The sequence below is a fragment of the Microtus oregoni genome, unplaced genomic scaffold, assembly GCF_018167655.1.
Source record: "Microtus oregoni isolate MIOR12 unplaced genomic scaffold, Mior012 000026F_ref0000081, whole genome shotgun sequence".
NCBI lineage: Eukaryota > Metazoa > Chordata > Mammalia > Rodentia > Cricetidae > Microtus > Microtus oregoni.
In genome coordinates, this window is record NW_024543085.1 from 21102359 (window position 1) to 21174447 (window position 72089).

Below are 72089 nucleotides of genomic sequence, written 5' to 3' on the forward strand. Positions count from 1 at the left end.
ATAACCATAGTTGTCATGTGCTTTTATACATCACAAGAGTGAAGCAATGAAGCGACCTTCAAGAACTTGGAAAGAGAAAAATACCACGTTGCCCTTTGAAAGTTAAACTAACAATATTTAAATTATAGATGTGACTAAAATTCTGGGGGAACTAACTGAAGAATTGTTTTAAATCTTAAATAAGCCTTAAGAGCTTGGAAACAATTAAATGTTCAGATTGGTTTGATCTGGATATAATTACAGAGAGACGGGTCTGAAATGTGTTCTAAATTGTCAGTACAAAAGCAAGAAATGTCATTTCTTCCTGTCTGAAGGGAGATTGAATTCAAAAAATGAGTGAATAGTCAGAGCATGAAAAGAGAAGGTGACAGAAGCCAACAACACTTACACAAAGCTTTTCAGAGAAAGTCGTGAACATTGGCTTACATTTGCAGTAAAGAGAATTTGTTGGTCTTGATATGGCTTAAAGAAATTGTCTCCTACAACAACTGTGTTGAAATACATTTGCTGCACAATGAAGAAACTCATTAGCCCTTTAAAAAGTTGTTTATTTTGTTTAGAAGTCACTGCTTCTAGGTCTGGCACAGCCTCTCTGTGCAGGTTAATGCCCTTCAATCTTTTATTTTTTGTATTTATTTTTCACCATGGGTTATTAGATTGTAAGTTCTCACATGCTATTTCATTCTCTTAATTTAGATTGATACTCCCCCATATACCTTCCCCCCTGATATCCCCAACTCACTCCCTGTTTAAACTTTTCTTTCTACAGTACTTATTTTTCATTTATGAGATACTTTCACAAGAATTGATCAAGGAGGCCTCAGAGGCCCAACAAACAATTTAAGCTTTGTCAGTTCTCTTAGACATTCACAAGAATTGGAGAAAATGTCACTGCTGTGGGAGCACATTCTGCTCCTTCAGCTAATAGCATTTAAGATACCAGCCCACTTGGGCATGGTCTCTTATACTGTAAATGCAGGTGTAAAGCATATGCTCTCTCTCTTGCTTCCAGCTTTCACTTCTGGCTGCTAGACTCTGTTCCTGTTCCCCATTCATGCAGAGGACTGTTATCCAGGACAGTGATCTGTAACTCTTCCCTGAATAAATAACCCTTTATTATTCAAAATTATGAACTAGTGTGGGATTATTTTATGATGTCTGCCATTATGTCATTGCTGTTGAAATAACACATACCTTAGTTATAAGATATCAAGAAAGTGAGCTAGAACTAAACTGGAAATTTTCTCCCTGCTGACAAATTTGCATAGGACTGGAAGGTGCTATGTAGGCTACAGGGGGAAAAGAGGTATCATTGGTTTTAGTAAGTGTGATCTCTACTAACCAAAAAAAAAAAAGCAAAGACATATGTATCCATCTGTGCAATAATACTGCCTTAACTGTTTCCTCTAATTGAGTTTAAGGTCTGTTCCACAGAATGAACCCCTTGTCTTATTCTGTAAGCCCAGTTAATAACTCATATCTGTGATTTTGTAGACCCAGGTAGGATAATTAAATTGATAAAGCACTAAATTCCCTCTTAATGCATATGGTTATACCCATAGACAAAATCTACCTTCAGTCTTAATCAGAGAAACCTCTCTACACAGTCAGCAGAGATGAATAGAGACTCCTGGATGTTGAAAATGCTGAGAATAAGTTATAGTCAAAGGTTCATTTCTAAATAAGACATTCATACCTCCATTCCTGAAATTCAGGAAACATTATGGAAAGGGAGGATAAGTATGTTTGTGATGTGGTGTTGAAGGGAGCTTCGGGGCTGCATTCCTACCACCCAGCTCCCGGCCGCCTGGCTAGCTTATGCCCCATAATAACAACACACAAACTGTATTCATTTAAACACTTCTTGGCACATTTCTATAAATATGTGTAGCACCACAAGGTGCACTTACCAGGAAGATTCTAGGCTACGTCCATCCTGGGTCGGAGCTTCGTCGCATCTGCCCCAGAGAGCAGCGGCATGGCGTCTGAGTTCACTTCCTCTTCCACCCAGCACTCTGTTCTGTTTACTCCACCCACCTATGTTCTAACCTATCAAGCCAAGCAGTTTCTTTATTAATTAACCAATGAAAGCAATGGATATATGACACTCCCACATCAATGTGGGATGTCCTTCTGTTTGCTGCGAATATGTGTTGCTTTTAGTGGTTGATGAATAAAGCTATTTTGGCCAATGGACAGGCAAAATATATTTAGGCAGGAAGTCCAAACAAAGATACAGGGAGAGAGACAGCAGAGTCATGGAGACCCCATGTAACTGCCAGGGAAACAAGATGTGAGGTAACAAGCCATGAGCCTCATGGTAAAATATAAACTAATAGATATGGGTTCATTAATAGTTAGAGCTAGCCAGTAGGAAGCCGAAGATATTGGTCAAGCAATTGTAATTGATATTAAGTCTCAGAGTGGTTATTCTGGAACAGGCAAGATGGAGAAAAGTCTCACATGTATGAGCCATAAAATCAGGTGATGGGCCATGAAACACAATCATCTACAGGTGACGCTTCCATTGTCAGCATAAACTTAAAATAACTGCGTTGGGCCTGTACAAAACAGTCCCTATCAACAATCAGTCATGGGAGAGGGAAGGGAGTACAGAGATACTGTTGAATTATTCACCATTGGTATCAGACACTGAGAGTTTCTGAGAGCTGGGAAATCATTTTCTCTGGTTATACATTGACTGCTAGGCCCAGTGGGATCCAAGACATAGGTCCAAACTCCTGGTCATTCATATCTCCCTAGTTCAGATTCTCAACCTTCAAATGTTATAATCCTTTAATACAGTTACTCACTTTGTGGGGACCCCCAACCATAAAATAATTTTGTTACTACTTTAGAGCTGTAAGTGTGCTGCTATTTTTATGACGTAAACATCTGCCATATATGATATCTGGTATGTGACACTGGTGTGGGAAGTCCTTCTGTCTATGTGTTGCTTTTATTGCTTAATGAATACATCTGTCTTGGCCAGTGGCTTAGCATAGAGTTAGGTGGGAAAACTAAATTGAATGCTGGGAGAAAGAAGGTAGAGTCATGTAGCCCCATTGGAGACTGACACCAGATCTTTACCCAGTAAGCTACAGCCTCTTGGCAATACACAGATTAATGGAGATGGGTTAATTTAAGATATGAGTTAACCAGAAATATGTTTAAGCTGTTGGCCAAACATTATTGCAAATAATATTATTTCTGTGTGATTATTTTGGGGCTAAGCAATCAGGAACAACCAAGTGCCAAGCAGCCTTCTACCACAAATTGGCAGGCCAATGTGGTTGACTGTATCCACACTGAACCTGAGAAAGCTTGGAAATGAATTCTAGACAAAATAAGAACAGAGTTAGTCGGGCGGTGGTGGCGCATGCCTTTAATCCCAGCACCCGGGAGGCAGAGGCAGGTGGATCTCTGTGAGTTTGAGGCCAGCCTGGTCTAGAAGAGCTAGTTCCAGGACAGGAACCAAAGGCTACGGAGAAACCCTGTCTCGAAAATTAAAAAAAAAAAAAACAGAGTTAAGCACTGCTTAATGCTGTGACTCCTTTAAGAGAGGATTTCTTGATTCAGTGGTAGTAAAAAAAAAATGTGGCTTCCTAGTATAGCTGCCAACATAAATTCTGGTTCTCTCAGGAGACTATTCATTTAAATGGGGTTTGTGAGCAAAGTGTTACAAACTGCTTAATGGTGTGACATAGACCCACTACATACTTAGAACTGGGGCATTGTGCATGGCTTGCAGAGGCAGTGAATATGACCTCGACATGTCGGATTGGGTGGAGCCAAAAGGCAAAGCAGCCTTGGCCCTAGTCATGTCATGGCTTAGCATTTTAAGAAGTGCTTCTGGACAGAAAATAACTACAGATACATAATGAACACAGATTCAGACAAAAAAAAAGACCTCTAAATGGGTCCTAGTGTTAGATAAATGATGTACATAGGCTTGGGAGAGAGAAGAAAAAGAATATAGAGAGTTATAAAAAGAAGTAAATCATTTTAAAAATAAATAAAACAAAATCTTTAAAGAGACAGAGTACAGACAGTCATAGATTAAAGAAATAAAGAAAAATAAACCATGTAAAGATGTAATATACACAGAGTCTGGATTATGTATACTATTGTGTTCTCTTTAAATTATTTGTCTGTGAATGAGCTAAGGACAGAAAGACATTTCATTGTATAGACTGTAAAGCTAAACCAACATATATATATATATATATATATATATATATATATATTATATATATATATATATTATATATATATATATATTAAAGGTATCAAGACTTCAGAATTTGGGTCTAAGGATATGTTGCTTTGGAAAAGAGGTTTTTCTTTTGCTTCTACAGAGGGTGAGAACCTGTGGATTCCTTCAAGACTAATGTGGTTTGATAGATCACAACCACCCTGAAAGGTTGCTGTGAATACTCCCAAAAAAACTTGCCCCATAAAAGCTGGAAGCTGCTTGGAGAGAACTATGCCCAAATTCCCTAAATGATTGTTTATAAATGTTTGTTTACATTTAAAAAGGGATATGCCATAGAGATTTGCATTGTTATGGATTTTGTTCTATTTAAGGTAAATTTTGTTATATATATATATAAAATCTTAATTAAGATATTGTGTTTGTGCAGCTCATTTAAAATTTGATGTATAATTAAGAAATATAGGTTAATAGAGTGTCATCTATAATATTCAAGTTTATAGACATGTTAGGTTTTCTAGATGTACAGCAATATATTTCAGATAGGTATTCTTCAACCACTTCAAAGAGCTACAGAATAAGGCATTTAAAATATTTTAATAACTTAGGACTTTTCATAACAATGAGACAAATCTGAAAGATGGGCATTGAAGAGACTCCTTATAAAGTTTGCTAGCCATTAAGGGCAAGAAACTGCTCTTTCCTAGATTTCTTTATGCTATGCTGTATGAACTGGACATGCAGGACCCACAGAGAAATGACTGCTGAACTTACCTACAGTTGAGATGGTCCTATGGGATTCCTGCTTCATAAAACAGCTTGACAGGCATTCTACAGGACACAGAAGAAAATGACTGGCAAGCTGCCAATATTGGCCAAAGTGTCTTTGAAATTTCTTGCTTCATGAAAAAATTTGACAGATACTATGGGCTAGAAGGCTGAAGATGGGTGCCTGCAACATTACAGAAGAACTTTGTGTAATTGTCCAGGCAGCAAGATGTCTGTCAGTTCTAGAGTTTTGAAAGTTGCTTACAATATACTTCCTGTTTACTTAGGTAATATTATATCCTTCTGGAGTCTTTGATGGAGTTGAAGAATAGATAGTTATAGTTTTCCTTAGTTATGATAAAAGTAGATATAAATATTGTAACTGTAATTCTTGCTTGATACCTGTTTTGTTATATGTAATTTCACTATGTTACAGTTAAAAACCTTCCTTTTTATTAAAACAGAAAAGGGGAAATAGTGTGGGATGTCCCTCTACATATGTATTGATTTTATTGGTTAATGAATAAATTTTTTTCCACCACTTAGCAGAAATAGAGCTAGATGGGAAAACTAAATTGAATGCTGGGAGAAAGAAGGCAGAGTCAGTGAGAAGCCATGTAGCCCCACTGGAGATAGATGCCAGAACTTTACCCACTTAGGCACAGCCTCATTATAATACACAGATTAATGGGGATGGGTTAATTTAAAATATGAGTTATGTGTATGTCATGGTATGCAAGCACCTGAAATTCACACATACATATGACATATATTTACACAGCACCCCTCTGAATCAGAGGACTCCTGAGCTCAGTTCCCAGTCCCACATGGAGGTTCAAAACCATTCATTATTGCAGTTCCATGGACCCTGTAAGTTATCTAGCCTCCACAGGTACCAGGCACACATGAAGGTACTTAATGTACACAAAGGCAAAGTGTTCATTAATAAATGAATAAATATTTAAGAATAAATATATTTTTTAAAAATGGGTATTTCTTGATGAGTTGTGACCAGCAAGTGGAAATTTAGTTACCATCAGTTGTTTCACTGAAATTAGTCAATCTAGTTTTCCTCGTGCAAAGCAAGGAAGTACTAGGCCTTGGTGAATTCACACACTACTTCATGAAATCTCAAAAAAAAAAAATGGCCAAGTGGACATTTCTTGAGACATCCCAACTTACTGTCATGCCCTTTACCAAAGGCCGTAGCCTCGCCATGAATTATAAAACAGTCTATCGCTCAAAGAGTATTGGCATTCAGATCATCTCCAACACAAACAGAATCCTTTTCTAAAGGTCAGGTCTGATTCACAGATTATAGATCTGTAAACTGGGTACCAAATAGCTTTGACTATTGTGTTTTATCACAGCAACAGAAGCAGCTAATACAGAGGCGAAGGTGACTAACACAGAGTCATTAAATTTCTGATGCAAGTCGTCCAGATCAACATTTGTTTACATTATATGATTTTTCATGAAAATCCACAATTTGTGAAGAAGATGTATCAGAAGAGTCAAAATATTACAAAAAGGTCTACATATTGCATAATGCATATAGTTGAAAAGCAGAAGAATATATTGAAACTGGCTTTTTGAGATCACGTGCTAAAAATTGCCTTAATTCTGAATTGATTAAAAATGTGTATAGGGATGTTTCTAAAACACCAACTTTGTACAAGTTTTGTTTCACTGCCTAATTTATTATGGTTTTTTTTTTTATTTCTGGAACTCACACTGCAAGGGAGGCAGCTTGGATCAGATCCAGCAGCTTGGGTGCACTCCTTATTCTATATCTAACCAATAGAGCCATTTATAGGTCAACAATTGATTCTCTAAAACTCAGTCTACAAGATACAAATATTAAAGACAAAACTTGATGGCTCCTTACATTTCTTTATGTTTTCTAGTTTACATCATTTTCCAGACCTTTTTGATAATATGCAATTTTAAGAGAAATTCCATAGTGGTGAATGGTGCCAATTTTATGGATATAGCAAATGCTAATTATGAAAAGAAATCAATGTGATAAAGACAATTATGGAAATAAAAATAAAAACACAATTTTGGCATGCATTTTAAAAATAAATGTACATAAAAGCAAACTTTTAAATAACAGTTAAAAGGCTAAGTATGGTCTTTTATAAAAGTGCTTTTGGATCATTGCTATTTATTGAAAATAATAAATAATTTAAAAAGACTGAAAGAAAAAAGATTCCAGACAATTGTCTCCACACAAAACTTATTTTATACTCTGTTCAAATTAGGTGGCCTCTGGAGATGCTTTTAATGGAAATTTGACAGCTTTCTCAACTTCTCAAACTAACACATAAATTATTCTTACAGAAGACTTTGAGGGAATGTATGAATACCTCTCAAAGGAAAACACTGTTAAAGGCTGAAATATTTTTATAATTCTATAGTATCAGAATATCAGCTCATGGAACACCCATTTGGACATATTATCTGCAGCCAATTTTTTATGAAAACACCTTTTTTATTTTCCTTTTTCTCTTTGCAATGAAAGAATATTAAACCTGTTCCTCAAGTCAGGACAGAGAAAGTGTCTTCTTGCTTTAAAGTCACAACTGTTTTCAAAGCACCTGCAGACATTGTGTTATATTAAAAATGTTTCCTGTTAAATTCCTTTGCATTGTTTTTGATAGGATAGATAAGAATGACATGGCATCACAGGTGACAATGAAGAAGAGGCCCCTGGGCAGTGTGGTCAGCCTCATTGTCCTCTTTAGTCTTCATTTTAAACTAGGTAAGAGCTGTTTTTTCACATCTGTGTTTACTCCTGAAAATGACTCTAAGATCTGAGTGTAATTTTTATCCTAATTTATAACTGGTCTTTTAAAAAGTATTACAAAAAAAAAAAAACCAAAAAACCAAAAAAAAAAAAATTACAGTTCTGGGGAGGTAAAAAGGAAGATGGGGAGAAGTGTGGGGAAGGAGTACAAGGAGATGGGTGACTATGGAGTGTGTCACAGAGGCTTAATAAGGATTTGATAGTTTAAGAGTTTCTTTCTGATTATTTTAATTACACACTGAAGTAAAAGTAAGTGTCACTTGCTTAGAATGAAAAGTAGGAGAGTAGGAAGGGCAAGAGCTTTGGGAATAAAGCGTTAGCTAACTTAATTGAAGGGAGAGAGAGGTTCTGTGGGACCAGAGGTAGAGCTGAAGGAATATTTGTATTTATTGATCCTGCTGGGTGACATTGTAAAACAGGACCTGTTTGCCTGAGGACAAAGTGGAGATGACTGAATATTATGTTGTCAAAGGCTGTGCCATAGATCTTGAGCAAGTAACTCACCCTCCATGAATTTTTATTTTCCCATCTGTGAAATGGTGTGGGAGGTCCTTCTGTCTATGTGTTGCTTTTATTTGTTAATGAATAAAGGAACTGCTTTGGGCCTATAGAAGAGTGATGGAGGAAGGTCATTGGCTAATAAAGGCACTGCCCTGGCCCATTTTATTGGTTAGAGGATAGGTGGGAGGAGTAAACAGAACAGAATGCTGGGAGGAAGAGGAAGTGAGGTCAGAGTCTCGACAGCTCTCCTCTCTGGAGCAGACGCCTGAGAGAGACACCATGCCCCGCTCCCCGACAGACATGAAGCTCCGACCCAGGATGGACATAGGCTAGAATCTTCCTGGTAAGCGCACCTTGGGGTGCCATACACAGATGATTAGAAATGGGCTAAATTAATATGTGAGAATTAGCCCAGAAGAGAATGGGCCAAGCAGTGATTAAATGAATACAGTTTGTGTGTTGTTATTTCGGGCATAAGCTAGCCGAGCAGGCGGCTGGGGTGCTGGGAACGCAGCCCCACCGCCCCTATTACTACAGAAGAGCTGTAGAGAAATAGAGCTAGGCAGGGAAAACTAAATGGAATTCTGGGGAGAAGAAGGCAGAGTTAGAGAGATGCCATGTAGCCCTGCCAGAGAGAGATGTAGGAACTTTAATGGGTAAGCCACAGCCACGTGGCCATATACAGATTAATAGAAATGGGTTAAATTAAGATGTAGGACTTAGCCAATAACAAGCTAGAGCTAATGGGCCAAGCATTGATTTATTTAATACAATTTCTGTGTGATTATTTTGGGGCTGAGAAGCTGGGAACCAATAAGAAGCGGCTCTCTTCTCTAACAAATCTGGCACCCCTCATGGATTCAGACTCCACACATACTTAAGGGCCTAACCAGTCCACAGCCCAGAAAGTCTCCCAATGCTGCTCACTTGCCTTGCTTTTACCTAAGAGGTTTTTTTGTAGAACTCCCGCTGCAGTGGTGCTAACTGCATGCAGCAACTTGAAAATTTAGGGTGAGGTAAATCCTTCACTTAAATGTTGAAAAAAATGTTGCTTGTTCCTCCCAGCTGCCCACCTAGCTTAGACCCAAAATAATTACACAGAAACTGTATTAATTAAATCACTGCTTGGCCCATTAGCTCTAGTTTCTTATTGGCTAATTCTTAGATATGAATTTAACCCATTTCTATTAATCTATGTATTACAATGTGATAGTGACTTACTGGCTAAAGTTCCCAGCGTTTGTCTCCAGTGGCTCCATGACTTCTCTCTGACTCTGCCCTTCTTTTTCCCAGCATTCAGCTTAGCTTTCCCTGCCTACCTAAGTTCTGCCTTTCTATAGGTCCAAAGCAGTTTTTTTATTCATTAATGGTAATCATAGAATTAGATCAGAAGGGACCCCCACATCGCTTAAAATACTATTTGAAAAAAAATGAGAGCAAACTAGGGAAATAAAACAAGATCTCTTATTTGAAGAAAAAACTTAAGGTGTCTAGTTTGAACATGACTCCATAATAATAGTGTTATTATTCTTATCACTGGTATTTCTAGAGTTAAAGTTAAGCAATATCTGATGCCCAGTAATCCAGTAGGCATCTGCAAACACTGGCTCATGGAGAAAAGCCACACTTCATTATGAAAGTATCTCTGGAGAATGATCATAAGAGCTGCACCTATGAGTGCTATCCCTAGAGTTTTATAAAGAAAGCCAATTCCTATCAGTGTCAATCTTAAAGAAACCAGGCAAACACATTCATTCAATTCACAATGCAAATAGGTCTATATTATTTTTCCCCTCTTTGATTGCCAAACTAACTACTTGGATGAGTTTGTGGAGTATTTGAACACACATATCTTCAAAGAGGTAGCTTCAAAGAAAAACATCTGACAACTATTTTATGTTGGTGCATTTGACTTCATATATTTATGATTAATTAATGTTTCCTTTTTGTTATTGAACACTGAAGATGGCTTTGACGTGTGCAAACATGAAAGTTGTGGCTCTAGGGTATTTCATGTAGTTTACCCAGATGATTCTGAGTTCCTTCTACCACACACTTCCTTACATTGTGTCTCTTTGTTTCTTTGTTCGAACAACATATCCCGTGGCATTTCTTACTGAGCTAAATGCCTCATTTTCTCTTTGCAAGACAAAGTGTTGAATTTCAATGCTTTAGCTTTTATCATTCCATTAATGGTTTCATTGTCTTAACTATATATTACTACATAAAATATTTCAGTTGTGCAGTTAATAGCCATCTGGAGACTAATACAACAAACTAGTAAATTCCTACATTATCCTCAGTTTAAATTTCACATAAATATATTAAGTGTTTACAAGAGTAGCAAATTATGCCTTAAAGATAAGTAATACCATAAAGCTGTGTTTTATCTTCCCAGCATGCTTTTATTTTGTGGTCTTGCAGGCCCTTATTTCAGAACTATGCTCAGTCAAGGTGAAAATACCTGTGCTCATATTATAAAATATGATACTTTAAAATAAGAAATAGCTTATTCTGATCAAACTGAATTCATTTTTATACACTCGTCTTGCTTTTGATCACTGTGACATCCATATGTTGCAGAAATGTACATCAATGTTTTTTACTTAGGAGGCCTTCCCTCTTCCCTTCAAGCTGTGGCACTGATTTTACCAGAGGGGATTAACATATCCCCTCAGTTTCAAATCATAATTAAAATATAATTTGTGGTTGCAATATGGACCGTGACTTACTAGAGTTCTAGTAAAGAATCTTAAAAATGCAGCCAGTGATGGCAACACAAGGAAACATCCCACTCAGTGGCAGGGGTCCCAGCACAGATTAAAAATTTGCAAGCAGTGTCCCTATGTCTCCTGCTTCTTTTCTTTATTTTCCTCCTCTCCAGCTTCCCTTAGATGGGTTTACTATGCCTTCCACCACACAGCTCAAACTCCTCTTGTTAGATGAAGTAAGTCATCGTGGCTGAAACAAGAGAAATCCCTTAGATTTGCCTTTTTCACGCATGTGCACACACACACACACATGCACCTGTGCATGCACACAGATTATAATTAAGGACAACTGAGTAAATTTATCCAGCACATCATGGATATGATTATAATTAATCACATGAATTTTATGGTGGGCAGCCTTACAGAACACACCTCAAATCTCACTTGTTATTTCAAATGTGGTCACCACAGATAGACATCAGCACCAACTTCAGCTTGGAGTTGGAGTTTTATCAGCCTCTTTTTTCATGGCAGACTCTAATTAGCTGCACCTATCTTTAGATGGGTCTTAAAGACAGTGGGTATTCTTCACTTTACTTGTCTGTGTGCTCGTAAATACAGTGTATTTGTGGAACCAGGAATGGCCTCAAACTTGTAATTCTCCTGCAATAGCCCCTGAGTGACAGGATTATAAAGACACACTATGATACCTAGATTTGTTTGCTGATATTTGAGCTATTATTCAGATATTATTTTTGAGACTAGAAGCAAGACCTGAAAATACATGGAAGATTGACCCCAGGCTATATTCTATAACCAGTCTCTGCAGAGTCATCAGCACTGCCCCCACGCCTTTGGGATTCATGTCTCATTCCTGACATCACATACTACCTTTTCACAACTGCCCTTTAAACCTTATATTAATCCACATCACAAATGCTAGCTCTAGTCTAAATGTTCCATGAAAGCTGGAAGAAAAGTCTCATTCCTTCTCTGGTAAAAAATTTACTGAAATACACTTTTGCACCAAGGCAAAAATTAAATGAATATTCATACTTGCAAATATTTATACACACAAGTATATAAAATTGTGACAAAAATATTTCATTAACCTATATTACGATATTTAACATTTGGAGGTGTTCCAAGAACACATGTGAAACATTCTACCCATGATATATAACTAAATAAAATGACTAAACGGACAAAGCTTAGATAGAGTCGCTATCAACTTCACTGTCAACACTGTGTTCTATGATATAAAACTAAATTACAAAGGTGTAATTCTCCCATATTGCACAAGGTAAATGAGTCCTGAAATTAAATAGGTACACCCACTTACCAAAATTGAAATTGGAGCCTGAATTTCTAAGACTTTTGAGTAAATACTGTGCTTTCTATAACCATACTAAAATGTAAATTATAGCTTTACCAATATGAAAGACATTTCATGGAAATTCTACTTTTTCACCCTCTTCAAGTAGAGGACAATCAAATTTATACATTTTGCTTTTTGAATAATGACAAATAGGTGATTTTATAAATTTCTCTATAGTTTTCATACCAAGATAAGGTTTCTTTTACTGTTTTGAATTATATGTAGGTGCTTGTGCAGTGTGTGGGTGCATGCATGTGAGTATGAGTGCCTGCGAAGGGCAGAGGTATCAGATCTTTTGGTGTTGGGGTTATAAACGGTTGCGAGCTGCCTGATTCGGGTGCTGGGAAGAAAACTCGGGTTCTCTGGAAAGGGCAACAAGTGCTCTTACCTCCAGGGTCATCTCTCTGGCCCCCAACTGGAGGCTGTAAAAGCTTGCAGAGAATTACCATTTCCACATAGTGATTTCTTCCTCGGTGACTCTTCATTAATTTTTGCCCTATCACAAGCCTTCTGAACATGTCCCTACCAGTCTGTAGGCAAGAAGGATTAATTACCCACTCTGACACCTTGCTGGATCAATTTATATCCAATAAGGAATCTGCCAACAGGATGCCAGAAATATATCAGGAAAAACCTGATGTATCTGACAGCAGGCGGATGAAGATAATGTGGACTAATATGGCCTTGCTACAGTCTAGCATCATGTGGATTCATACATTTATGAAATGATGTGAAAGCTGAAGTTCTTTTCCTATCGTCAGGCCCTTTTAGAAGAATTTTTCCCTTGGTATAAAATGCATTCTTCATCCCACTTTCGGACTTTGTGGACAGATATCAAGACCTTAAGAATCATTTAGTTTGCAGTTAAAGCAGAACCAGAAGCCCCTAAGCTTATAGGGGACATTTTTAAAATACACGATTCTAACCATGACTTCTTTTGTAAACCCTTGGCAAAGTAACAGCAAACGGAGTCCAGCCATTTTAGGCACCAATCTGGTTGGTTTTTGTTAACTATTTCGAAATCTTGAGAAAATGCCCATAGAGTTGCCTGTAGGCAACTCTGTAGAGACATTTCTTGATTAATGATTGTTATGGAAGGGGCTCAGCCCATTGTAGGTGGTACTAATCCCAAACCAATGGTCAGGAGTTGTATAAGAAAGCAGGTTTGTATATGGAAAACAAACCAGCAAGCAGCAATCCTTTATGTCTGTTGCTTCAGGTTCTTCCACCCAGTTCCTGCCTTGAGTTCCTGTCTTGACTTGCTTCTTTGATGGAGTATATGACCTGACAGTTTTACGATTAAATTAAATATTTCTTTTCCACATTGATTTTGGTCATAGTATTTTACCACAGCAACAGGAATTCAACCCAAGACCTATACTTAAGATAAATGACTATAATTGCCTAAAGTAAACAGTATATAGAAAATAAAATCAATAAGATTCTGTGGTCTGAAAACTTGTGTCTCCCAAAGTCCTTACACTGATTTTCTATAAGCTAGAAAGGTGGTTTCAGGAGGTGGAGCGTGTAGGGAAGTGATGTCAGAAATGTAATTGGTGATCTTATAAAGGAGATCCTAACACGTTGCCTCACCCCACCCCTTCCTCCACCATAAGAAGACACACTGAGAAGACGGCATTTCTCTAAAATAAGAAGAGGCCTTACCATATCCTAAGTCTGCTAGCACCTTGAACTTGAGGAAAACATTTACTTATCAGATCCCTGGTGCATGCTATTTTATTAGAAAGCTCAAACATCCTAAGGCCTGAGAAAATGTGTGGTGCTTAGTATAGCACCTAGCACAAATAGACACTGCATAATGCTAACGAGCTCCTCCAACTCTAAATAACTTTAAAGTAATGGTAAATCCACCTCCATGTCGTTTCCTTTCATACACTTCAAACTTTGATCATCAAATGGAATGGCCTGGACTCACACACCTTAAAGGGGGTTAAAATCAGAATTGCATGTGCTATCACTAACAGTCAATATATGGATCCAAAAGAATTCAAACTTTTACTGTTCTATTGGTTTGATTTTTGAAAACAAGTCTTTTAAATATCAAGGCTGGCCTGATACTTGTAGTGCAGCACACCTTGGCTTAATTTCCCCATGGTCCTTCTTCTTCTGCCTCTTGAGAACAGAGGGAGAAAAAAGAAGGAGCCACCGCAGCAGACTAGACTTCAGACATTTAGGAAGAGAATATCTGACCAAAATAGAAAAAAATTAGATATGTCAATATAAACCAGTGTTTATACCAGGTCATGGTAAGATCATAGTCAATATGAAAAATATTTTGTTGTGATTTAGTAAATGTAAATTGCTACCAGAAAAATCTATTGTTATTCTTTGGGATTAACAATGTGAAACCTTAAAATAAAAATCTTATGGGCAGTAGATGAATGCCTCTGTGGAAATACACAATAATTCACAAGATGCTTTTCATGCATACCTCAGATGTACTAGGAGGAGGCAGAAGAGTGTCCTTATTGTTCACATGTAGAGGGCTAAATAGAAGACAATACAGTCAGATGTGCTACTGAATCCATAATGTCTTTGCTGTTTTATCTCCTCATAGTAAACCCAGGAGAGTGTGGAATTGTTATGGAAAGTATTGACATTTATCCCTCATCATTTTTAAAGAAAGCTTTACCCCACAAATTGAACACCAGGAGTCAGATTCGGTTCAGTTAGTCCTGTCCTTTCCATGATAAAAGGTAATGGATTTCTACCTACAAGGCAAATGCTTCCAAGAGTTTTCTTCATGAGGTCCATTATTTAAATTTTAGAATTCCATGTAAGTGTGTGTGTGTGTGTGCGTGTGTGTAAGCACAAGTGCAAACTTTTCAATGGTCACAGTTAAATTATATGTGTATTTTTCCACCTGTCACACCGACAGTCAAAGTTACAAGAGCTGGTTTGAACAAAGCGACCTCATTGCTCAGCACAGGACTATGTCAAGTGATTATGTTTGACCTTCATTCTTACAAAAATGTTGCCTGAATAGACAAAAGACAGCACTGTAGTTGGCTTATAAATTATCTTGCTGTGAGGTAAGCAGTGTTATCCACAGGAAAGGATAAACTCCATGTTATCATCCCAAGGAACCCTGCTGCCTCCAGGGTAACAATGTAACATCTAGGGTTCACTGAAACATTACAGTGTTCCTGGCACTGTTCTGACTATTTAGATATATTCATTACTTCACTTTCTCTTACCAAGTATTCAGATTCATTTAGAACAAAGAACAGAGAAATAAAGTCTTTAAAAAGTCAAATGCTTAAAATGTAGTGTTGCTTTTTAATACATAGAACATACTTTATATCCTTTCATCCATCACTCATTCATCTATCAGTAGATAGGTCTTTGATGCGTAGGTCGTTATATTGCAGGATAGTTTTTAAATGGTGTCAGACACACATAGCGAGTATACCATTCAATGAATACTGAAACTGTGTGCAACTGTCTCCTTAGCCATGCAATGGGCATTTCCATCACCCTAGCAAGCACCTTTGTGCAACTGTCTTCTTAGCCTTGCACTGGGCATTTCCACCACCCTAGCAAGTGCCTTTGTGCAGATTTCTAATGAATTCCTCTTCACTCTCCCGCCACCAGAGGCAATCATGTTTTCTGATTTCTAATATCATAATTTACATTCACATGTTTCTAATTTCTGTATAAATAGAATGTCATAGCATATGCTATTTTATTTCTGAATTTTACTACAAAACATAAAGCCTATAAAATTTCATACACGTTGTAGCCTTTTTGGATGTTATTGCTGAGTAAAACTTCAGTATATCTAAATTGGCTTGTCCATTATCTTGTTGGTTGACACTCAGGTTGTCCCTCAGTTCTACTTTGTTATAAACATTGCTGTTATATACACACGTACACAATTCCTTTGGTGGACAGATTTCCCTGAATGTTGACTAAAATCTTCATAATATTTGATGGAGAAGAGATTGCATTCTTAGAAATTGTTTCTTACGAAAATATGAGATGAAATTAAACAAAAGCATATAAAATAATACGCATAAATAATCAATTCCTCGAAATGCCTGTGACCAATTAAGGCTTTACTAAATACTATTGTGACATACCTTTGTTTACCATTTGCCAAGTAAGTTCTTAGTCTTGTTTACTTTGAGTTGTCCTTGATAAAGATCAGAGAGGGGAAATTTGGGAACAAGCTATGGAGAGAAACTTGAAGTTGTACAAAGAGAGTATTTCTACCTCTATTTTGCTTGCAAAATAACAAAATAAATTTCAAAGCAATGTGGTTTAGAGAACTTTTCCCAATGAGTTACAGACTTGATAACCAGCCAAACTAGCATGAAGATGTGAACAATAAAACTATGCACCTATAAACTGTTACTTTGGAGGACACTCTGTGGGATCTGATTTCCCTCTGTTACCATTTTAAATAACATTAAATTTGACATAAAGTAAAACTGTGTAGTTATTCAAATTCCTGAGAGACTTTTTGCCCTAAGTAATAAAAATTAATGCCTCCAACTAGTGTTTCCTTTCAATAATCCTTAAGAAATTTGAATGAAACATATATTTATGCAATTATTTCATAAAAGAGATGGCTAATAAAAGAAGCATTGCTCTAAGCTCGGCAAATTCTACCCTGTAAGAATAAGACAAACACTGTATAAATGTATTTTAATTATGACAAAAAGCTTTGGAGAAGCTTTCTTTGCAAATCTTCAAAGAACATAATTGAGTCTGGCAGCTACAACACTGAAAGGAATTTGCAGAAGCCAATGAGCTATCAGTCAATAATCGGTGACAGGCTCTTAGAATCTCAGCATCACGAAAATAACTTTTTTCTTTCATTTGCCACATTTTAATCTTTTCCCTTTTGTAGAAGCTAAAAACATTCTTTATCATGTTTACATAATGTTTTTATGTTCATACAAAAACAGGATCTGCCAAAATACACTACCAAATTTCAATAATGTATGTGTGTGTGTGCATACACACATACACACACTTCCTGTGGTCTGTTACAACTTAGGAGCCTGTTCCCCATGCTGAATTTCCTTGTGTAGCCTGACCCAAGGGAGGAACTCTGTCCTACCTCAATTTGATGTGCTATGCTTAGATGGAGCCCATGAAAGGCCTGTCCCTTTCTGAATGGAGACAGAACAGTGGAAGGAGAGGCGGCTATATGGGAAGTAGGGGTGGGGGCAACTGGGAAAAAAAAAGAGGGAGGGGAAACTGCAGTTGATATGTAAAATAAATGAAAATGTTATTTAAATAAAGGTAAAACAGGGAATAGGAATAACCTTTCCTGTAACTTCTGATTTTCTACAGGATATCCAACTTATGGAAAGGTTTTTAACTTTTTATCATTGATAACAACCAGCTGAGTTTTGTTAACAGCATATAATTTCTGACTAAGCAAATAAATAATCCTCTTGAAATACCTAACTCACTTTTACATTGGAAACACTCAGGGCACTTGCTGGTCTCACGCTGTGGATATTGCTAGGTAGCTCCCAATGGCCACAGGATTGAAGCAGCCATTGCTTACTCAGATGGAACCCCCATTTTCCACCTTATTCATTTTTTTATGCACTCATTTTCTGCTGCAGTCTTATTGGCATCCATGGTTTCTATGCAGTCTGTGTTTAGCACGTAGCATGGAATATACATATAGAAAGCTTTTCTTATTAATAATTACCATTTCCATTTCACAACGTGTGTGTGTCTCTCTCTGTTTGTATGTGTGTCCAATTATGAGATGCAGTCCTCAAACACCAGCCTACCCTTTCACGCTGTCTCAGCCATCCTTATAGAATGGAGCTGCTGTAGGATTGCATTGTATTTGTATTTATTAATTAGTTTTTAAAGATACTCCACTTTGAAAGATACAGAACATTTAAATTAAAGCATTTATTTCTACGTAAATTTTACTTGTGTTTCCCAGACTAAAATTCTGCTCTTCTTTAAAAATATATTGGAACAGAATTTGATGGTCTGCTTGCTTGCTTGTTTGTACTAGAGACATGGAAGAATGGCTGGCAGGGAATTCTTAGCAATCTTTGACCACAGATCAAAGGAACAGCAGTGTCATAATATAACCAATTATTCATAATCTGTGCCCACATATAACCAATAGTTCATGGTAGAAACTTGTAACTTGGAGGTCTTCCGTAAACACAAATGGTTGCCCGCTATCCTATAGGTTCTGTTCCTGAAGGACAGACATGAAAAGCAGGAGTTTGCATTCAAACACACCCCAAATTCCTACCTGATTCTCACCTCAGCTATTAGAGACCTATTTGAGCACATCGATTTTTTTTTTCATGGTGCTGGCCTCTTTAACAAGTTAAAGTAACCACGTGAATTAACCTGTCAGAGATATAAAAGGCAGGCTTGACAGAGCATTATGATATAATTCTAAATTCTTCTTGTCCTCTATTTCTGATTTCCTTTCTCTGAGCCATGTCTAAAATTCACCACATCTCTTTCGTCCTCAGAAAAAGGCATGTGTCTCATGAAGCAGGACAGGTGCTAAGCAAGGTTAGCAAATGGGCCAAACAAACAAATAGTACCTCTTTGACAAGGACCTCTTGGCCTGTGACAAGCAAAGAATTAAACTATTAATAAAGGCATAGACAGGCTCTGGGTTTTGGGGGAGACCTGCTGGAAGCAGAAGAGCAAGGGGCTAGTACCTTCACCAGTGTAAGTCTGGATTGTTCGGAGCGGGAGCATATTAGCAACAAGGGCAGCAGAGTATTTGGACCAACGCAAATTGGGTAGTTTCCTTGAACAAGGAAGCAAAATACACCACACATAAAGGGCCAAGTTGTGATTCTACCTCTTGTCACAGTCTACATTCTGCTTTTTCTATGCCACATTTAAGTGTCAGGTCCCAGCACTACCAAAATGTGAAACTAAAACTTTTCAAAATGGATTCATAAATCCTGACAATCAACTTCTGGCCTGCAAGCAGAGTCTGCACCCACCATCCCCTTAGATTTCATAAGCCCAAGACAGTGCATCTGCAAGCCAATTAACACTTCAGTTGACTATACACCTGAGACTGTCCTTTCTGAACTCTAATTTGATACATATAACCCTCTACTGAATAGGATGGTGTGGTTATAATTAGGAGAGAGACACAAAGAGCATTCTACTAAGCCTTCACAAGAATGCCATTAAAGGAAGAAGGGTCACAGTAAGAGAAACTAGTAAAGTAAAAATGAAGGCAACTTTTAAGTCACGGCATGTTTGGGGGCACAGCAATACTTTACATTATCCATATCAATACATAGCACAAAGAATCTTTTATGTATTATCTCCACCCAAGAACAAGGAAAATTGAATGTCTTATTTAAATTATTATTGCATATCTTAAAATATAATTTTAGTGAAACATATATATACATACACACACACACACACACACACACACACACACACACACCTTTGAATGTAAAATACTCCTGTGGACTAATTAGCATGATTTGTAGAAAGTTTTTTAGATGTATTAATTTTTATAAATGTATCAATTTTACATATAAATTAAAATGAATAGATGAATTAATCTCCTTTCCCTCATAAGTTTTTTTTAAATCTGACCATCAAGAACACACGACCACACCTGTATATGATTTTATTGTTTCTAGGCATTTTTCATATTAATCTTTTCTAGAATGATGGTTTTCAAGTTTTCTCATATAAAATTTATAATCAGACATAATAGACCAGGAAGAAGCTTTTTCAGCTTTGAATTCTGAATCTCTCTTCAGACCAGCTCCCAAAGGATGGCCATCTTGGTGCTGTAAGGACAAGCCTGTGATATGAGGCATTGTTTGGGTCACAGCTTTTATGTAGCTAAGATGAAGACACATAATCATTTCTGGATCAAATTTTATATTGAAAATTATCACTGGAATCCAACTTAAGTGAGATTGATTCAGCAGCCACAAATAAATTCTAATATTCTAAATAGTATAATAAGATTTCCAACTAGCATTATTTTTATGATGTTGAAAATAAAATATACTGTTCTTGATATTTCAGATGAAATGTTTAATTAATATTCCCCAAGGAAATATAAAAATAGCTTGACCACTCATCCTGTTATTCCCAATCTGTGATCATTTCAGCAACAAAATCCCATAATTATCATAGAGGTATAAAAATAGTAAAGATTAACACTTTTTATATCCTTAACTTTGCTACTCGGCATGCAAATATGTCTTCTTTAAAGACGGAATGGCTGAAATGTGTTAAGTTATAATGGAAAAGACAGTGGCCTTGTTTATTAGAAGAAACAAATAGAAAATGTTTGGTAAGAGAGAAAGAAGAGGTAAATAAAGCTTCCTACAATCAGAAACAAGAGGGAAGGAGAGGAAAATGAACAAGGAAAGACCAAAATGGGAAACATTGAAACATAAAATGAGGAAGGGGAGTTCAGTTGTGTGCATAGGGGAGGCCATAACTTTATAATTTACTCTGATTTATCAATATAGGATAAATGAAGAACCAACACAACCAACCTGAGTTCTGCAATTACCATGGGAGTTAAGTGGCAGAAAATAAAGCCTATGAGGCCTGAATCCTACCGTAGGAAGTGTAGGCAACTGAGGATAGCTGAGGATAGCCAGAGAGGTGGTCTTCCCCAGAAATGAGGACACCAACTCATTGTCCAATGTAAAAAAAATGCATAAAAGTAACATTTGTGGACTAAACAGGTTATATTTAGGAATAAATATGTAGTCTATATATGTATATTATGCAGTGACTATTAGTGAAAAAAAAGAGGTTGTGAATTTGAAAGAGAGTGGCAAGAAGTACATGGGAGGGTTTGGAGGAAGAAAAAGGAGAAATATTATGATTATATTATAACCACAATAGTCCCCCCCCATAGATCCAATTTGATTTGGAAATGAAACAAATGTCAGAGAAAAAATTGCAAAGAAAATCAATAAACATAGGACTTCACCTAAAAAGTCTCAGGGCTTCACTGGTTGGGCAGAGGGTTTATAAGGCCTGAGAATCTTAAATGGAATGACTTTGTATTGGTCATTATGAGCTATATCTACCCTAGATCAATTCGTCAGAACACAATGAATGTCTGGAAAGCCATGTATCTGACAATGCACATATCCTTTGTGCATGAGGATAGTTCAGGATCACCCACTCCTGTTTTCTGCATTTGCAATTCTTTTTTATTGTTATTAGAATTATTATTTATACAAAATAAAATATTTAGTTATGACATACTGTAAGCACTTATATATCATACTTTGGCCATCTTTCTTTCCTTTTGTCATATCCTGCCCCTAAACACTCTTTTCCTCTACTTCCAAGCTCTGCCTCTACCTTCATGCATTATCTCTATTATTTTCTTTAACTATTGTTGTTAGATGTACATTCATATAAATATATAAATATAGCCAGATGAGTCAATTTAATGCTTCTTGTGTGCGTTTTAGGGATGACCACTTGGTATTGGATAACCAGATTCATGGCTCTTCCCTGGGGAAGACCAATTTTTCCCTCTCTCAGCAGTCAATAATTGCATATGGTTCCTCACCTAGGGGTAGAGTTTTGGAAGATTTCACCCATCCATGGTGTCGGGGACCAGCCTCGAGAAAAATACCTCTTGCCAGGGTAAGGATGTAGGGATTTAGAAATATTGTAAAGAATATGAAGATGTGAATGAAAATAATAAAACCGAAACATATGGGATAGTATCGGGAGGGAATTCCAGTGAGTACTGAAAACTTGCCTACATTTAATTTCCAATTGCTTAAAATACCTATGACCAGCAAAGGCAGGAGTGAGGCAAAAGACTGCATTAACATGATACAAGGGAATGAACATGCCAATTGAAAGTCACTGGCTAGATTCACAGTTAAGCATTCTGTTGCTAGAGCAAAACAAGTCATGCTAACACCCTAGATCAAAACATTCTGTAGGCAAACCACTCCTGGGGGTCGGGGGTGAGGATCTCAAATTATCTCCATAAAGGAAACTGGAACTTAGTTGGATCCTTAGATTTTTGTTTGAGGAGGAACAGATCTACTTCTCTATTCCTGGAGCACAAGGTCTGGCAATTAGCCACACCTGTAGACAATAACCTTGAGAGAGCAGAACTATCTAAGCAACACCTAGATGGGACCATTGTTTTGAGGTAGAAGCACAATAACTTGAAGGAACTAGAGAAAAGTTTCAAACTCTGTGACCTTTGGTCACCATGGAAACAGGCTCACATTTCTGGGCCTCCACACGTAGTGGTATGACAGCTAGTGTTATTGTTTGGGTTTTATTTAGGCTACCATATTGTTGAGATTTTAGAGGTGTGACTTCCCTGCCCTATATAGAGCACACAGTCTCTTAAACAATATTCTGATCCTCTGACTCTTCGAATCTTTTCTGTTTCCTTTTCAGCCATAGGTGTAGGATTGTGTTGTAGAAACATTGTTGGAGCTAGGCACCCAAAAATCAAGTTGATCTCTGCAGTTTGATTTGTTGTGACTTTCTATAGTGGACTCCACCTGCTGCAGCAGGAAGCTCCTTTGGTGATGAGTGAGAGCTACATTTATCTGGGTCCATGACATATGGTCCCATTTGTTGTTTGATAAATTAGTTCCCCAAATGTTAAGGAACTTACATATTGATATCGAAGGTAGAGTCAGTTCTAAAGCCCAGTTTCCTAGACTCTGGGTTCATGCTTGTCATCCTTGGTGTATGAGGCAGACATAGAATGATTAAGATTAGAAAACCACACTCTCAGCACACACTGAGACACTGTGTGTTAAATGTGGACAATTTGATACAATTTGACCTAACATTGTTGTTACTCAGTATGCAAGAATGCTGACTTAAGAAATAGAAAGAGTTATTAAGATAAACTGTTACCCATCACCTTTTGTTTCACCGACTGTCGGTCACAGTAAATATAAGATTTGAACTTATACACAGCTTTGAAATTATTGAGTAAAAATTTGTGCCATAGACAAAGATACTTTAAAACAATGCATTGAATATCTTAGTACTAAATATGTATTTTCCATTATACAGAACATTCTTACCTTGAGAACACATTTGTGTATGTGTGTATGTGTTTATTTGGGGACCTTATTTATGCATTCTTTTGGAAATGGGCTATTAGTCTGTAGCTCACACTAGCTTGAAACACATTTTATAAACAAGACTGGTCTCAAATTCATCCTGACATGGTCAACTGAGTGCCAAGGCTTCAGGGCTCAGGCACTATTCCCAGCTAGAACACATTTTAATCAACATATATAGTATAAACATTTTAGTCAATAATGTGAAACACAAAATGTTTCTCTGATGTGCTATAAGAAACATAAATATAAATGCTTAACTTTACATTGTAGGTTTAATTTTCTAGTCATCTGATGAGATAATTGAATCAGCTTAGGCATTGCTGTTCTTTAATAAGGCCAGGGCTTCCTGGTCAAAATGAAGTTAGGGTAGAACTTCCTGTTTTGTGGACTAATGTATTTTCTTACTTCACACACAACGTATTTTCTGCTAAAAGGATATTATATTAAACCAACTCCTAATGACTTATCCTTAAAGAGAAGCTCCTTTTTAAACAGATAGCAATGAACACAGAGACTCAAGATTTGTCAAAGTGCTGAGAAAAAGAGATATGGATATCTGTATTGCACCCTCTAATTCTAAGGCATGTAATTATTGTGGAAAGTGGGACAGAAAGATTTTTAAGAGCTAGATGTGGTGGATAACTATAAACAAATAGTGTTTTCTGGATACAGCAGGGGAGTTTACATATGACCTCATTTTAGATGTGAAAACATGCCCAAGACCTGTATAAGCACAGGAAGACAAAATGCTGTCTTGGCGGTAGGCATAAAGTCCCACCCTAGCTGAGGAACCATTTGCATTTAATACTGCACGGAGGGGAAAAGTCAGGTTTTTTTTTTTATGGCATGACCCCAATACTTCACTTCCAAAAATAACTGAACAATACCAATTAGATTTGTTTGTTCATTGAGAACAAAAATTGGATGGGTAAGAGGGATGGGAAGATGCATCTAGGAGGAGGTGGGAGGGGACCAATATGATCAATATGTATTGCAGAAAATTCTTAAATAAATAATAATAAATATTTTGAATGGTCAGGAACCTGAAACTGTTCAGCAACATTTAGAGTCAGTTTTCAAGGACTACAGTATCAAGACTACTATGCGTCTTTCCTCAATAAATGTATTTGTGAAAACTGGCATCTTCAGGACATCTAGTTTATCCACTAAAAAGTGTTGTGCAAAAATGTCAAACTTTCTCGCCTTTGGCTATAGGCAGCCATTTACCATTTGTGTTTTTCACTTGAAATAACTAACTTTTTGGAAAGATAAAATGAAGAAACCAGTTGAAAGGATATTTATTAAAACAGGGAAGGATAAATCAAACACATGTCACAATGACTACTACTGAAAGAAAAGCTAATAAATGTTGATGGAGACCTAGACAAATCGGAAACGATGAACTTGTACTAATGGTGAGATGGAAAACTGTGTGAATACCCTGGAAAACAGTACAAAGTTTCCTCACATAATTAACAACATAATCACTGTAATTCCCACAAAACCCATGTCTGGGTATATAGCTAAGAGGACTGTGATCAGAATATTCAGGAAATAGTTGCATTCCTAGTAATATGAGGGGAACAGGAATGAAAGCAGTGAAAATGGCTGCTCCTTAGTAATGGGGAGGTTTTTATTGTGGATCAGAGAGAAAAAAAACCCAAAAGATTCTAAAAGAATCAAAAGCAAAAGAAGCAGATCAGATATGGTCAAGGCTATCTGCAGAGAAACAAGAGAGCAACGGTGGGGGCTATGAGGAGGGGGGTGTGAAAAACATATTGCAAGTTATAAGAAAGCAGTAACTACAGGGAGGAAAGTCTGTGACCTGCAGCAGGCCTGGGAGTTTAAAGGGAGGAGAGAAGGTCCAGATGCTAGTGTGGGGGTGTTGAAATATATACCAGGTTCTTGTGAACAGGCACTGTAGGAGCCTGAAGGTCAGCACGGACTGAATTTTGATATGCTGATAGGTCTACAGATATAGGCCAAGGAATAGCTACACGTCCCTTCCGCCAGAAGAAAAAAAGACTCCTTTTGGGAGATGGGAACCCACTTCATGAGCTCCTGAGGAAGGCTGGATTTTATCTAACTACAAGAAATTCTTCTATAGTCCAGCATGAGCTAAGCCAAGACTCATTTCTGAACACTTGTTCTGTCCTTCGGACTTTAGAGAATTGGAGCTTCCTTTGGGCCTGAAAGGTATGTTTATTATAGCACAAGAAAAGCTAAGATATTCAAATACCTTGAGTGTTCTGTGCACAGATTAATAAAATAACATATAGGGAAGGATAAAGATGGGGACAGTGAGCATGGAAGCTCAAAATGAAGAATTAGGGTTGTTTTTTAGAGATGCTCATTTCATGTGAAAGATCATTTGATTTTGAAAAGGAAAAAAATTGTTATGAATTGTAGTAGCTGTGTTGACTGGAGGAAACTGGCTCACTGAGAGAAGCTGAGCACACAGGGACTGACAAATACGATCCCACTAAATGAGTCATTTGTGATAATAAAATTCTTAGGTGAAAAGGAAAGAATGATGCACTCCAGGGGCCAGTGAGGAACCAGGAATGAGAATATTCCCAATGGGTATGAAGTTTTTATAAATGCTGAATGCATAAGTTAAGGAGATTTACTATACAATATGATAACGATATGATGCTATTATTTATTTCTCGATTTATTAAGGTATTAAATCTCAAGGGATCAAAAAGGGACACAGGAAGTGTTGAGTATGTCTAGCACCTTATTTTAATGATGATGTTAAGAATGTTTGCATATGATTAAAGTCATTAAACTGTGAGAATTAAAAATGTGAATTTCTTTGTACATCAACATAAAATACTAGTTTAAAAGAGAGAACCAAATGTACTGAGCTTCATAAGCATATGCATAAGCATAACAACAGATCATTATCAAGTAAATTAAGCAAATTCTGACGCAAGGTTCAAAATGAGCAGTATTAGTCGCAGAGAAATAATTACTTGTAATAATCTGATGGCTATCAGTAACAGGAGAGACTCGGGGTTAATTAAACAGACATCTATGTTTATGTCTTTCTGGTGTCAGTGTGCAAAGATAGCATTTCATACTTAGAAATTTGTCTTTCTGTCTCCCTGGGAAGGCAGTTAATTTCTTGGAATCATGTCATGAAGTTTTTATATGCTTCAGCTAACTTCTGACCAGACCCAGGAGAATCTCTAAGTTCCCCCCAGGAAGTGAAAAACTTTAGACTCTTGGGATCTTTGGGACAGTCTTTTCCTATGCTGGAGTATTCTCCCCCAAATCTATCCTAGATAAATCCCATCCTATGATCATATTTATTTAAATACCTTGTCTTCAAGGAACCCTCAATGGAAAAAGAAAACTTCACTCTTGTTATACTTATATTTAATCATTTTGTAATTTCCTCATTTTGCAGCGTACCATAAACATATATACCGTGCCCTCTCTTACAGTCTTATCAGTCATAAGCAAAATGAAGAAAATCTTTGAAAAATATCCTTACATAACCACTAGCAAAAGAAAAAGAAATGAAACACCAGGTCATAACAAGTGTTTACAAATACGTAGAGAAATTGAAATTCTCATGTCCTCATGGGAAGACTGTAAAATGATGCAAACACTTTGGAAAAGAATTTATCAATTTTCAAAATATTAAAAAGTCACCAGATTACCCTGTGATTCTACCAAGAAAAATATACATAGTAGCAATGAGAACATACATATAAAAGTCTTCATCGCAAGTGTCATTCGTGACAACTTGTAAGGAATAACAACCCAAAAGTCCATCAGCTGATGAATGAACAAAACAGGTTTCTATAAATGTAATGTTTTCATCCATTCAGGGATGCCATACTGATTTTAGCTATAGTATCCATGGATCTTGAAATCATGCTTAATGAGAAAAACTAATCTTGCGTAAGGCAGTATATAGAATATTTACAATTGTATCAAATCTAAAATAGGAAAATACAGAGATCACCAAGCTGATTAGTACTTGTGGGAGTAAGTTTAGAGAAATAATTGATAAGAAATACTATATTTTCTTTAGGAGACAAAAAAAAAATAAGCCATAAGAGTCTTTAACTGTAGAAAAATACTGAATTATATAGTTTTAAAATGTAATTTTTGTAATATTGGAATTATATCACAGTTACTTTTAAATATTTCAAAAGCACCGTAGCTTATTCATGATGCAATGACCATTGTTTGTAATCACTGTAAAGTCTAAAGGACCAGGATCATGTTTGAATTTTTTCATTATTATATTATATTGTCTAGGATATCACTCCTATCATTTCAAGCATATATAGAAGTTCTCTGATTCTTAAATAAATTTAAAGGATTAAGTGATGGAGGAAGGTCATTGGTTAAAAAAATAAAGAAACTGCCTTGGCCCATTTTATTGGTTAGAACATAGGTGGGTGGAGTAAACAGAACAGAATGATGGGAGGAAGAGGAAGTGAGCTCAGAGAGGCCATGCTCCCCTCTCCCGGGCAGATGCATGCGACGAAGCAAGCCTCCAGGTCAGACATGCTGAATCCTTCCCGGTAAGACCGGTGCTACAGAGTTTATTAGAAATGGGTTGATCGGGATATCACAATTAGCCAGTAAGGGCTAGAGCTAATGGACCAAGCATTGTTTAAAAGAATACAGTGTCCGTGTAATTATTTCGGGGCATAAGTTAGCAGGCGGCCGAGGTGCCGGGGACGCAGGCCCTGCCACTCTTATTACTACAATTAAGAATGATATGTATAGATTATTTTAAACAGTAAGTAACAAGATTACTTGGTTTTTGGTAAATGCATTGCTGCACTGAACACTGTTGGTGCGACACACTGAGTATTGAATTGTGAGACATGGTGATGATTCAGCTCTGTTATTACCTAGGTGACACTGACCAGGGTAACAAGAGTAAATGTGATACATAATGACCAACTTTAGATACAATCTCAAGACAGATCCTTCACGAATAGAGGTCAACTGATGCTTTTCTTAAGAGGACTTTTAGTACCATGAAAGCAACAAAAGCCTGTTCAAATGAAGTTTAAAATACTGGAGAAAATGGAAATAGATGCAGAATATAGGTAGTAAAGGTCTCAAAAGTTTTGTTTCAAGGGGAAAGAAGTAGAACTATATGTTGAAGCCACTTCATTGAAATAACAGCATTTTTACATTGATGAGAATGATAAAGCAGATAATAAGCACGAATATGAGACTATATAGTAACTAAATTAAGGACACAAGGAAGGAGGGGATCCAGAGCACTGTAAGGAAGGATAGTGAATGGCATGGGCAATGAGCCCCTCGGAGAGAGTGAAGGGAGAGGAGGGAGAAGCCATGATGCTATACATAAGTAGAGGATGCTTTCATTTTGGAATTGTCTTCTTTTGTATCGTGCTTAATCAGGAAATAAGAAGCAAGTTTTTCAGTGGAGAGTAAAATGGATAATGAACAAGGGTCAACATTTGAAGAAAAAGATGAATGCAAGACATAGATATGAAGCTCATAGGAGAAGAGTGAGAAATGGAACATAAAGGGAATAAAACAATGAAAGAAAGGGACAGGGGGAAAAAAGGAGAAATCAGTATGTAGGTGTAAATTCAGATCTAAAAACTAATTCCACAATTAATGAAAACTCAGAGAGAAATTGGAGATCAACCTGAAGGTCAGAAAAGCAAAACAGTCAGTCACTGGCTCTTAATTCTACCTCAGTCTGAAATGGTGATCCTGCCTCCAAGAGTCTCAGAATGAGACTGAGCCTCAGAGCTGTCTCCTCCAATCCTATAAACCTCTCTAGGGCTGGGATTAAAGGTGTGCACCACTGGGATTAAAGGCATGCACCACCCGGTTTCTATGGCAACTAGCATGGCTACTGAGATTAAAGGTGACACCACTGGCTGGTCTGTAAAGCTGAGGCGTGGGGCTGTTCTACTCTCTGATCTTCAGACAAGTTTTATTTATCAAAATACAAATGAAATGCCACCACACTAGGATAAGTTAAGGGAATTAATGATGGAGAAGTTAAAGAAATGAGAAGACAGAATATTATATATTTGTGAGTTGAAATCAATAAACAAAAATCATAAGAACTATTGCAGAGTCTGGAGAGAAGGCTCTGTTATTAGTAGAGCTACCCTTCCAAAGGTCAAAGGCTTACTTCTAGCATCTATATCAAGCAGCTCATAGCCACTTGTAATTCTGTCTCCAGGAAACCAGACATCATACTCTAGACTCCATGAGTACTGCACTAATATGTAAAAATCAACATGAAGACATGTGCACAAAATTAAAAAAATAAATCTTTAAAAATAAGTAGTAAGAGTGAGTCATATTGGAGAACATTGTAACTAGAGAATATAACTAAAATCCTCAAGTTCTACTCAAACATTTAGTTTGAGTTTCATATTTTGTTTTTATTCTTATTGAACATTTTATCAGAATTTCAAAAATGTTTTGTCTTCTTTAACCTTCCTTTAAACAATTAAGAATTGACATATGATTATCTTTGGATAATGTATTCTATGATAAGTGTTTAAATTATAAAGCATGTCTTATAATCAAACCAAATGTGAACTAGTTACTTAATGATTTATACATGGAAACTGATTTACTTTGATAGAAAGAAAATATTTGTTTCATTATAATCTCATTTCTAGAGAAAATGTTTTGAAAATTATGCGTAGTAAATCACATGAATTGAAAGGTAAGCATGTGTTGAATTTAATGACTTTAGCCAGTGAGTCTCAGGCCAGGGAAGAATGTTAAACAGAACAGTCAGGAAATGACCATAAGTGAAATCCATCACAGTCCATCACTTCACACGTGCCATAAATCATCAGCAAGATGCCAACTGTGAGTCACGTGAATATCTAGGTATAAGAGGGCATCATCAATAACACCCAGTGCTAATAGAAACCATCTGATTCATGCTCAGTTGCCCACTGCCGACAGCCATTGATCTGCTCACATGGAAGGACAAAGACTTATGAATTCTAGGCATGCTTTTACAGCAGGTCTACACAATGCCCTTTTAAGCACCTAAAAGATATTAATCAAACTTCAGATATTTTTAGTTTGAGATTGTTCAATCTTTTCCAAATAGTATTCTCAGAAAGATTAATGCAGGACCCAAGTTGATACTGAATTGTTGAAAACCCATCCACACAGCAAGAATCAAGTTCACATGGGCCTCACCTCAGGTTGCAAATCAATTTCTAAAGTGAGAAACAGAAATCTGGAATACTAATCCTTATGAATATCTGGCCTTAATGACAAACAGAACTCAAATGTCTTCTCGGTGTTTCAGTTTAGGGCATAGGGACCAGCACATATGGTGAAAATCCCAGAGTTGATTTTTAGTTTACTCAAGGCAATGACCCTTGTAAGCATATTCATTAGCTAGTTCACTTAAAAAGAATATAATCTGTTCTGTGAAAATGGCTGAGAGCTGCTTTAGAATATGTATAGGCTAAGGGTCAAAAATTGTTCATTAAAATGCCACGGGGTTTTGATCCTACTGCACGTACTGGCTTTGTGGGAGCCTAGGATGATTGGTTGTTTGCCTTACTAGACCTGGAAGGAGGTGGGAGGTCCTTGGACTCCTCACAGCACAGGGAACCCTGACTGCTCTTCGGGCTGATGAGAAAGGGGGAGTTGATTGGGGGAGAGGGAGGGAAATGGGAGGTGGTGGCAGGGAGGAGACAGAATTTTTTTTTATTGAAAGAAAAAAAAAGAAATTCCCGCCTCCTCCCAGCCTCCCATTTCCCTCCCCCTCCTCCCACTCTTCTCCTCCCCCCACTCCTCTCCCCCTCCCTCTCCAGTCCAAAGAGCTGTCAGGGTTCCCTGCCCTGTGGAAAGTCCTAGGTCCTCGCCCCTCCATCCAGGTCTAGGAAGGTGAACATCCAAACTGGCTAGGCTCCCACAAAGCCAGAACATGAAGTAGGATCAAAACCCCGTGCCATTGTCCTTGGCTTGTCATCAGCCCTCATTGTTCGCCATGTTCAGAGAGTCCGGTTTTATCCCATGCTTTTTCAGTCACAGTCCAGCTGGCCTCGGTGAGCTCCCAATAGATCAGCCCCACTGTCTCAGTGGGTGGGTGCACCCCTCGTGGTCCTGACTTCCTTGCTCATGTTCTCCCTCCTTCTGCTCTTCATTGGGACCTTGGAAGCTCAGTCCGATGCTCCAGTGTGGGTCTCTGTCTCTATCTCCATCCATCGCCAGATGAAGGTTCTATGGTGATATGCAAGATATTCATCAGTATGGCTATAGGATAGGGTCATTTCAGGTTCCCTATCCTCAGCTGCCCAAGGAGCTAACTGGGGACATCGCCCTGGGCACCTGGGAGCCCCTCTAGGTTCAAGTCTCTTGCCAACCCTAAGATGGCTCCCTTAATTCAGTTATGTGATTCCCTGCTCCTCTATCCAACCTTCCTTTCTCCCAATCATCCTGTTTCCCCAAGTTCCCCCCATTCTCCCCTTCTTACTTTTCTCTCCCTATTTCCCCTTACCCCCATCCCACCCCACCCCCCAGTTCCCAATTTTAATAAATAAATAAATTTAAAAAATTGTGCATTAAGTTAGGTCAAAAAAAAATAAGGGATTTGGGGGAGAAGAAAGATTGGTAAGAAGTAGAAGGATATGAAGGGGCTCTGACATGAGTGGATTTACCACACAAAGTACACATGGGACCTTGTCTCCATGCATGCCATAGGAAAAACTCTAAAAATAAACAAATCTGGGTCTCTAAAACTTTTAATGAAACTGATTCACTGAAAGTACTTTGACAATACAAATTACACATCTCTCCACCTATACATAAGGAGGCTGAATTTCTCTGATTATTTTAGGTCACGTATTTGTGATGAAGTAGCCATCAATTCCTCAGAGGAATCAGTTACGAAGATACATTGAAATTTGGGGGAAAATGGAGTTTAAAATGTGAATTAGAACAAAGCTTCTAGAGGAGTAAAAGTAGTATCTATGCTAACTGAAGAGAAGTAGAAGGAAGGAAGTCGACCAAGAAGACACTTTTTAAAGGAATGGCTTCTCCAGTTGAGCCTTTGGACTGAAGAAGCAGCAAAGAGCTGATTCAGAATGCATATCATGTGCAGGCCAAAGCGATAAGCTTGTCAGTCAGAAAAAACAGCACCCTTGTGAACGCACGGTGACAATCAGTGCTCAGTCAGCAAAGGGCTCTGTTTTCTACCAAACACTGGAATTTAACTGAAATAGGTTAATGAGAGAATAAAGAAAATAGATAATGACCATAACTTCAGCTACCTAGCGGATATTTGCAAAAATAAACAAACAAAACAAAAAGCAAAAACAAACCCTGTCCATTTCTCAATTTTCCTGCCTGTGTGTGTTTTAAATGTCAGTAGTTTTCTCTTATTCCCTCTCACAAGTAAAATTAAATGCATAATCTTCTAAAGACACTCCTGGGCGGTTGAAGTAAGAGGAAGAAAAGGGATATGGAAAACTACAATCTAGCTGGCGTTTTGACCTTTTGCTCCTTGCTGCTGTTTAAATTCCTTTACACTCTTTATTCTAGAATACAGATATATGAAGTGATTGCAATCCCTGTTCTCCTTAAGGTTTAGAATGATCATTTGACTTCCTTGAGAAAATATAAGATAAGTAGAGGTGTCTTTGTCGCCTCTGAATATAAACAAGCATTGAAATCTGTTCTTGAGATATTTAAGAATTATCTACCCTCAGTGGTATTTTGAGGAGATGTACTCATATGGATACATCAGGCTACGTCACTGAGAGGGCTGTGGACACAATACAGTTTGCCTGAAAAAGACCTAAATGGTTGTGTTTAGTCCTTTGGTATTTGGGGTTATTACTATGCTACAGTATATACTATTCAAGTTACTATGATGTCCAGTGCCTACCATTGGGGAATATTTGATCACACTGTGAACTCTGAGTTTGCAATAACACTAATTAAATAAAATTATCCTTTGCTCAGGAGGCTGTATTAGCAACTAGTTGACAATAGGTAATCATAGAGTATCAGAGGGTATCTGGAAGAAATATAAAAACACAGGATGTAGTAAGGTGGGGTTTGGAGTGACACGGGTTTTCTGAAAAGAAGCGGGGGTCTTTTCAGAGATGCCAGCTGGAAGAGAGGGTTAGCTGCTTGCTATAGGTTTCTCTGACCCCTCAAGTTTTCACCTCGGCTACCTTTAGTGGCAGCAACAGGGCGAGTGTGTGTGGGAACAGAAGTCCCTCCAGGCTCTGCCAGAGCAGCAGGCCAGTAACTGTGGTGTTGCAATTGCTGGCTGAAATAGCAGTAGATTAAGGCACAGCCACTGTGACGAAGTTAAAACAGCCATCTACACAGACTAAGGATAAACAAAAATGCTTTAACTCTTTAGTACTAAATCTGGTCAGAGATATTTTTTTTTATGGTAAGGATTCATCTGCAGCTTCATCATCAGCCTTTTTATAAGACCATGTTTTATTATTTTAATCAACAGATGTCATCCAATACATCTATTTTAGTAAAATTTGATACTAAATAAAGCAGATTTCAATTAAAACAAAACCAAGACAAAACACAATGGAAGTGACTTCATAGCTTCATGTGGCCACTCATCCCTCCCTGCCAGACTTCCTTTAAATCAAAACTTCTAAAAGAAGTATTAATTCAGTTAAATATCTTAAAAATATTTACTCACTCTTTCGTTTTAGTGTCAGGCAGGATTTATAAGGTTAATCATTCTCCTTGTATTCATTTCATAGGACGTCTTTCTCAATACACTTTTTGGTCATGGATATAAGGTCAGGAAGTTAGCAGGACATGCCAGTCAGCATTTTCAGCTTTGTGGGTTGTATTCGATTTGTCAGCTGTCACTGTAATCTCAAGGTTTTCTGGACTCATGTAAGCAAAGGAGCATGCTCGCTTACAAGCAGAGGCTATGGTGTGCCCTCAGGCCAAAATGTGCCAAACCAAAATTCAGATGCTTATTCCAATTTACCTCTCTTACCAGTTATCTTATGTATAGCAGATTTTGGAAATACAATAACTAGATCACAGTTCCATCTATTTGACAACATATGTTCTTCACAATAATAAAGCAAATCTATTCGGGTAACCCTATCATATCCTTAAAAAAAAAGTAATTTCTTACAATACTAGTTCCAAAGAAGAGGTTTTTTTTAAAAAAATAAAATACTAAAACAGATTCTATAGCATTGTAGGATATGCTAAAGCTCATTTTCCTTGGCATTATATTTTAAATGGACCTTTTATGAAAGCATATTTAGTTTTTTGTTCTATACACAAAACAAGAGATAAAATCTTCATGAGATAAAAGAAATAAAAAAAGGACAGTACCCAAAGTGAAGCAGAGATGAATCTTTCAAATTATTTTCAGAGACTGAAAGGATGATTGGCGTGACCTAGTGTCTTTCCATCAGGAAAACATTATCCCAGCTCAGATTGGTTCTGGGTTTACTAGGTCACAATAAAATGGCTCTGAAACAGCGGTATACACAGGATGCTGTTGGGAATAACTGTGAAGGAGAAACAAAAAAGAAGAAAGGCAAATCTACCTGAATTACCTAGATTGAAAAGACAACAATTTTATTCTTTTCAACTTCAGTTTCACATGAATTAATTTTAGTGCGCTATATTTTAAATTAATGAGGCAAAGAAACAAACAAGGAATCTTGCTGTGACAAGTGAGCTTAAGCGCACAGCTATTTGAAGACTTCAAGCTATTTTTGTTTCTTCCTTCAAATAGCGTGTGTGTGCAGAGAAAAAAGACATGTATAATCCAATAGTTTAGCGTGTGAGCAAGCCCAGCTAGGATACAAATTAGCGCCAAAATTCCTGATAGAAAGAATAATTAAACCTTGCCCTCGAAGGTTTCACATTAGTTTTTATTCATTTGTTTTTAGTCTTTTATGGTGGTTGATCTTTCTTATTTGGCTTATAAAGACCAACTAACTCATGACTGATAAGTTAAAAATCTATCATTTAGTATACCTTGCCATATAGAATTTTTACCTCTTTGTATTCAGCAATTTTAATATGGTGGTGTGAAGAAGAACAGCTTTGAGAAGTTGGTCTGCAGCTGTTGGAACTGTTTAACATGGATTAGAAGGTGTGGCCCTGTTAGAGGAGGTGAGACACTATGGGTGACTTTGAGGTTTCAAAAGCCGACACCGTTCCTAGTGCTTGTAAGTAGATAAAGATGTCAGCTCTCAGCTACTACTCCATTGTCATGCCTGCCTGATTGCTGCCATGCTCCCCACCATGATAGTCATATACTCATCATCTGAACTCTAAGCCCCAAATAATTTTGTTTTCTTCAAATAAGTTGCCTTTGTGATGGTGTTTCATCAGAGCCAAAGAGAAGCAACTGAGACAGTTGGGATCCTAAAATTTGCTTCATTGGCACTAGAGTATTTCATAAGAGTCATATCATATTGAACATGTTCTCTAAAACAACATGTTCTAATATTGTCTTAGCACATATGTTCTATACCTGCCTTACTTCATATCAGCTTATATGTATAAAGTTAATTGGATACTGGTCTGAACTTTACAATAAGGGTTTCACTTGAGAGCTTTGTCCCCGTAAATGTGTACACAGGTATAGTAAAAAGTTCCATTATCAATCAGCATAATGGTCTTACGCATACATATCTCAGGGAGAACACAATAGTCTACTCCTGAACACTCCAAAAATGATTGTTCAAAGGGAACTATCAGTAGTTTTGTGAGTACATGTCTTTTTCAAGAAAGTCTGTCATACTCTTACAAAAATTTGATGATTTAAGTCAATTATCTTTTTGTTGTTTAAAGATTGCAGAAGGTCAAAATGTATGTTAAGTAATGGTATGCAGGGAGACTGAAAACAAGGCAGGTGAAAATAGTCAGTGTGGAAAATTGTTTCCAAGGTTGCTGAGAACATACTAAGGGTAGTATATGAAAATACAAAACAAAACATAACTCAGAATTAATAATATGTGATGATTTCCTGATGTGGTTAGTGCTGATAAATCTCATACAATACTGGTTCTCTATGAAATGTGGAATGTGTTCTCTGATTTCAATGAAATTCTACTAAAGTTTCTCAAAATGTTTTTCAAATTAATAAAACTTAAAACACTTTAAAGAAATGGTTAAAAATCAGAATCTTCTGTGCTTTTCCTCTTTTTAATAGGCGTTGGTTTCTATGGGAGAGGTCAACAACCTCAGCAAAATCACTCCTAAGGGCAAAGAAGAGGGTACTGAATATATACTGCTTTCCCCTCTCATCTATTACACAGGTTTCAAATGTTCTCCTAGATGAAATCAATAATGTAGCCTGAACTTTGGTAATCTCTGGTTTCCAATCCTTTAGATACTACATTGAGATCAGGTTTGAGCAAGTTTTGACAAAGGCAAACAATGATTGAGGTGACTGCCCCTCCTATGGTTCCTTATTGTCTGTTTGTGATTGTCTCTTACCCTAGAGAAACCAGGATCTTTTCCATGTCTTCAGCAGTCAACTGTATAGTGGATTTCTTAGGTATGTTTCAATTTTACAGATTCTTTCATAGTAAACTCTACTGGTTACAATGCGGGGTTTTCTTGGTGATCACTACCATTATGCTCTAAAGAAAGTCCTAAATTGTGACCAGTGATATAAATTTTAAGTACTTTGATAAGCAAATTAAAAATTTCACACATAGGTAAGATTTTCAAGAGCATTCTATTAACGTGATCCTTTACTTATGCCTTCCAGATATGGTGTAGGAGGGTCTTCTGTCTATGTGTTACTTTCATTGGTTAAATAAAGAGACTGCCTTGGCCTTTTGATAGGACAGAAAATTAGGTGGGCGGGGTAGACAGAACAGAATTCTGGGAGGAAGAAGGCAGAACCAGAAAGAGCCACCTGCCATGAAGCTGCCAGGTCATACATGCTGAAGCTTTCCCAGTAAGCCACGGTCTTGTGGTGACATACAGATTATTAGAAATGGTCTGAATCAAGATGTGATAGTTAGCCAATTAGAGGCTAGAGCTAATGGGTCAGGCAGTGATTTAATTAATACAGATTTCTGTGTGATTATTTCGGGCATAAGCTAGCCGGGTGGCAGGGATGACAAGCAGCCAACCGGCCCAGGTGTAAGCCACTTGGGTGGCAGGACACAACCTACCACCACTCCTCATTACTACACAGATAGGCATATCTGCCGTAAATCACTCAAGACACATCCTCTGTACACAGCACTAGACTAGGTATAAGAATATTGCAAACTAAGGTAAAACTCTTGGGCGACATGTGTTTCTATAAATGATGCCTAACTATCTGAGGAAAGTTGCTCAGGCTCCCAAACTGCCCCTTGGGGGGGAAAAAAAAACACAAGCCTTTGTCATTGGATTCTGTGTTAAAATATAGCAAAGCCTTCATTAGAAGGTGGAAATTTCTGAGAATGGTTTTACATAGGGAAGGTCAAAACGTGTAAGGCACAGAAGGACAGACAGAGAAAAAGAGAGCGGGGAATGAGGAAATAAGGTGGGGAAAGGGAAGGAAAGAAGGGATAAAAAGAAGAAAGGAGAGAGGAAGTTTGATTGATTAACATAAGAAAAATCAGGATGTCATTGTGAATCTCTTCCTTTTCCAAAAATTATATTGTGTGATGAACCTAAAAATTAATTTAAAACCTTAAAATTTAAAATTTAATCTTTTAAACTAATTAGATTTTTAGTGACCACCCTGCTTTCTTCCTTTCAAAACCCATGTGCAGCCATATTATACAACTTTAAAATTACAGTTAATGAAATCAGAAAAAGTAGACAAACAGGCACTATAGTTGATCATTTTTAGCAAGTACCCAACCTAATCCAAAGATCAATTTTTCATTTCATGTGGTACTGTAATGGTTAGTTTGGTGTGTCAGCTTGGCATACAAGCTAGGGTCATCAGGAACTTCAGCAGAGGACATGCCTCCTTGAGATCCAGCTAAAAGGCATTTTCTCATTTAATGGTCAATCAGGAACAGTCATGGTGGGTGATGCTGGACTGAGTTTTATGAGAAAGCAGACTGAGGCAGCTAGGGTAAGTAAGTCGGTAAGCAGCACCTCTCTATGGCCTGTGCATCAGCTCCTGCTTCTAGGATCCTGTGCTGTCAAAGTCCCTGTTTTGACTTCCTTCAGTGATAAAGAGCAATGCTGAAGTGTAAGATGAAAAACCATTTCCTCCTTAACCTTTTTTATCTTGGTGGGTTTTGCAGCAATAGAAATCCTAACTAAGACAGGCATTTTGACAGTCTTTGGTCTTAAGAATAAGTTTAGCAATTTCGTCAGAATGTGCGGAGAAAACTCTTTCCTAGTTCTTGTACTTTATTCCACACTCCTCTCACCTATAGCTGAACTCATCCCCAAGTGAAGAGCAATGAATAGCAGTGTGCATTGTGGAAAACTTTAAGCAATATCAACCCATGGAATGTATTTATTTCCCATCAGAGAGTTGAAGAGATGATGGTTTCATAACAGGGATGGGGAACAGACCAGCCATACGACAAATTTTATTCAAAAAGCAGATTTGTTTGGTTTATTACAGTTTTCTTAAAAAAAATAACTTTTAAAATTCCTTCCTAACTAACTTAACTTAAAAACCACTCCTTTGAAAATCCAACGATCAGGTCCCAAGTTTCCCTACCCCTCCCATTACATTGACTGGGATGTAGTAGGTGGCACCTTCTTCAGATCACCTAGGCACTCTTCATATGACTGTAAATCCATCACTGTTTGATAATTCCTGGTACTCGTTTGAGCAGATGCATTGAGGAAGACTCCTGTGTGCTTTTGGGCACTCTCTAGTGGACCCACCACTATTCTGTCCAAGTGTCTCATTCTAAACTGGTACTTTCTGCCTACATTGGCCAGCTTCCCAAATAGAAAAGTCTAGACACAGGTTCAGGAAAGAATAAGAGAGACTCTCAGCTGCCACAATATGAGATGCTCATATTACATGAAATCATTCATGTAGGTCTAACTATATGGCTTTGCTTATCCTTGCTGTCAACCACAAGATGTGTGAGTAAATGATTTCATCACCTGCGCATATTTGACATCATCTGATGGAAGCTCCAGAATCCTGTAGCACTGACAAGTCATCTAAGAATAGACACAGAGAAATGAATCTAACCACTAATCCTGACACTAACTCTTCCGAAGTATCACAGGCATTGATTCTGGTTCATCACTTTAGCCCTTTTGATACCAATGTGAAGCAAAACTCCTGACTAGCCCTATTGTAGCAGCCTGTACAAAGAGGAGGTTGCTGAAAAGGGAAGAATTAGAAGCAAGCTCTTTGCTTGTCGAAGGTCTGCATGGAATTCTGGAGGAAGTGAGTTTATTTCTTACAGTTGTTACTTAAAGAACCTAGCAAAACCTTAGGTTGCCCATGAAAATGACAAGTGTATATTAGAGCACTGGGAAAGAATGGCACCCTTTCAAGCAGTTTTAGTTTGAAACCAGGCTTTTAAAATAAAGCAAACTTGACAAGTTTTATGTAGAGGTTGCCCTTATGTAGCTGTAACTCTTTAAAGAAATGTTTTAAATCAGAATGAAAATTTACCTTTACTTCTAGTGATCATTAATACTGATTATCAACTTAAAATGTCTGCAAATTGCCTAAGAAGTAAGCCTCTGACATTGTTTGGGAGGGACTATTTTGAGTAGGTCACATGAGATGGGAAAACCTGCTCTAAACGTGGGTGGCACCATTCCCTGAGCTTAAGTGACTGACTGAGAAGAAAAGAGAGAGGTAGCTGAGCACCAGCCCTCATATTTCTGCTTCCTCAGTGTGGATGCAATCTCACAAGCTCCCCCAAGCTACTGCCAGCCAGGCTTCTCTGCCATGACAGACTATGTCTGTAAACCGTGAGCGAAATAAACCGTTTCTCCTTTCAACCACATTTGTGAGAATATTTTATCACAAAAACAGGAAGGATGACTATAACATTCCTTTCCTGATCATTGACTCTTCTCTACATAATTAATATTGAATACAAAGCAAGGCTTATTTTCATGCCAACAACTTACTTTTCCCTAGTGATTAATTAAGCATGGCATATATTCTTCTATAGGAATACTACAGCTGTATCTTTCTGGACAAGAGACTCAAGCATTTAATGTTTACCATTACAATACTCACTTTCATGTATTCATTTTTAGTTACTATGTGTTTATGCTGCTTAATTTTTAAAAAGAAAATGTATAACAAATCTCTGAGGAGTTTGGCTGAATGAAATGGTAAGATTTCTTTCATCAGAACTTTAGAAAAATATTCTAACTTTTAACTTGCACACAAAAGAAAATATTGTTTTATAATCAATAAAATGGTTTTAATGTGAAGCTTAGAATTACGAGCAATAGAAAACCAGCAGGAGACTTTAGTGAAGAAACATTAGGTATAATAACACAAAACATTACAATATCTAAGTAAGTAAAGGTAAGCGTCTTACTAGTATGATTATGACATATGTTGGGGTTAATTTTACACTTTTATTATTAGTGACATTAAAAATGCTGACTTCTGTTCTTAAATATATGAGTATAATTATGTTTGCATAAGGGATGATGAGAAACAGTTGAAAATCAATGGCCTATGGCACCAGTTATCACACTTCTTACTCCGAAGTAGTACTTTGCTGTCATTATATCCATTATATATGTGAACTTGGGAATTCTCAGCAGTTTACAGTATATAAGATTTTGCCTTTGGAAAAATAAGATGAGAAAAATTTCAGCTTGACAATATAGTCTGTCATTTCTCTCTTTTCATACAACACTGACCTAGTTTTATGAAATTAACTCTGCAAAGAGAAACAAAGCCCTTAGTTGCCTAAACAGCAGAAGGGAGTTTATTGGCCCCCACTTGATCCATAAAGTGAGGGTCACTTATTTCATCTGTATGTTCAATCTGTATATTTTACTTGAACTTATTAATAAAAACCATGATTTTCATCCTCAGCAAGAGGTTCTAGGCATTTTAATATTTATTTGCTGTTCGCTTGTTTTTCCTTTGAACTTGGTGATGTTTTCTCTGGACTGTCTACTGTTTTTTTTTTGTTTTTTGTTTTTTTTTTTTTATGCAGGAAATGAAGTTCCTCGACTTGCAAGGAGACCATGCAAATAATACTGACATTTTTCATCAACTTTCTATAAATTTGGTTGTAAACTTCTAATATAACTATCTGAGAATTCAATATTTTTATACTTTTACTTTTCTTCCTGTCCAACGCAAATTCATTTCTAAGACATGCAATATGAATTTACATGTATTAATCTCCTATGAATATTTCTGATAAAGATTTGAAAACAATAAAATTTTAAAGTAAGCATAATAAAGTAAAATGTGGTCAAGATTGTAGTTGTATTTAAATTTTTTGTCAATACTTCCTAAGCAATGACCACTTTGTGCAAGCAATGATCGTTAGCCATAATTCAGTATCACATTAAATTTGTTTTCTTCAACCAACAATGAAGTAAAAACCAACTCCTTGAAATGTGGAAGTGCAAAAGAATGAATGGGGAATAATAATAACAACAGTAAACTGAAAACCAACATGAAAAAAAATATGGGGTATGTAACAGTTGCGCTTCTGAGCTTCACCAGTAAGAACACACAGAGATCACATAAAGGGATGTCAATAGATTTTTTGCCTCCACCAGTAATATTCTGTGTCTTATTAGGTACTGGCACTTAGAGAACTTTTGAGACAAGAATGAACAACAGTGTGTATAATGATCTGAATTTAGAGGACCTGCTTTCAGATGAGTTATCAGCAAGTATGAAGCTTAAAACAAGGATTCGGTTTGTTCCACATTTCCCCAATTCAGTCTTGGCATGTCCATCTTGGACAAGTGTCTTTTAAAGATGATGGACTTTCATAGCCCATTACTATACAGTTGGATAATTTTTTTCTTCTATATGTTTCCAAAAATCATTGCACTCCATGTTTATTGCCACAGTATTCAAGTTAGAAGGAAACAGAAGTGTCTATCAACAGATAAATGGAAATAAAGAAAGCATGGTACTTGCTCACAATGAAATATTTTGCCACATTTTCCTAAAATAAGGGAACACAATTCTGTTGTCCATGGTTCACCAGATACATTTTTAGTTGCTGCAATAAAATACCGACAAAAATGACACAAGAGCTTAAGAGAGAAAATTTTTATTTTGGCACACAACCCATTGTGGTAGAAATAAAGATCACAGCCACAGGAACTGAAGTAGCTGCTCACGTCAAGTCCTCAGTCAGGAAGCAGAGAAAGGTAAACGACGCTCGGGCTGCTTTCTCTTTTTCCTTCAGTATAAGTCCCCAGGCCATGCGAAGGTGTCACCTACATTTGAGGTAGGCTTTCCCTACTCATGTAAACCTATGAGAAATACCCTCATAAAAAAAATATAAAAATGTGTTTCCATGGTGATTCTAAATTTTGCCAAGTTGAAAATAAAGATTTAACCATTATTGTGGAGTTACTGGTATTCTGGCTCTTACATTCATTTAGCCCCCTTTCCAAGATGGCCCCTGAGCCACAGATGCAGGAGGTGGATATAGTTATATCCTTTGGGCGTGGGCTACATTGCTCACTTCATTGTGTCCAGTTGCAATACACACAGACAATGAAACTGGACTCATCAGGTTGCATTTTGCACATACATATTTACACACACACACATACATATCATGAAAGAATAAAAGGCTAGGAACTTCAACGTAAAGAAGAAAGCAGAAGGAATTAGGAGGAGGGTCCCAGGGAGAGACTGGAAGTAGGAAAGGAAGTGGAGAAAGTGATGCAAATCTATTTCAACTAAAAAAAAACATGTTTTATAACATTAACCATCATATATGACCACATGAATAAATCTAGAGGACATTATTTTAGGTGACGTAAACCAGGCCCATAAAGATAAATGTGGCATATTTTAACTCATAGCTGGAATTTTTAACTTGATTTTATGGAAAAACAGAAGAGGATAACTACTAGAGATTCATAGTGGTGAAGGGGTGGAGATGGGGTAGGATAATACTAGGTAATACAAAAGAACAACTGAGTAAAGAAATGTGTCCTTCTAAAGTTATATGGCACAGTGGGGTAACTGCAATTGAAAATTTCTTATATATTTTATAGTAGATATTAGGGAGGACTTTGAAAGTTCTCAACTCAAAAAAATGATAAGTATTTGAAATGATGGATATGCAATTATTCTAATCCTATCACTTATCGTGTACATACAGTGAAATAGCACTCTTTACATATCTGTAATTATTATGTACCAATTAAAAAATAACATTAACCCTTTGCTTTAACTTCTGCTAAATAAACTGCTTGGGCAGTCAAGATGCCTCAGTGACTAAAAAATCCTACCATGCAAACCTGAGTTTATTCCCCAAAACTTATGGGGCAAGTAGAAAACTGACTTCCAAAGGTATTTCTGTGAATATACACATTTATACCTTATTGCACACACACACACAGAAAGAGAGAGAGAAGAGAGACAGAGAGAGAAAGAGGGAGGGAGAGGGAGGAGAGAGAGCACATGATAAGTTTTACGTTAATAATTTTTAAATACCTTTTATTTTATTTTTTTTTTTTTTTAAATTTATTTATTTATTAAGGATTTCTGCCTCGTCCCCACAACCGCTTCCCATTTCCCTCCCCCTCCCCCGATCAATTCCCCCTCCCTCATCTGCTCGAAGAGCAATCAGGGTTCCCTGACCTGTGGGAAGCCCAAGGACTGCCCACCTCTATCCAGGTCTCGTAAGGTGAGCATCCAAACTGCCTAGGCTCCCACAAAGCCAGTACGTGTAGTAGGATCAAAAACCCACTGCAATTGTTCTTGAATTCTCAGTATTCCTCATTGTCCGCTATGTTCAGCTAGTCCGGATTTATCCCATGTTTTTTCAGACCTAGGCCAGCTGGCCTTGGTGAGATCCCAATAGAACATCCCCATTGTCTTAGTGTGTGGGTGCACCCCTCGTGGTCCTGAGTTCCTTGCTCGTGCTCCGTCTCCTTCTGCTCCTGATTTGGACCTTGAGATTTCTGTCCGGTGCTCCCGTGTGGGTCTCTGTCTCTGTCTCCTTTCATCGCCTGATGAAGGTTAATATTCCTGAGGATGCCTATGTGTTTGTCTTTGGATTCACCTTCTTATTTAGCTTCTCTAGGAACATGAATTATAAGCTCAATGTCCTTTATTTATGGCTAGAAACCAAATATGAGTGAGTACATCCCATGTTCCTCTTTTTGGGTCTGGCTTACCTCACTCAGGATAGTGTTTTCTATTTCCATCCATTTGTATGCAAAACTCAAGAAGTCCTTGTTTTTTACTGCTGAGTAATACTCTAATATGTATATATTCCATACTTTCTTCATCCATTCTTCCGTTGAAGGGCATCTAGGTTGTTTCCAGGTTCTGGCTATTACAAACAATGCTGCCATGAACATAGTTGAGCATATACTTTAGTTGTATGATAGGGCCTCTCTTGGGTATATTCCCAAGAGTGGTATTGCTGGATCCAGGGGTAGGTTGATCCCGAATTTCCTGAGAAACCGAAACACTGCTTTCCAGAGTGGTTGCACAAGTTTGCATTCCCACCAGCAATGGGTGAGTGTACCCCTTTCTCCACAACCTCTCCAGCAAAGGCTATCATTGGTGTTTTTTATTTTCGCCATTCTGACAGGTGTAAGGTGGTATCTTAAAGTTGTCTTGATTTGCATTTCCCTGATCGCTAAGGAAGTTGAGCATGACCTTAAGTGTCTTTTGGCCATTTGAAGTTCTTCTGTTGAGAATTCTCTGTTCAGATCAGTGCCCCACTTTATAATTGGGTTGATTAGTCTTTTACGGTCTAGTTTCTTGAGTTCTTTATATATTTTGGAGATCAAACCTTTGTCAGTAGCAGGGTTGGTGAAGATCTTCTCCCAGTCAGTGGGTTGTCTTTTTGTCTTAGTGACAGTGTCCTTTGCTTTACAGAAGCTTCTCAGCCTCAGGGAGTCCCATTTATTCAATGATGCCCTTAGTGTCTGTGCTGCTGGGGTTATACATAGGAAGTGGTCTCCTGTGCCCATGTGCTGTAGAGTACTTCCCACTTTCTCTTCTATCAGGTTCAGTGTGTTCGGACTGATATTGAGGTCTTTAATCCATTTGGATTTGAGTTTTGTGCATGGTGATAGATATGGATCTATTTTCATTCTTCTACAGATTGACATCCAGTTTTGCCAGCACCATTTGTTGAAGATGCTCTCTTTTTTCCATTGTATACTTTTAGCTCCTTTATCGAAGATCAGGTGTTCATAGGTTTGTGGGTTAATGTCAGGGTCTTCTATTCGATTCCATTGGTCGACTTCTCTGTTTTTATGCCAATACCAAGCTGTTTTCAATACTGTAGCTCTGTAATAGAGTTTGAAGTCAGGGATGGTAATGCCTCCAGACAATCCTTTATTGTATAAGATTGTTTTGGCTATCCTGGGTTTTTTGTTTTTCCATATAAAGTTGATTATTGTCTTCTCCAGATCTGTGAAGAATTTTGATGGGATTTTGATGGGGATTGCATTGAATCTATAGATTGCTTTTGGTAGAATTGCCATTTTTACTATGTTGATCCTCCCAATCCAAGAGCAAGGGAGGTCTTTCCATTTTCTGGTGTCTTCTTCAATTTCTTTCTTCAAAGACTTATAGTTCTTGTCAAGTAGATCTTTCACTTCCTTGGTCAGGGTTACCCCAAGGTATTTTATGCTATTTGTGGCTATCGTGAAAGGTGATGCTTCTCTGATTTCCCTCTCTGCTTCCTTATCCTTAGTGTATAGGAAGGCAACTGATTTTTTGGAGTTGATTTTGTATCCTGCCACATTACTAAAGCTGTTTATCAGCTGTAGGAGTTCTTTGGTAGAATTTTTGGGGTCGCTTATGTACACTATCATATCATCTGCAAATAACGAAAGCTTAACTTCTTCCTTTCCAATACGAATCCCCTTGATCTCCTTATGTTGTCTTATTGCTATTGCTAGAATTTCAAGCACTATATTGAAGAGGTATGGAGAGAGTGGACATCCTTGTCGTGTTCCTGATTTAAGTGGGATGGCTTTGAGTTTTTCTCCGTTTAATTTAATGTTAGCTGTTGGCTTGCTGTAAATAGCTTTTATTATATTTAGGTAGGACCCTTGTATCCCTATTCTCTCCAAGACCTTTATCATAAAGGGGTGTTGAATTTTGTCGAATGCTTTTTCAGCATCTAGTGAAATGATCATATGGTTTTTTTCTTTCAGTTTATTTATATGGTGGATTACATTGATAGATTTGCGTATGTTGAACCAGTCCTGCATCTCTGGGATGAAGCCTACTTGATCATAATGGATAATTTTTCTTATGTGTTCTTGGATTCGGTTTGCCAGTATCTTATTGAAAATTTTTGCGTCGATGTTCATGAGTGAGATCGGTCTGTAATTCTCTTTCTTGGTTGGGTCTTTTTGTGGTTTTGGTATCAGGGTAACTGTAGCTTCATAAAAGGAATTTGGCAATGACTCTTCTGATTCTATATTGTGAAATACATTAAGGAGTATAGGTATTAGTTCTTCTTGGAAGTTCTGGTAGAATTCTGCATTGAAACCATCTGGTCCTGGGCTTTTTTTCGAAGGGAGATTTTTGATAACCATTTCTAATTCTTCGCGAGACACCGGTCTATTTAGATCATTCACCTGGTCTTGGTTTAGCTTTGGTATGTGGTACTTATTTAAAAAAATGTCCATTTCTTTTGTATTTTCCAGTTTTGTGGCATACAGGCTTTTGTAGTAAGATCTAATGATTCTCTGAATTTCCTCTGTGTCTGTGGTTATGTCCCCCTTTTCATTTCTGATCTTATTTATTTGCGTGTTCTCTCTCTGTCGTTTAATTAGTTTGGATAGGGGTTTGTCGATCTTGTTGATTTTCTCCAAGAACCAGCTTTTTGTTTCATTGATTCTTTGGACTGTTTTCTGTGTTTCTATTTTGTTGATTTCAGCCCTCAGTTTTATTATTTCCAGTCTTCTACTTCTCCTGGGCGCGTCTGCTTCTTTTTTTTCTAGAGCTTTCAGGTGTGTTGTTAAGTCCCCAATGTATACATTCTCCGTTTTCTTTAAGTGGGCACTTAGTGCTATGAACTTTCCTCTTAGCACTGCTTTCATTGTGTCCCATAGGTTTGAGTATGTTGTCCCTTTATTTTCATTAAATTCAAGGAAGACTTTAATTTCTTTCTTGATTTCTTCCTTGACCCAGGTGTGGTTCAGTAGTTGACTGTTCAGTTTCCATGAGTTTGTCGGTTTTTTGGGGGCAGCGTGGTTGTTGCCTTCTAATTTTAATCCGTGATGATCTGATAAGACACAGGTGGACACTGATATTTTTTTGTATCTGTGGAGGTTTCCTTTGTTTCCGAGTATGTGGTCAATTTTTGAGAAGGTTCCATGAGCTGCAGAGAAGAAGGTATATTCTTTCCTATTTGGGTGGAATGTTCTATAGATGTCTGTTAAGTCCATTTGCTTCATTACCTCCAATAATTCTCTTAATTCTCTATTAGGTTTCTGTCTGATTGACCTGTCCCTTGGAGAGAGAGGTGTGTTGAAGTCTCCTACTACTAGTGTGTGTGGTTTGATGTCTGCCTTGAGTTCTAGTAATATTTCTTTTACATAAGTAGGTGCTTTTATATTGGGGGCGTATATATTCAGGATTGAGACCTCCTCCTGATGAATTGTTCCTGTTATGAGTATAAAGTGACCGTCTCGGTCTCTTCTGATTGATTTTAGTTTGAAGTCAGTTTTGTTAGAAATTAGTATGGCCACACCTGCTTTTTTCTTAGGACCATTTGCTTGAAACACCTTTTCCCAACCCTTTACTCTGAGTAGGTGCCTGTCTTTGTGGTTGAGATGTGTTTCTTGCAAACAGCAGAATGTTGGATCCTGTTTTCGTATCCAATCTTTTAGCCTGTGCCTTTTTATAGGTGAATTGAGCCCATTAATATTAAGTGATATTAATGACCAGTGGTTGTTTACTCCGGTTATTCTTATTGCTTTTGGTAGTAGAGATTGTCTCCCTTCTTTGAGATGTGCTCGTGAAGGGTCATTAGATGCCTGGGTTATTGTAGGCAGTGTTGGCAGTGTTGGATTCCTTGGGTTGCGATTTTCCTTCTATTACTTTCTGTAGGGCTGGATTTGTGGCTACGTATTGTTTAAATTTGTTCTTATCCTGGAATGTTTTGTTTTCTCCATTGATAATGAATGATAGCTTGGCTGGATATAGTAGTTTGGGTTTGCATCCATGGTCTCTTAGCTTCTGCAGAACCTCTATCCAGGACCTTCTGGCTTTCATAGTTTCCATCGAGAAGTCAGGTGTAAGTCTGATCGGTTTACCTTTATAAGTTACTTGCCCTTTTTCTTTTGCAGCTCTTAATATTTTTTCTTTAACCTGTATATTTTGTGTTTTGATTATTATATGGCGAGGAGATGTTTTTCTTTGATCCAGTCTGTTTGGTGTTCTGTATGCTTCTTGAATATTTAAGTGAATATCTTTCTTTAAGTTGGGAAAGTTTTCTTCCATAATTTTGTTGAAAATATTTTCTGGGCCTTTGAGCTGTGACTCTTCTCCTTCTTCTATTCCTATTATTCTTAGGTTTGGTTTTTTTATTGTGTCCCATAGTTCCTGAATGTTTTGTGTTGAGAATTTGTTGGCTTTGCTGTTTTCTTTGATCTGTTCGTTTATTTTCTCTATGGTGTCCTCAGCATCTGAGAGTCTTTCTTCTAGCTCTTGTATTCTATTGATTATGCTTGTTTCTGTAGACTCTGCTCGTTGGCCTAGATTTTCCATATCCAGCTGGTCCTCAGTTTGTATTTTCTTCTTTGCCTTCATTTCAGTTTTCAATTCTTGAACTGTTTCCATTACCTGTTTGATGGTTTTTTCTTGGTTTCCCAGGGTATCATGTACGTATTTACTCATTTCTTCAAACTTTTTGTTATACTTCTCATCCATTTCTATAAGGGCATTTTTTACATGTTGTTTAAGGGACTCTATTATCTTCATAAAGTCGATTTTTTCCATTTCTTCTGTGTTAGGTTGTTCAAATACTTCTGTTGTAAGATCATTGGGTTCTGATGTTTTCATGTTGTTTTTCGGATTATTGGGAGAATTCTTGCCTTGGCGCCTGCCCATCTCCTCCTATTGATCCTATCCAATGGGTCCTTTAAGAACCGGATCAGGTTTCCCTGCTGGCCAAGGGCTCCGCTTACAAAATGCCCTCACTCTCTTTCGTGGTTCCTGCTGCAGGCCAAGAACCCTCTCACCCCTCTGAAGGATCTTCAGGACAGGACCAGGCTCCCCTTGTGCCAGTGACCTGGCCAACCAAAGGCCTACCTCTTTGATTCGATTGTAGTAGGGCGATCTGCTCTCCTTATTGCACGCCTGTTCCCGCCGCTTGGGTCTGCCTCTGCGCCGGTCCCCGAAAGCCTCTTCCTGTATGCGGTGTTGCTCCGCCGCGTCTGGCCGCCGCCGCTCCGCCTCTGTGCGTCTGGCCGCCGCCGCTCCGCCTCTGTGCGTCTGGCCGCCGCCGCTCCGCCTCTGTGCGTCTGGCCGCCGCCGCTCCGCCTCTGTGCGTCTGTTTAAATACCTTTTAAAATGCTATTTTAAAGACTTATCAGGTAAAACATTTCCCCGGCAAGACTGAAAACTGATTTGAGTTGCTGGAACGTCTGTAAAGAAGGCTGCGTGTGGTGGGCCATATCTGTAATTGCAGCCCTTCTAAGATGGAAAGCAAAGGCACGAGAATCATCCAGAAGCTCATGGGCTAGCAAGCCTGAAATATGGTGGCACAAAGGAGAAAGAAGAGATACTTTGCCTTCAAAGGATGAAAGGAGATAACCAACTCTTGAAAGTGGTCCTCTAATTTACACACATACACAAACTCATACACACACACACACGAGAATAAGTAAGCAAATATATAAATGAATAAACCTTCAGAAAATAAGAAAAAAAATGGACATACAAACAAACAGATAATTCTTCAGAACAGAAAATGTAGCTAAAACCAACCAAATGCTAAGGGAAATTTAATGGAAACCTTATAAAAAATATTTAGAGGTGGAAATGAACTTTAATCTCCGTCACATGATTTTTCTTCTCATTCACTTATGATGCTGTTCTATCGGGCTTTACACTTCTGTAGGACAACATGGCTGAAGCAGACCTAGGTCTCATATTCTATAGCAAAACTATGTGGAACAGAGAACATTTTTGTCACTAAACACAGCTCTTGGAGCAATAGGAAGAATAAGGATTCCCAAGTATGATGCTTTTTGCCTGGACTTTTCAAGACTGCCATTAAAAAAATACCATAATCAAATACCATAATCAATTTGGTTGAAATGAAATTTTTTTCTGACTCATATGGAAGAGTAAATTCATAGGGCACAGGCCTTAAAGTGGGTGTTTTATAGCACTCAACATAGAAAACTAATACACCAAATTCACATGGATTGGAAAAATTTAGACTTTTTTTTCTTTCTTTTTTTTTTGGATTTTTCGAGACAGAGTTTCTCCATAGCTTTTTGGTTCCTGTCCTGGAACTAGTTCTTGTAGACGAGACTGGCCTCGAACTCACAGAGATCCGCCTGTCTCTGCCTCCCGAGTGCTGGGATTAAAGGCGTGCGCCACCACTGCCCGGCTAAAATTTAGACTTTTTACTGAACATATTGGTGTCAAAGGAAATATCTGTAGTATTCATTTCTGAGTTTAGAAACCAAATGTTGTTGTTTGTATATAAAGTGCCCACCCCCTGATCAAATATTTATACTTTAAAACTTGATCTCCAACTGTGGCTTCAATTATTGAGTGGTGATAGATCATGAAAACTTAATCTAATTGATGAATTTATATAGTAAAGGGTTGATAAATTTTGTTGTTGTTGTTGTTGTTGTTTTGGGATAGGGTTTCTCTGTGTAACTCACTGAGATCCACCTGCTTCTGTCTCCCAATACTGGAATCAAAGGAATCAAAGGTATGCACCACCACTGCCAGACAGGGTTTATAATTTTTATTAAAAAATCAAAATATACTTTGATCATGTTTTCCCCTCTGTCAGCTCTCTCTAGATCCTTTCCAAACTTTGCATTCTCTCTCTTTCAAAACAAAAACCAAACAAGAAACAGAAATGAACACAAAAGAAACCAAGGAACCAAACACACAAACCAAAAAAAAAATCTATAAAAAATCAAAACAAACAGGTAGAAGATAAGAAATACCAAAACAGAGCAAAACAGCTCAAAAATCCCACATTAATAACACTGAGTTTCTTTTCTTTTGGTCAGCTACTCCTGGGCATGGAATCTTTGACAGATACAGTGGCATTCTATTAGAAGGGGTTGCTATTTTTCCTTGCCAATGGGTGTCAGTTGTAGATACTTTCTTGGTTGGAAGTAAGACACTATGTCCACTTCTTCCTCTCTGAGTTGGGAAATGTTCTGGTTTGAACCTGTGCAGATCTTGAGGGTACCACCACAGTTTCCATGAGTTCATATGTGCATCGGGCCTATTGTGTCAGAAAAACACTGTTTCTACCACTCCTGATTCTTACAACTTCTTCTTCTGCAAAGATCACTGAAATTGGAGGGGATGAGTTTGATGAAGACATCCCATTTAGGACTGCATGCTCTAAAGACCAAGTGAAATACCTACGAAAATCTACTACTGTAGAGACAAGTAAAATATATGCATATATGAAAGGAATCCAAGAGGAGTGACCAAATAACAGGGGAGATGATGCCTCAAGTAGACATTTAATCCACTAAGGAAAGCCTCCAGTGCTAAGAATGAGTTACATTCTGTTGAGTCGTTGGCCAAAGGGGTTCCATGGAACCCCCAAAACATCACAGACTATTGCTAAGACAATTGGTTGCTCTCTACAACTAGATGGTAAGGGCTTACTGCTGAAAACGACACTTGTGTCATTATACATGGAAAAGCCAAGCTGGTGACTAACTAGAAGTATCATACCTATTGAGTAGTGTTCATGGTACTAGAAGGGACTTACTACACTATTAGAGGAGAAAGTAAGCAGATCCTATGGCCAGCAACAACAACCTGCTTGGAAGATACACTGGTGTGATAGTGGCATAAAGATTATGAGAGTGACCAACCACTTTTTGAATGGATTTAAGGCTCACTCTATGAGATGGAACCCATACTTGATGTGCTAAAGGAGGCAGGAACATGAGATTATGTAGGTCATAGGTCGATGAGAAAGCCTAATACTATCATTCTGATAAACAAATATATCAATAAAATGACACCTCATGACATCATGGTATACGTATAGATCAAGATAAATCATGTGAAGGCATTATTGAGAGGTGATAGAAAGTTTTGAAGGTGGTATTTATTGGAAGAAGGAGGTAATTAGGGAGATGTCTTTGGGTTATATCATGTGCTGGCATGTATCTTGTCTGTTTCTCTCTTGGCATGTTGGCTATCACAAAGTGAAAGTCTCTATCCATAATGATCTATCAAGAAATCAATAGGGGCTGGAGAGATGGCTCAGAGGTTAAGAGCATTGCCTGCTCTTCCAAAGGTCCTGAGTTCAATTCCCAGCAACCACATGGTGGCTCACAACCATCTGTAATAGGGTCTGATGCCCTCTTCTGGGCTGCAGGCATATACACAGACAGAATATTGTATACATAATAAATAAATATTTTTTAAAAAGAAATCAATAACCATGGATAGCAACACCAAAACTTGAGAAAAAAATCAATCTTTTTTTTTTTCAAACTAAGTCATCTCTTTATCATGGAAAATTTAAGACTATCTAACATAAAGAAAATTATTCTGGAAAGAAAAAATGGGATGAAAATAAGTGAGGTACATTTCTGAAATGAAGGAAACCACCAATGAAAATTTTATGGCAATCTGACTAGAGGAATATGCTCTCAGCAGACAGCCTGGAATATGTAGGACAAAACATGTACTTCAAAAGAAGCAAGATTCTAGCATGAACTCAAGACTTTAGAGTCCATTCAGCTCAAAGTTTTCCCAGAAGAGTGGTCTCCTCTTCCATTTTGGAGAATATAGGCTGTGGTCTGTCATAGGACCTGTCTGGAAGACTGTGGATAATGTTTGGTGCTTGGAGTCTACTTTCTCAGTGCCTAGCATAGGAAAAGAAATGAATCAGTAGCAGGAAAGTGAAATGAAGACATAAAATTGATCAAATGTTTATGGCTGTTCAATGCTTTTCTTACCTAGAGAAAATAATTTAGAATCACAAACTTATGAAGAATATTACATCAATCTGTTCCAATGTGTTATATTATCTTCAACCCACTGAGATCTTTCAAAAGGTCTCTACATAGGTGCATGTCTCAAAGACACATTTTAATACTTCTGTACTTGTTCTTTTTTTGACATGCAATAAATGGCATGAAATACTTGTTTGCTTAATGCTGTTTAACCATTACTATGTAGTGGGTACAAGCAGAATATAAGGTCACTGAGTGTCTTCCAGAATAAAAAGGGTGAGTATTATTTTCATCAAAGTTAATATCAACCCAAATCAAAGTCAGCAATTCACTCCTGAACATGCGGAGGGAAAATGCATGTATAGATAGCATTGAATTTAATCAGTAAAATTAAGGTAGATATGTAGTCATAAATTTTTGCAGTTTATCCATTCCTATACAAATGACGGAGTTCAATATTGGAGGGATACAGTATTTCAGATATGAAGAAGATACTAGCCAGGGTACACTCCTATCCCAGACAATTTTGTCTTCCAGTTCCCACTAGTCACAGAGCCATGCACTTTTAATGCAAATCCCCAGAGTTTTATGAGATCAGGGTCCAACACCTTAGAGGATAATCACAAAGGCTTATATACACACAATATATGCTGGGTTAAAATACCTATAACATATTAGTCAGTGAGGGTGCCCACTCAAATTGCACATCTTTTATAGAGGTATATTATTTGTATTTTGATAAATAAACCTTGCCTGAAGAACAGAGGCAAAGCTAAAGTCACTAGGGGTCAGGCAATGGTGACACCCACCTTTAATCCCAGGATTTGGGAGACAGAGTTAGGATATCTGTGAGTTCAAGACCATCCTGTGGCACACGAGATTAATGCAGAAATAAATCTAGGTGGTGCCTCACACCTTTAATCCCAGTACTAGGGAGTCACAGGCCTTTAACTCCAGTAGTAGAGGGAATATAATATGAGAGGAAAGAGAGGCTGTCTGCTCAGTCTATACTCGCCCAACCTTGGTAGTAGAAAGACTTCTCTAGCGGTTTGGCTGCTTTGCTTTTCTGGTTTTCTTTGGTTTTCTGTTTTTTGGGTTTTTTTCCCAGTTTTTGTCGCTAGATTTTTATTATTCATGCTACAAACTTGTAGTTATATTGAGAGAGTCCAAGGCTAAGAAACAGAGTTGAAGTTTTGCAAAGCTAGTTGTCTAGAGCCCCTTTACCTGATGACACTTCTACACATTATGTTTTTTTCTTTTCAAAAGAAAGAGAGGGAAAAGAATCTACAGTTGCTTAAATGAATCTCACAAATTTCAGAGTTTCTATGGAATTTTTTTATGAAGTTATAATAAAAAAAGGTTGAGCAGCTTGAACATTCTGAAATTCAGAAGTTGTCCACAGGTTTCAAACAATTGAAGACTAATTATTTATTTCATATTTCAGTTTCTGAAACATATGACAAACTATAAATACTGCTTAGACTTCCAGACTTTTCTATATATTTCACAAGCCACACTACTCTGTAATAGTTTTTGAGTCAGCTTATCTGACCCCACTCCACAGATGAGCAGTAAAATCTAGAAACATTGGCTATCAGAGAAAAATGGGGTTCTGTGTGTTGCCACCAGGTAGAGGTTTGTCACTATAGTCTAAGTTCTGGGACATTAGAAACATTAAACATATTACAACAATGATAAAGGCACACAGAAAGGAACAAAGGACCCTCTGGCACCAAATGTCAATCATACATCTGATAGACATTATCCTTAGCCCTTATGAAATGAAGCTAAATTGGAGCTTTCTGAGCTGATAATTTATTTGTTTTCTTTTTCTAAAAAAATGATCAGATATACTTATTTAAATCTTTTAGCACTCTTTTCTTTTTATTATTTACAACGATTTCTAAATTTAAATATTTTGATCATAAGCTTCCCTTCCCCCAAGTCCTTCCAGAGCCCTGTCCCCTCTAACCCACCCAACTTTAAGTTTTCTCAAAAAAAATCACCTAATACAACAACAAACCCCCAAAATCAAGAAAACAAAATAAAACACCACACAAAAAAGGAAAAATTAATCCCACTAAACTATAAACAAATAAAAGCACACACACACACACTGTTTTGTCCATTAAGTGTTCATCAACTACTGAATGTGAGGTCTTCCCTGGAGTAGCTATTAAATACTCAGTGTCACTCCATTGAAATAAATTCATTTTTCCTTCTCCCAGCATCTATAAATGGTAGGTACGTTTTTAACTTTTACTCTAATGGCTAGTATTTCTTTTATTCAGTTTTTTCAAAATATAGTAAAATAAAATACAACAAGACAAGGTAATTATCATATTGGAGTTAGACAAGACAAACCAACAGAAGAAAAAGAGCCCAAGAGAAGGCACATGAAATAAAGAAACACTTATTTGCTCACGTAGGAATCCCAGAAAAGCACTGAACTGGAAGCCATTATTTACAATCAGAGGACCTGGTGCAGAGTCATTCAGGCCCCATGCTTACTGCTTCAGTCTCTGTGAGTCTATGTGAGTTTTGTTCATGAAGATTTATAGGACCTTGTTTTCTTTGTGCCCTCCATCTCCTCTGGCTCCTTATACTCTTTCTGCCTCCTCTACACTAGGATTCTCTGAGTTGAGAAGGGAGAGATTTGATGGAGTGTTCCAAGGTGTCTCACTGTTTGTATAATGTTTGGTTGTGGGTTCTCTATACTCCCATCCACTGTGGGAGGAAGCTTCTTTGATGATGACTGAACAAGGCACTGATTTTTGAGTAAAGATGAATAGTATTAGGGTTCATTTTATCACTACATTTTTACATTGTTTAGAACAGTATTGTTTGGGCCTATCTAGTCTCCTAGGTTCCTGGTCGCCTGTATTAGGGATAGGTTCTATCTCACAGAGTGGGCCCTCAAGTCAAATAAATTATTGGTTGGTTACTCCCCGAAGACTTGTGCCAATATTGCCCTAATATATCTTGCATGTAGCACACCACTGTAGATCAAAGGATTTGTGGCTGACTTGGTGTTTACATTTTTTCTTTGGTAGCCTGCAGAGAACTTTTGCTATACCAAAGTCCCTGGAGTGCAGGTATGAAAGCTCTCCACAAATTGAGAGGAATGCCCTATTGCTAAAGACAACACCTATGCAGTTTGAACATGGACAGCTGATGATTTAAAATAAAAAGACACTGGAGATTTAAATGTGTCTGCTACTAAAATGTCAGTACACGGTATCACCTGCTTAGTTAGCTTGGCAGTTTGGATAGCACTGTATGTGTGCACTTGTGGAAGGTGGGCTCCTATCTTTGCAGTTTTCTGTGTTTCTTTACACTTTAGAAATCTCTCTTCTTTCTTCTCTACCTTCTTTCTTCCCCTCTCTTCCTGTCTCAAATTACAGTGAGTAAAATCAGTTCGGCTCTAGTAATTAAAGAGAATTTGTAATTTTTCTAATGAATCAAGCAAAGCACGAGAAACAGTTGGCTCATGTAGTCAACATGGAATTAGAACACGCACTGGAAACAGTGCCATGGCCCTGCCTGCTTGGTGGAGACCAGTCCTTTTGTGCTGTTGGTTGAGCACATAGATCTTCTTCCCACAGCAGTTATCATGCCAGGGTGACAGTGTTATGGGAAACCTCTAAATACCTCTCCATTTTCTGAACCAGATTACCAAGCTCAACATCATAAACACACATTAAGATGGAAATAGGTTGGGATATGAACAGAAGCTGATCGAACATCAGAGCAGGGCTGACCATTTACACAAAGGCTCTCAATTCTTGGGACAGATGCAGCTGGAGCTCCTAGGCCTCCCTTAGACAAAGACTCTTCAGCTGAAATCCTGAGGGAGGTTTAAACAATTACACCATCAACTGGCATTACAGCATCTACCCTTGGAAAGCTGGGTGACCAATGATCAGGCCCAGTGCAACAGTTGCGAATGTTTTCTAAATGCCCAGTTTGTCTTACCCAGAGCTTTCCAGGAGATAAATGTTAATTCAGAAACAAAGTTTTTGAAGAGTCAATGAAGCCTTTTGAAGAACTTTGCTGAGATGTTTTTATCTCTTGCCAATGTAAAAGGAGAAAAAGTAAAACTTCTGTCCAACAATCTCAAAATCAGTAAGACAAAGAAAAATAATCCAACCCCCAGAGTCAACAAAGGGCCATTGACTATGTGTCACCCTGGGTGGACTTGGAAGCCACACTTCTCTAACAATCAGCACATTATTCCCAAAGAATAATGCCAACCTATCAATGTAGGGCTTGTTCAATCAATTTGGAATTCAAATCTGAATATGTCAGGAAAGAACATGCTTCAAGCCCACTTATTAGGGTCAAGTCAAATATGGTAAACAAAACACAAACAAAAGCATAACGCCCTCTCTCCGAGACAGTGGTTCAAGACTAAAGCTTACTATGCCAGCTTCTATCCTTATCAGACTATCTTCAAGAGACAAGGGCACAGTGCGAACAGCATAACACAGAAACTTAAATGTGATTCACAATATTATTTCTATGTATGGGCTGGTAATTCACCAAAATAAAAAATAAATTCTTCCCTCTCCACACACTGTTCTTAAGACTCTTTAGACTTTAAAATTGAAATGTCAGTGTGATCCAAACAAGCTATAAAAGGCTTCAAACCCACAAACAACAACAAAAAATAACTCAGATGAGTTTTCAGAATGACTAAACCAAACAATTGTATATTCCATGGTAGCTTCCTGTGATTAGTGCATTTTAAGATTCCAATCACGGTAAACCACCTTCAAAGCAGTTGTGATCACAGTCATTCTTCTTGGTAAACAAGACTGGCAAACAATAAATTACTCAGAAAGAAAAGTCATTAGTGGAGGAAGGATTGAAAGCACGACAGCATCATTTCATACGCAATTGCAATCTTCCTTCATGTGCATGAATATGTTTACTCACTCTGGTCATAAGTGTGCTTTTTTTGTGATTTGTGTATGTGTCAAGAATGAATGTGTGTGTGTATGTGTACTGTGTATATGTGTACTGGGTATGGGTGTGTCTGTGCCTGCATGTAGGTGTGTGCATGTTTATGTATGAATGTGTGTATATGTGAGTGTATATATGCATCTTAGTGTGACTTTGCATTGTTTTTCTCTGGAAAAAGAATGTTCCTGAAATTTCAAAACTCAGTTCGCATCTACATGATAGTTTGAATGTAGCTGGCCCCATAATCTCACACAGAGTGACACTATTAGGAGATGTGGTTTTGCTGGAGTAGGTATGACCTTGTTAAAGACAGTATGTCACTGTGGGGGCAGGCTTTGAGGTTTCATATGCTCAGGACACTGCCTAGCATGCCAGTCAACTTCCTATTGCCTGCAAGATGTAGAACTCTCAGCACCAGGGCCATATCTGCCTGAATGCTGCCATGCTCCCCACCATGATAATAATGGACTGGAACTCTGAAATGTAACTAAGCCACCCTAATTAAATGTTTTCCTTATAAGAGTTGCTGTGGCCATAGTGTCTCTTCACAGCAATAAAAACCCTAAGACCATGTAATTTTCAATATTTATTCAAGTTCAAATACTCACTACTTTAAAATATTTGATTAGAGGGAAAGGAATCACATCAAACTAAAGCTCTAAATCCCTTTTTGTACTAATATAAATGATATGAACACAGCTCAAAACTCACAACCATGGGACCAAAAGGAAATGAAAATGTCATTTGAAAGCCATGTGACTGATTTAAATATTACTAGGTCAAGAGAATCATCACTGTGAGATTAATTAAACTGCACTTAAAAAAATAATCAGTCTTAGAATTTTTTTGCATTTGGATCACAGAAACTTCTCAGTCTCTTTCTACAAATCTATAAAATGCAATGGAAAATCAAGTTAGCCCCAGGACTTAAAGAACCAGACACTATAGTATTGAATAATAATTACTTTCTCCTTAAACCAGCACTGTCTCTTCCATGAACTTTTATTCTAAAGATTAGAATGATTGGGTAAACTGTAGAAGCTTTAGTTTATTGATAAGTTAGGACTGGGTGTTGTGAGGCTCAGATGTTTAGATACTTAACAAGTGTGTTTTCTAACAATGATGAATTGTCTCCCATGAATCAGAGAGATCAATATAACAGCAATAACCAGATATTACATTACCTGTGTATAACAGAATCCCATAACAAATAAACAGTGATTGGTTGTATTGAAACTCTGGTCTCTTGCTACAGCTCCTTCCCTGCCTGTCCATTGCCTAACAAGGCTGTGCTGAGCCTCCTTCTCTGTCTTTATTGTAATACATCCCTGTTCTTGTGGTTTTTCCCTTTCCATCTTCCAGGCTTTCTTAGCTCTTCCTCCAGGAAACATCTCAGACATGACAATTAGATCACGGTCCTCAGTTACATTCTCCTGGAGCACTGTTAGCACCACATTGGAGGAAGGTCATTGGTTAAATAAAAAGAAACTGCTTGGCCCTCATTGGTTAGAAGATAGGTGGGAGGAGTAAACAGAACAGAACACTGGGAGGAAGAGGAAGTGAGCTCAGACTCCACAGCTCTCCTCTCGGGAGCAGATGCCTCAGAGAGACGCCATGCTCCCAGCTCCCAGGCAGACGCACACGATGAAGCTCCAACCCAGGATGGATATAGGCTAGAATCTTCCCGGTAAGCGCACCTAGGGGTGCTACACAGATGATTAGAAATGGGCTAAATTAATATGTGAGAATTAGCCTAGAAGAGGCTAGATAGAAATGGGCCAAGCAGTGATTAAATGAATACAGTTTGTGTGTTGTTATTTCGGGCATAAGCTAGCCAGGCAGCCGGGGTGCTGGGGACGCAGCCCCGCCACCCCTATTTACTACACCACATTAATCAAATTTTCACTAAGTAGTTGACAGGGTAAGGAGTGCATACTCTCTGTAGGTTAGGCTGTAATCTGCAATAGGGACACTCTCTGTCTGATGTATTCATAATACTCTCCCTAAGACTTACAATAAAATAGGTATTTGACTGACTAGGGTGAATGGAAGAAGGAATCAAAAGGCAAGGTCTTAAATTACATTTATAATCCCGAAATTTAAGGACTAGCCTACATCAATGAGAGTTGCCAGATGTCAGTCTGTCTAGAACATGTGCCATGTGTAAGTCATAGACGTGTGCATCCTTTAGCAGGAAACAACCAATCTTATGACTGACCATTGTTACAAGACAATCTCAATTCACAGTGTTGGTCTGTCAGCTGTATTTAGACTACACTGTGTTTTCTGCGTATTCTTCCACTTTACAAACTTATTTGCTTTTATTTAATAAATATTTATTGACTCAAGGTTTTTTCTAAATAGTTTTCTGTTCACATGGAAAGAGATTAAATCCACAAAATTTCTTCTGTTTTTATCATACTTACATTAAGACATTATTCATCTAAGGTCAAATTGTGTGGCTTTTAATGAATCAGTTAATGTCTTAGATAATCAATTATGCATATTTAAATAAAAGTGTTAATAATAGTCTTTAAATCAATGCTGTGTAATTCCAGAATATTCTATTGGTGTTAAGTGAGTGATTTTAAATTTTAAAAGATTGGCCAACATGACTGCCTAAACATGGATTGAACAAGAACAATAACAACAGGCATGATAGAGTGGATAGAAGAAGCCCAAGAGGCCTCAACCCTACACAAAGAACCACTGGTAACTAAGAAATAATGAGAGAGGGAGAAATAATCTTCATCAAGGAAGATTGGTTATCCAATACCAAATGGTCAGCTCTGAAGACATATAGAAAAGCAATATTATACAAACTGAGCATGTTATATTTAGGAATATATACATACTATATGGAACACACATATATGTATGTATATATTCCTATAACAATAACTAATGAGAAAATTTCATGTATTTGGAAGAGAGCAGGGAGGCATAGATGTGAGGGTTTGGCAGGAGGAAAGAAAAGGGAGAAGTGATTTAACTATATTATAACGTAAAAAAAAAAATCAGAGATGACCATTGGTTTCTGGAAAAAAAAAAGGTTGTAAATGTTTTTAATGGAAGCAAGTTCCCCTCCGAGAATAGGGAGAAGGGGGTTACTATGCACACCTCCAATTTACACAAGGTATTATATAGTAAAAGGCAGCAGGGTCTCTCTTGAGAAGATTATTGGGAATTCCAGAAATATAAAGCTAAATAACTGCCTGTTCATTAGTATTAGAACATGGATTAGTCTACATGAACTTAGAACTCCGTTTTTAATATACTAAAGAAATCCTCTGTAAAATCAAGCTCATTCTTAATCCAGGTTGCTTCAAACAGAAAGAAGTGTTTTCATTGGTAACAAACAATTGGGATGACACTAAGCAACTTGAGGTGGAAAAAATACTAAATGAGTTTTTTCAGAGTTCATGTCACCCTTAGGAAACAATAAGAGCAATGTGAAACATAATAATAACTAGTATTCAATAAGGATTTATTTTATAAAATGTATTACTCTTTGTATACATTAATGCACTGAAATTTAATACAAGTTGATTTCTAGTACTATGAAACAAGAGAGTACATCTATGTGAGTATAAAATGGTTATGTGAATATGAAAATCTATGAAATTAAAAATACTAGAGAGAATGAATAAATGTCTTAGAAGTTATCTAGGGGAAAATAGGTTCCCAAAATACCTATTCATATATCTAGCACATCACAAAGCTAAACAAAATCTGATCCAGTAGTTTAGAGTCAACTCTGCGAAGCAAAAGAATTTTGTGTTTTTAGTACCAGGCCCTAAACTTACTTCCCATGGAGTATGTCCCCATATATTGAGCTCTAGCTAAACACTATCACAAAACAAGTGCAGAAAAAAAGCAGGAAATTGGAAACCTTATGAATACTGAACATGCACCAGATGCAAAAAGGAACTTCTTGCAAAGAAACTCTAAAATTTGAAAAAGGAGAGGATTAAAATATAATCATCTCAACATGGTGGTATGGACATCATGATTAATAATATCATTAATATTATGAAAACGGTTCTAATCTCATTAAAGAAATTGGATAAAGCACAAAGTGACAATGACATATTAGGATAAATTATCTATTTGATGAGACTTAGAAACTAATAACATAGTCTATTATTTATAGGAATAAAAACATAGATAGAAGAATGTCATTAATAGGCGGAGCGGCGGCGGCCAGACGCGGCGGAGCGGCGGCGGCCAGACGCGGCGGAGCGGCGGCGGCCAGACGCGGCGGAGCGGCGGCGGCCAGACGCGGCGGAGCAACACCGCATACAGGAAGAGGCTTTCGGGGACCGGCGCAGAGACAGACCCAAGCGGCGGGAACAGGCGTGCAATAAGGAGAGCAGATCGCCCTACTACAATCGAATCAAAGAGGTAGGCCTTTGGTTGGCCAGGTCACTGGCACAAGGGGAGCCTGGTCCTGTCCTGAAGATCCTTCAGAGGGGTGAGAGGGTTCTTGGCCTGCAGCAGGAACCACAAAAGAGAGTGAGGGCATTTTGTAAGCGGAGCCCTTGGCCAGCAGGGAAACCTGATCCGGTTTTTAAAGGACCCATTGGATAGGATCAATAGGAGGAGATGGGCAGGCATCAAGGCAAGAATTCTCCCAATAATCCGAAAAACAACATGAAAACATCAGAACCCAATGATCTTACAACAGAAGTATTTGAACAACCTAACACAGAAGAAATGGAAAAAATCGACTTTATGAAGATAATAGAGTCCCTTAAACAACATGTAAAAAATGCCCTTATAGAAATGGATGAGAAGTATAACAAAAAGTTTGAAGAAATGAGTAAATACGTACATGATACCCTGGGAAACCAAGAAAAAACCATCAAACAGGTAATGGGAACAGTTCAAGAATTGAAAACTGAAATGAAGGCAAAGAAGAAAATACAAACTGAGGACCAGCTGGATATGGAAAATCTAGGCCAACGAGCAGAGTCTACAGAAACAAGCATAATCAATAGAATACAAGAGCTAGAAGAAAGACTCTCAGATGCTGAGGACACCATAGAGAAAATAAACGAACAGATCAAAGAAAACAGCAAAGCCAACAAATTCTCAACACAAAACATTCAGGAACTATGGGACACAATAAAAAAACCAAACCTAAGAATAATAGGAATAGAAGAAGGAGAAGAGTCACAGCTCAAAGGCCCAGAAAATATTTTCAACAAAATTATGGAAGAAAACTTTCCCCACTTAAAGAAAGATATTCACTTAAATATTCAAGAAGCATACAGAACACCAAACAGACTGGATCAAAGAAAAACATCTCCTCGCCATATAATAATCAAAACACAAAATATACAGGTTAAAGAAAAAATATTAAGAGCTGCAAAAGAAAAAGGGCAAGTAACTTATAAAGGTAAACCGATCAGACTTACACCTGACTTCTCGATGGAAACTATGAAAGCCAGAAGGTCCTGGATAGAGGTTCTGCAGAAGCTAAGAGACCATGGATGCAAACCCAAACTACTATACCCAGCCAAGCTATCATTCATTATCAATGGAGAAAACAAAACATTCCAGGATAAGAACAAATTTAAACAATACGTAGCCACAAATCCAGCCCTACAGAAAGTAATAGAAGGAAAATCGCAACCCAAGGAATCCAACACTGCCAACACTGCCTACAATAACCCAGGCATCTAATGACCCTTCACGAGCACATCTCAAAGAAGGGAGACAATCTCTACTACCAAAAGCAATAAGAATAACCGGAGTAAACAACCACTGGTCATTAATATCACTTAATATTAATGGGCTCAATTCACCTATAAAAAGGCACAGGCTAAAAGATTGGATACGAAAACAGGATCCAACATTCTGCTGTTTGCAAGAAACACATCTCAACCACAAAGACAGGCACCTACTCAGAGTAAAGGGTTGGGAAAAGGTGTTTCAAGCAAATGGTCCTAAGAAAAAAGCAGGTGTGGCCATACTAATTTCTAACAAAACTGACTTCAAACTAAAATCAATCAGAAGAGACCGAGACGGTCACTTTATACTCATAACAGGAACAATTCATCAGGAGGAGGTCTCAATCCTGAATATATACGCCCCCAATATAAAAGCACCTACTTATGTAAAAGAAATATTACTAGAACTCAAGGCAGACATCAAACCACACACACTAGTAGTAGGAGACTTCAACACACCTCTCTCTCCAAGGGACAGGTCAATCAGACAGAAACCTAATAGAGAATTAAGAGAATTATTGGAGGTAATGAAGCAAATGGACTTAACAGACATCTATAGAACATTCCACCCAAATAGGAAAGAATATACCTTCTTCTCTGCAGCTCATGGAACCTTCTCAAAAATTGACCACATACTCGGAAACAAAGGAAACCTCCACAGATACAAAAAAATATCAGTGTCCACCTGTGTCTTATCAGATCATCACGGATTAAAATTAGAAGGCAACAACCACGCTGCCCCCAAAAAACCGACAAACTCATGGAAACTGAACAGTCAACTACTGAACCACACCTGGGTCAAGGAAGAAATCAAGAAAGAAATTAAAGTCTTCCTTGAATTTAATGAAAATAAAGGGACAACATACTCAAACCTATGGGACACAATGAAAGCAGTGCTAAGAGGAAAGTTCATAGCACTAAGTGCCCACTTAAAGAAAACGGAGAATGCATACATTGGGGACTTAACAACACACCTGAAAGCTCTAGAAAAGAAAGAAGCAGACGCGCCCAGGAGAAGTAGAAGACTGGAAATAATAAAACTGAGGGCTGAAATCAACAAAATAGAAACACAGAAAACAGTCCAAAGAATCAATGAAACAAAAAGCTGGTTCTTGGAGAAAATCAACAAGATCGACAAACCCCTATCCAAACTAATTAAACGACAGAGAGAGAACACGCAAATAAATAAGATCAGAAATGAAAAGGGGGACATAACCACAGACACAGAGGAAATTCAGAGAATCATTAGATCTTACTACAAAAGCCTGTATGCCACAAAACTGGAAAATACAAAAGAAATGGACATTTTTTTAAATAAGTACCACATACCAAAGCTAAACCAAGACCAGGTGAATGATCTAAATAGACCGGTTTCTCGCGAAGAATTAGAAATGGTTATCAAAAATCTCCCTTCGAAAAAAAGCCCAGGACCAGATGGTTTCAATGCAGAATTCTACCAGAACTTCCAAGAAGAACTAATACCTATACTCCTTAATGTATTTCACAATATAGAATCAGAAGAGTCATTGCCAAATTCCTTTTATGAAGCTACAGTTACCCTGATACCAAAACCACAAAAAGACCCAACCAAGAAAGAGAATTACAGACCGATCTCACTCATGAACATCGACGCAAAAATTTTCAATAAAATACTGGCAAACCGAATCCAAGAACACATAAGAAAAATTATCCATTATGATCAAGTAGGCTTCATCCCAGAGATGCAGGGCTGGTTCAACATACGCAAATCTATCAATGTAATCCACCATATAAATAAACTGAAAGAAAAAAACCATATGATCATTTCACTAGATGCTGAAAAAGCATTCGACAAAATTCAACACCCCTTTATGATAAAGGTCTTGGAGAGAATAGGGATACAAGGGTCCTACCTAAATATAATAAAAGCTATTTACAGCAAGCCAACAGCTAACATTAAAATAAACGGAGAAAAACTCAAAGCCATCCCACTTAAATCAGGAACACGACAAGGATGTCCACTCTCTCCATACCTCTTCAATATAGTGCTTGAAATTCTAGCAATAGCAATAAGACAACATAAGGAGATCAAGGGGATTCGTATTGGAAAGGAAGAAGTTAAGCTTTCGTTATTTGCAGATGATATGATAGTGTACATAAGCGACCCCAAAAATTCTACCAAAGAACTCCTACAGCTGATAAACAGCTTTAGTAATGTGGCAGGATACAAGATCAACTCCAAAAAATCAGTTGCCTTCCTATACACTAAGGATAAGGAAGCAGAGAGGGAAATCAGAGAAGCATCACCTTTCACGATAGCCACAAATAGCATAAAATACCTTGGGGTAACCCTGACCAAGGAAGTGAAAGATCTACTTGACAAGAACTATAAGTCTTTGAAGAAAGAAATTGAAGAAGACACCAGAAAATGGAAAGACCTCCCTTGCTCTTGGATTGGGAGGATCAACATAGTAAAAATGGCAATTCTACCAAAAGCAATCTATAGATTCAATGCAATCCCCATCAAAATCCCATCAAAATTCTTCACAGATCTGGAGAAGACAATAATCAACTTTATATGGAAAAACAAAAAACCCAGGATAGCCAAAACAATCTTATACAATAAAGGATTGTCTGGAGGCATTACCATCCCTGACTTCAAACTCTATTACAGAGCTACAGTATTGAAAACAGCTTGGTATTGGCATAAAAACAGAGAAGTCGACCAATGGAATCGAATAGAAGACCCTGACATTAACCCACAAACCTATGAACACCTGATCTTCGATAAAGGAGCTAAAAGTATACAATGGAAAAAAGAGAGCATCTTCAACAAATGGTGCTGGCAAAACTGGATGTCAATCTGTAGAAGAATGAAAATAGATCCATATCTATCACCATGCACAAAACTCAAATCCAAATGGATTAAAGACCTCAATATCAGTCCGAACACACTGAACCTGATAGAAGAGAAAGTGGGAAGTACTCTACAGCACATGGGCACAGGAGACCACTTCCTATGTATAACCCCAGCAGCACAGACACTAAGGGCATCATTGAATAAATGGGACTCCCTGAGGCTGAGAAGCTTCTGTAAAGCAAAGGACACTGTCACTAAGACAAAAAGACAACCCACTGACTGGGAGAAGATCTTCACCAACCCTGCTACTGACAAAGGTTTGATCTCCAAAATATATAAAGAACTCAAGAAACTAGACCGTAAAAGGCTAATCAACCCACTTATAAAGTGGGGCACTGATCTGAACAGAGAATTCTCAACAGAAGAACTTCAAATGGCCAAAAGATACTTAAGGTCATGCTCAACTTCCTTAGCAATCAGGGAAATGCAAATCAAGACAACTTTAAGATACCACCTTACACCTGTCAGAATGGCGAAAATAAAAAACACCAATGATAGCCTTTGCTGGAGAGGTTGTGGAGAAAGGGGTACACTCACCCATTGCTGGTGGGAATGCAAACTTGTGCAACCACTCTGGAAAGCAGTGTTTCGGTTTCTCAGGAAATTCGGGATCAACCTACCCCTGGATCCAGCAATACCACTCTTGGGAATATACCCAAGAGAGGCCCTATCATACAACTAAAGTATATGCTCAACTATGTTCATGGCAGCATTGTTTGTAATAGCCAGAACCTGGAAACAACCTAGATGCCCTTCAACGGAAGAATGGATGAAGAAAGTATGGAATATATACATATTAGAGTATTACTCAGCAGTAAAAAACAAGGACTTCTTGAATTTTGCATACAAATGGATGGAAATAGAAAACACTATCCTGAGTGAGGTAAGCCAGACCCAAAAAGAGGAACATGGGATGTACTCACTCATATTTGGTTTCTAGCCATAAATAAAGGACATTGAGCTTATAATTCATGTTCCTAGAGAAGCTAAATAAGAAGGTGAATCCAAAGACAAACACATAGGCATCCTCAGGAATATTAACCTTCATCAGGCGATGAAAGGAGACAGAGACAGAGACCCACACGGGAGCACCGGACAGAAATCTCAAGGTCCAAATCAGGAGCAGAAGGAGACGGAGCACGAGCAAGGAACTCAGGACCACGAGGGGTGCACCCACACACTAAGACAATGGGGATGTTCTATTGGGATCTCACCAAGGCCAGCTGGCCTAGATCTGAAAAAACATGGGATAAATCCGGACTAGCTGAACATAGCGGACAATGAGGAATACTGAGAATTCAAGAACAATTGCAGTGGGTTTTTGATCCTACTGCACGTACTGGCTTTGTGGGAGCCTAGACAGTTTGGATGCTCACCTTACGAGACCTGGATAGAGGTGGGCAGTCCTTGGGCTTCCCACAGGTCAGGGAACCCTGATTGCTCTTCGAGCAGATGAGGGAGGGGGAATTGATCGGGGGAGGGGGAGGGAAATGGGAAGCGGTTGTGGGGACGAGGCAGAAATCCTTAATAAATAAATAAATTTAAAAAAAAAAAAAAAAAGAATGTCATTAATAAAAGAAATGTCTCATAAACTGGAATGTAGAAATAATACAGTAATGTTATTAAAAAAATCTCATATATCAAAGCATGTTTACATTATAAACATTATCTTGTATTTATACATATTGTGTGACATACTGCTGCATCTATATGTATATTAATTTAAAATCCAAACTGTGAATGCCTGAACTTATTCACAGAATCATTGAGTGTGTATACATGTATATGTTACACATGTAGATAGATGTAGATATAAATATGTAAGTGAGGGTTATTGTGGGAATTGCCTCATACAATACAGAACTGAAAATTTCACAATACTCAATCTCTGAGTTGGAGAAACAGCGGTGTTGGTGGAAGCTGATTGTTCATTCCTGGCTGCCCAGATTCAAAATAATCACACAGAAACTACATTAATTACAACATGGCTTGGGCAATGATGTAGAATTTCCCTCTGTATGTTGCAAATACCATTGGTGAATAAAGAACCTGCATTGGCATGTAGTAGGGAAGAACTTAGTAGGCAGGGAAAACTAAACTGAATGCTGGAAGAAAGGAGGCAGAGTCATAGAGAAGCAATATAGCCAGCGCAAGAGACAGACGTGCTGAAACTTTGCTGGTAGGCCAAGAGCTAGTGGTGATTCACAGATTAATGTAAATGAGTTAAATTAAAATGTAGAAGTTAGCCAACAAGAGTCTAGAGCTAATGGACCAAGCAATGCTTTAAATAATATAGTTTCTGTGTGAATATTTCAGGATTCTGGGTGGCTGGGAGACAAGCAGCCCCTTACAACAAATTGGTGCCCACATGGCCAACTAAAATCCACTTAAAATCTGAGAGAGTTTAAAAAGGAATTATAGACACAAAAATACAGAGTTTAACACAGTTTCCTGATGTTTGCTGGTGGCATGCAGCAGGTCCTTTAAGAGAGGTTTTCCTGACTCAACAGTAGCAGAAAAAAAGTCACAATGTTTTGAAATGCCAACTTTCTGGGTCGTGCTGCTAGTGCACCTCTGGCTCTTTCAGGAGGCTGAGCATTTAAATGGAGTTTGTAATCAGCATGCTACTAACTGCTTAATGGCTTGACATAGACCAGCTGCATACTTGGAGCTGGGGCAATGTGCACATTTGGCAGAGGCAGTGAACAGATTTCTACCGTGCTGGACTGTGTAGAGCAGGCAGGAATTGCCATATATACACTAGTAATGCTGCAGGTTAGATTCTTAAGAAGTGCTTAGCATTTTAAGAAGTGCTTCTGGTCAGAAAATAAATACAGATACACAATAAAGACAGATTCAGATTTTTTTTAAAAAAAAGACCTCTAAATGGGTCACAGTGTTGGATAAATGTATGTACACTTGGGAGAGAAAAGGAAAAGAGCATAGAAAGTTATAAAAATAAATAAGCTGAGTACAGACAGAGATATATTAAAAGGAGTAAAGAAAAATAAGCAATGTAAAAATGAAAAATTTACAGAGAGTCTGGATTATGTATATTATTGTGTTTTCTTTTAATTTTTTGACTTTGGAGGAGCTAAGTACAGAGAGACATTTCATTGTATGGGCTGCTAAGCTAAACCAGCATATATGTTTTAAAGGTATATTGAATTCAAAATATGGGTCTCAAAATATGTTGCTTTGATAAAGAAGTTCAGCTTTTGTTTCCACAAAGGATGAGAATCTGTGGATTGCTTCCAGATTAATGTGGTTTGATGGTCCAGGACCCCCATAAAGGTTGCTGTGAGTGCCCCCCAAGAATAACTTCACCCAACTGCTGACTGAAATAAACCTAGCATAAATGATGTACCATGAAAGACCTAATTAACAGTACCCCCAAACAGTGGGAAACATTGTGGAAAAGTACTATGCCAATATTCCCACATATTGTTTATAAATGTTTATTTACATTTAAAGTGGTATATGCTGCCATATTTGCATTGGTATGGATCTTGGTTTTTGACATAAATTTAAGGTCAATTTTATTAATAGATAATCATCTATAATATTCAAGCTGTAGTCACATTAGTTAGGTTTTCTAGATGTACAAAGACATATTTCAGATGGATGGGGATTCTTCAAATCTTTCAAAGACCTTCAGAATATGGAATTTAAAATGTTTTAAGAATTTAGGACTTTTCATGACATGAGACACATCTGCTCCTGGCAGCACCAATACTTCAAGAGGAAGATGGGAATCAAAGAGGCTCCTCATGGAGTTGGTTTGGCATTTTGGGCAATAAACTGTTTTTGTCTGGACTGCTTGATGAACTGGGCATGCAGGACCTGCAGAGACATGACTGCTGAACTTGCCTAAACATGAGACAATCCTTTGGGGTTCCTGCTTCATGAAAGTTTCTGTTAGACATTCTGCAGGAAAAAGAAGAAGGTGATTGAAAAGCTGCCACTATAGTTGGAACTGTCTTTGAAACTTCTAGCTTCATGGAAAAGTCTGCAAGATACTATGGACCTCTAGGCTAAAGATGTGTACCCAAATGTTACAGAGGAACTTTAGGTAACTATCCAGGTAGCGAGATTTGTCTCTCAATTCTAGAGTTTTGGAAGTTGCTTACAATGCACTTACTGTTTACTTAGGAAATGCTTTGTTCTTCTGAAGTCTTTGATGGAGCTGAAAAATTTTAAGTTATAGTTGCAGTTTTCCTTAGTTATGATAAATGGTAAAGTAGATATAAATATTATAACTATAATTCTTGCTTGATACCTGATTTGTTATATGTAATTTTACTATGTTAAAGTTAAAACCATCCTTTTCATTTAAACAGAAAATGGGAGGTGATGTGGGATTCCCCTCTGTATGCTGTGAATACTATTGCTGAATAAAGAAACTGCCTTGGCCTGTTGATAGGGCAGAACTTAGGTAGGCAAGGAAAACTAAAATGAATGCAGGGAGAAAGGAGGCAGAGTCAGAGAGAAGCCATGGAGGCACCACTGGAGACAGGCATGCTGAAACTTTGCTGGTAGGCCACAATCTCATGGTGATGCACAAATTAATGGAAATGTCTTAAATTAAAATGGGAAAGTTAACCAATAAGAATCTAGAGCTAATGGGCCAAGCAATGGTATAAATAATATAGTTTCTGTGTGATAATTTCAGGAGTCTGGGTGGCCAAGAAACAAAGAAACAGCCCCTTGCTACAGACCAACAACTCTAGTGCATTCCTAG